This window comes from Perca flavescens, chromosome 16 (assembly GCF_004354835.1).
Source record: "Perca flavescens isolate YP-PL-M2 chromosome 16, PFLA_1.0, whole genome shotgun sequence".
In the NCBI taxonomy this organism is placed as follows: domain Eukaryota; kingdom Metazoa; phylum Chordata; class Actinopteri; order Perciformes; family Percidae; genus Perca; species Perca flavescens.
In genome coordinates, this window is record NC_041346.1 from 28,926,332 (window position 1) to 28,996,892 (window position 70,561).

Here is a 70,561-nt window from a genome sequence, read left to right on the forward strand (position 1 = left end):
TGTGCGGGGTTTTCTCTAAACATGTCATAAGTGAAACAGTCGCAGTTTGGTTAGTTTTAGGCACCAAAACTACTTTGTTAGGTTTAGAAAAAGATTGTTTTTTGGGTTCAAATCTGCACAGTTGTTACGTTACTACCCTTCCATGCAAAAGTTCATGACATAATTTTGTGATGGAGAACGTGATGTAGTTACGTTCGCTACGTAAAGTTAGAATGACTCGTGTTTGCGGGACATGTCTCCTGGGTCTTCCGGTTTTACTCCCGTCATAATTAGTATGGCCACTAAAAATGGGTCATAATTGCTAATTGTACAAACTACCCAGGTGGGTGTTTTTTCACGGTTTATTTTGATATATGGTATTATGTTATATAAAACATTTTTTAACAAAAATGTAGTAACGTTTCTCATGTCAACAATAAACATTTAACTCCAAAAAAATCATTTTAGGAGAATTATCTTGACAGTAGAAGGACACATTTCAAAGGTTTTCTCAGTGGATGAATCCGACTGAAACTTACAAAGTGAGGGGGACTAAGATAGGATTTTATAAAGTGAGACGGACATGCCCCCCCTCACGGCGAGGATCGTAAATTTGACCTGTTAAAAGACGACTGAAACTTTTGTTAATAAAGCGAGTTCAAGTGACCAAAAGTTTGCAGGTTTTTAGGTTCTTAAAAAAGGTGAAAAAAATTCTACTACTGAGATTAGATTATTTCATCTACTTCCAGTATAATTCAGCTCATTTTTAGACCTTGGTGGAGTCGTCGACTTTCTTTTCTAGAAATTTACAGAAACGAGAACAAATGCAGCAGAGAATCCGTGACCTGTGGAGGATTCCTGCAGCGTATTAGCAACCCCGGGTTCTGTCAAGAGTCAAGATTTATATTTTGTACTCTTTTCAGTGGCAGTAAAACATCAGGTTCAAGTGGAATGCTCTGAAGTTTGATTAAAAAGTTCAAAGAGTGGACTTTCCTGTTGTATAATAAAACGAGGGGTTCCCGATCTGATTGCCTGCTCGTCAAAGGTGGAATGTAATCAATAAATCTCAGTTCTTAATTAATGGGCTGAGAGTTTCCTTCTGACATTAAATACATGTCACATTAGAAAAGATTTTGGCTTCACTGGAGAGTTTTACCCTCCAGAGCTCATGTTGTTTTCAGAGGCTCAGGCTACATCGACACGACTAGTGTTTTCATTTTTAAGCGGTGTTTTGAGACAAAAACGATCTCCGTCCACACAAGAGTTTTAGCTCCAGTAGCAGAGCTAATCTCCGTCCATATTAACACGTCTGACAACACATGTCACATGACCGTTTAAGGCACTGACACACCAACCCGTCACTGTCTGACAGTCTGGCGAGGTCGGTGACTCGAGTCTGTTCGGTGTGTTCCGTGCCGTCGTCCGTTGGAGGGGCTGTCGGCGGGAGGGCGGGCGGGCAGTCGGACTCAACGACCCATCTGATTGGAGATGAGAAGGGTATGTATCGACTTGTCTTACTCTGGGGGTTACGGTGAATAAGCTAAATTACCAATAAGTCGGCGAGTTCCTTTAAACTGACCGTTTTCGATCTGAAATGAAGACAGATTCAGCAACCGCACGGCCTATTCCTCGCTTAAAATTTTTCAGAAACATGTTTCGGTGAACTATTTGCGTAAAATACGAGATCGTATTTTGAAACGAGCCGCCTGCTGTTATGGAGACGTATTACGTCTCGCGCACGCGCAGAACGTACGCTGAAGTCGGCGTCGCTTCGGTGTGTTCCAAGGCACTTTTTGGACAGACGGGAGCCGAATTATCAGTCCGACTGCCTCTTCTGCCGAAGGTCGGCCGCCGGGTTGGTGTGTCAGGGCCTTTACACACACCGGGCATGTGCGTGCCGGTGTAGACAGGGAGCAGACTGTCTGAAGTTACTCTGTAGTACAAAATCATGGATGTAGAGGTTGAAAACACAACAAAATACTTTAGAGAAAGATCAACAACGGATAAATTAAGAGCAGGGATTTATCTGCTTGGACCGAACTGATACTAAAAAGTAAGTAAGCCTATCTAACCGATAAGACTGGCTGACAGGCGTCATCGTTTCCAAAGCTCTCCGTTTGTGTCCGTCCAGACTACAAAGAAACCCCAGAGTTGTCAAACCAAATCGGGGGCAGCTGTGTTTTCCAAAATGTGTCCGTTTGAGGTGCTCGGAAAAGCCAGAGTAGTGCGGACGCGAGACGTAAAACGTAGCAAAAGGTATTTGTTTTTAAACCGAAACACAGCAGTGTAGATGTAGCCTCAAACACAAAAACAATACATAGATAAATAACAAATAAAAATTGAGTTTGAAGATATTATAATCAGATATCGGTCAAACCCTGCTCTCACCTTCTGCCACTATGAGCCACAGCATCAGAAACCCACCAGCTGCTCCTGACTTGGTCCCATTACCTCCCCCAGTTTAACCAGTCCTCAGGTGAGTGTGTGTGTGTGTTTGTGTGTGTGTGTGTGTGTGTGTGTGTGTATATGTGTGTGGAGGGGTTTTTCAGCTGTGCGGCGACGTCTTACGGCTCTCTCTCAGGATGCCGTCCAGGCCGTTGAGCTGGCGGAGGAAACCCCGGTTGGGGATGACGCCCCGGTGGTCCTTCACTGTCTTGATGGCCTCAACCAGCGTCAGGTTCTGTCGGATCATCAGGTAGGCCAGCACCAGAGTGGCAGAGCGGCTCACTCCCACAGTGCAGTGGACCAGCACCTTACCACACACACACACACACACACACACACACACACACACACACACACACACACACTATGAGTATCACCATATAAATTTATATACATGTCTTTTATGCATATCATGTTTTGACCTTTAGACTTAATATCTTTAAAGCTGCTATTAGGGCTGTGCAATTAATCAAAATGTAATCGTGATTCTGATTTCAGCTCCCAATGATCACAAAAACAGAATAATCGAGAAAAACAAATTATTCAAAATAAAGTTTAAATAGGCAAATTTCACAGTTGTATGTTTTTTTTTTTTTTTTTTTACTTTTTCCACCGTTTTTTAAGTTCAATAATTGCAACATCTTTCCAGAAGTCAACGAGTAATCGAGTTAAATTATCGTGATTTCAATATTGACCAAAAATGATCGTGATTATATTGTTTTCCATAATCGAGCAGCCCTAGCTGCTATAGTCAAAAATTGTTTTAAACAATGTATTAAATGAGTGAAACCAATCTCTGGTAGTGATAAACTTCCGGAGAATTATCAGCTGAATATGCAGCTCCTCGTTGGCACAGTGAGTTTAGCTCTTTGTTTATCTGTCCGACTTCAACTTTGCTGTTCTGATTCTCTCTCAGCGCTCTCATAGCGTCACTTTCAGAGACAACAAAATGTAAAAAACCAATGAACACTACCTGCTCAGTAGCAAACAGCAGACAGACTATCTGGTGAACGTAGTGGAGCATTTAGCAGATAACGAGACAGATATTATTGGACTGACATTCATCAGGTGGAACACAAACAAAAAGACTCCTGATGAATGTGTAAAAAGACAGCTTGATAACAAGTTCAACATATCAACTTAAAAGACGCTGATATGTCAATGTTGAGTTCACAACTTGTTTTTGAAGTTTTTTGTTTTTTTGCACAATAACCGTGACGGCCGATGCCATGATGCCAGATCTTGGCCCGGTCCTGCTCGTCTGCCTCGCCTCCTGGCCCGACCTTCAGAGCGCTCCCGCCTAAGTCGTCCCGACTTCAGAACGGTCCGTCCAGGTCGTTGTTTGGGAATGGTGCTTCGCCCATCTTCCCGGCCAGCTGTTCGTCCTCCAGACCTGCTCCGTCTCTGTCACCTGTATCCAGGCTCTCAGGCTGACTTGCTTCCCCCATCTGCTCTGCCTCCCGTACATCTGCTTAAAGCCCCCGCGACACCCCTGACGAACTTCCGGCAAATTTGAGATTTGCTCTGCGAGTCATTTTGGCCAAGAGCCCCATTCCAGCCCATTTCCAATTTTTTCCAAATCGAGGCACCAATCACAACCGTTGAGGCGGGCTTTACACGCCGCAACATGCTCGCTGGTTGAGATGTTTTGCCGTCGCTCTGCATTACGTCATCTCCTTCATCGCTCTGATTGGTTGAAGGACTATCCAATTGCGCCCAGAGGCATTTGAGCGGCGTCCGTTGGTGACGCCCCTTTGGAAATGGGCTGTGAATGAACCTTCCCCAGACCCACAAGGGTCTGGTTGTCAACCAGGCTACTGTCTGCCTGACCTACGGCTTAATCTGGACTGATGCCCAGGGTCCAAAATTAGCACCATCCACTAGCCAAATGCTGGTAAAGTATGCAAGGGGCTGGTAGACTTGCTTCACTCACCAGCCTAAAAACACTGGTTATCTATTGAGTGACGGTAAACTCGGAACATTCACTAGCCATTCGGCTGGTGGACAAAAAAGTACATTTTGGACCCTACTGATGCCCTTTTGTTTAAGAGACTCTAATGATGTTTAAGATAATGCAATGCTAACCTGTTGTGTCAAATGTAGAGATGCACCGATAGACCAGCCGGTGACCGGAATTGGCCGGTTTTCACGTGCTCGACCATGATTGGCGACTGGCTGGTCAGTCTGACATATGCCGATTTCTTGCCGGTCAACGCTACAATTAACTGACAGCATAATTTACACGAGTTACAGTTCTCAAGGACGCACGCACGCACGGACGCGACAGCACGGCCTCTATTTCCTTTCTCTCTACCTTTCCGCCGCGTGTGGCGCGTACCCGCTCGCGGTGTGAAGCACCTGTCGGCGCTATTCTCCCACATGTAGGGAACCTTGTGAATTAACCTGAAACATGTCAGCTGTTTGGATATTCTTCAGCGTGTGTGCAGAAGATAACAAGTTTGCAATATGCAACACCTGCAAGGAAAAAGTAGGGGCGTGGAGGGACGACACCAAAAAACAAAATCACATTTTTTTAGTTGGATTTTGGATGTGAAAAGAAGGAAATGGTTCTAACATTGCTCTTTTAGATGTGTGTCCATTTCCCACACCAGGAGTAATTTATATAGTTCTATTTCATAGTGATCCATTAGCTGTTCAAAAAATGTTTTATTAAAGAAAAGATAGAAAATAAATATTTGTGTGTGCTGTAAAGTGGTTCGAAAATCGTGATTGGCCTAGAAAGTTGTAATCGGTGCATCTCTAGTCAAATGTTTACCTGTGCTTGTTCCCAGCCTGGCCTTCCTTTGGTTACCTCCCTGCCTATATAATCTATATTTCATCAATAACCCACAGAAATCGTCCTGCTGCCTCGACTGTCTTTCCCCTTGTTTCCCGCTCTCCCTCCCCCGCGTCCTGACACAGAGACTAACCTCCACCCGTGAGGGCTTTGTGGATGAACTCGGAAGCAGGATAGAAGTTGACGCTCATGTCGAAGGTGGGGGAGTCGTGCGCCTCGATGCCGTGATAGGTGATGTTCATGCCGAAGTAATACTCGGCTCCACTGCGCCACTTGCTCTGGGCACAGTTGAGGATGTGTGTAATGCCGAGTTTGGCCAGCTCGCGCCGGTCTGATGCGATATCTCTGCAGAGAAAAGGAGATTTTTTTTTACAACCTAGTATCAGTCCGTCAGTCTGATTATTATTTACACGTCAGTATGATTTATATGTTGAAGTTAAACCTACTTGTTAAAGTGACATGAACAAAGGCAGCTGGAGCGTGCAGATGTTTACGTTGGACTGCCACAACTTCACATCTCTTAGATGATTTCTTTAATTGATTAGTCATTGTTTATGGGGTTTTTTTTGCTTAAAAAATGCTTTTCAAACATGAAAAAAAAAATGTATTTAGTATAGTTTATTTATCTATATGCTTTCTATTTTGTGTAATATTATTTTCTGTATGACCCTCTCTGTCTTTTTTTCCACATGTTCAATCAACCAATCGATCAAAATGCTTTTAAATGCTGAATGAGTTGTTTCCAAGAAACTTAAGAACACATTTCAGGTAAACACAATATTTAAACTGTTTCTTTTGCATGATTATTTGTGGAGAAACTCAGTTTTACAGATAGTAAATACACTGCAATTATATTGGCTTTAGGCTCCACTTAAAGTGCACAGATCTGTCGAATAAATCAACTCGTCGAATAAATCAACTCATCGATTAGTCTACAAAATCTTATGTGTGTCAGTCGACTAAGAATGTTTTAACCCTTGTGTTGTCTTCCCATTGAACATGCAACTCTTTTTTTTTACGTTTTTTGTCACTTTTTTCAAAAACTTTCATCACTTTTTTGCACAATTTGTTTTGTCAAAGATTTTTGATGTTATTTGTTGATTTTTCTGCACTTTGTTTTTTATGTTTTTTTTCAAACGTTATTTGATCTTTTTTTTTTTTTTTCCAAACGCTATAAAACTGAATAACACACCCAAATTCAATGAAAGTAGTGAACTGATCATTTATTTGACTTGTCATGAGTAATGGTTGTAGGGAACCATCCACGTTATTTTTTTGGACAATTTGGTTGAAAGAAACCCCAATTTCTGATAGAAAACTTTTTTTGAAAATTTGAATATGGGTCAAATTTGACCCAAGGACAACAGGAGTTTAAGTATAGGTTAAAGGTGCTCTAAGTGATGTGACACGTTTTTTAGGCTACAACATTTTTCGTCACATACAGCAAACATCTCCTCACTATCCGCTAGCTGCCTGTCCCCTGAACACACTGTAAAAAACGCGGTCTCTGTAGACAGCCCAGCCTCCACAAACGGCGACAAAAACAAACTGCGCCAACCTGCACCACGAACCATAACAAACAGTGTTCCAGCCAATAACCGACAAGAAGGAGCTAGTTGAGCCATCGCTGCAGCAGCGTTAGCACGAAATCTACTTCCACAATGTGTATTCAGGACTCAACCAGCTCCTTCTTGTCGGTTATTGGCTGGAACTCTGTTTGTTATGGTTCGTGGTGCAGGTTGGCGCAGTTTGTTTTTGTTGACGTTTGTGGAGCCTGGGCTGTCTACAGAGACCGCGTTTTTTTACAGTGTGTTCAGGGGACAGGCAGCTATATGTATGTGACAAAAAAATGTGTAGCCTAAAAAACACGTCACATCACTTAGAGCACCTTTAAGTAAAGCCCTTCATATTCTGAAATATATAACACAAACTGTAACTAATATTCAACAAAAATCAACTAATACATTATTATATATGATTAGAAATAAAGCCACCCTGCATGATGTAAAGTAGCTCTAATTAGCTCCACCTTTACCAGCTTCAACTATGCATCAATAATAATAACATAACATACTTTATTGATTTGAGTTATTTTGTGAACGTGTGTGTGTGTGTGTGTGTGTGTGTGTGTGTGTGTGTGTGTGTGTGTGCGCGCGCTGCTTTGTGCTTATTTTTGTAAACTTACTGATCTCCAATGTAGAGTCGTGGCCACACTTCGTCGGCATGGTTACAGGCCGTTTTGCCAGTGCAAAGGAGTCTCTCCAGCTCGGACACGGTCAGGGTCGGGGACACGCGCTCCGAGTCTTTTCGGTTCGGCGACCTGGAGCTGCTCCGGGACCGGGAGAACCGGGACATGAACGCCATTTAATCTGGAAAAAAACAGAGATGAAATGAGCGCTTTATTATCTCATGAAATATTTAAAGCAATGAACAAAGGCTAAAATACTATGCCTACAGAAAACTAGAATGAAATAAACTCGAATAAAAGGGAAATACAGTCTTCTTCATCATTTGAATATAATCATTTTAAGATTATATAACAAATATTAACCTGTAGCTTTATTGTGGTGACGGCTGGAAGCCTCTCTGGCATTGAAACTACAAAAAAAGGTGAAATAAAACATGCAGGCCGGGTCTTTACCCACCCCGCCGTGGTTATTTTATTCACCTGTGTGTTGTTTTATTCGGCGTCTCAGCGGGGATACAGGGCGAGCTGCTCCGCGGCCATGTTGACTCATTTATTTACGATGGGGTGATGACGGGGATGCTGCTGAGCATCCTACACACATCTTCAGCACCGACCGCGGCTCCTCTCAGCTCCGACCTCCGCTTCCCTCAGCTCCGACCGCGGCTCCCCTCAGCTCCGACCGCCGCTCCTCAGCACCATCTTCTCAACAAGTCCTCATTAAGTCTCATATAGTAACTCCACAAAACATGGCAGCTCCCGCTTTAAAACCACATCCTATGCTGCTGTGTTCACCCTTCGCCGCTTCATGTGCGTTCTGTGTGTTCAGTCTGCTGAAATTATCGCGGTTATTTCATTTTATATTTAATTGTTAATGAGGGTCTGCGTGACGTTGGTGTTCAGGCATTTGTTCGTCGCCATCTTCCGGTCAAATGAGGAAAATCAGGGAGAAGTAAACTAATTTCACTACATGGTCCATTCAGCAGTAAAAAAAAAAGTATGTAGCCTAAGCTACAAATTATTATTATTATCATCATCTTTATTATTATTATTATTATTATTATTATTATTATTATTATTATTATTATTATTATAATATATATATATTATAATATGTATTATTAATATTATATTATTATTATTATTATTATTATTATTATTATTATTATTATTATTTATATTTATTATGTTTTTTTATTTTTTTTATTTTACCTTTATTTAACCATGAAAGTCCCATTGAGATTAAAAACCTCTTTTTCAAGGGAGTCCTGAAAGTCCTGTTGTTTTGTTTTGTACAAGTAAGAGTCACAACAAAATTTCTTAGGGATTTTTAGAATTAGGATAGACTAAAAATATATATATATATATATATATATATATATATATATATATATATATATATATATATTTAGCTCAGATTTAGCTCAGATGGACCAATCAGGAATCTTCTCCTTATGAGGTCATAAGGAGCAAGGTTACCTCCCCTTTCTCCGCTTTGCCCACCCAGAGAAGTTGGCCCACCCATGAGAGAGAGATCATGGCTTTCCAATGAGCAAAGTGGCAGTTGGTCAAGGCCACATTTTCCAGGACTTGTTTAAGAAGTGGGCCGTGCAGAAGAGATAATGGTCTCCATGCATCTGGAGCAGGGGTGTCAAACTCAACTTCCCAGAGGGCCACACTGGAAAATAAGAATCACATCAAGGGCCAGACATGTTTAGTTTATTGATAGGCTTTTATTTAATCGAAAAAGTAAAATATATTTGACTGTATTATTGCATGTGTCATATAGTCTTCTCACTTACAGTTTGGTCAACATAAAGTCCCAAAGAAGTCAAGAAAAAGTTCCTCAGCCTTCATAGAAAAGAAGCGCCCAAAAACAGAAAAGTGACAAAAACATCAGAAAAAGTGACCAAAAACTAGGTTTAGTATGTAATGTTTTGTTTCTTTTTATTATCTGAGGAGAACAAATCTGATTTAAAGAATATGATAGATTTGTATTCTTGGTTATTTTGATTTAAATTATGTTTTTTATTATTTTTTTATTTAGTGTTATATGTTCTTTAAATTTATGCATTTATCACTTTATCTTTCTTTTACTTGTTAGTGTTAAGGGCTTAAATTAAAGTTTGTTTGCCAAAAAATTAAAGGGATCTTGGGAACACCATTGACATATATATGAGGGGAACACGGAGCTTTAGAGGAGGGACTTGAAGGCACCATGACGTAAAAGTCTTGCGACGCACGTGTGAGTGAAGTGAGGGGCAGAGATGGCTGCTGAAAGACTTCAGTTCCATGAAATGGGCTTGGACGACCGTCTTTTAAAGGTAACAAACCGTCTGACATTATCCGTACGTGTGAAATAAACTGTAAAGGAAAGGTCAACCCTTCAGCGGGAGATTAGGAGCCGAAGAGAGGTGACGGAAACTCGACGTAAACACCGGAGGAGAGCCTCAACAAACTCGTCTCGTGTGACGTTAACGTAACACGGATGTAACCTAACGTTACTTGACATTAAATTGCCTTTTGTTTACATCCATGTAGAGTTATATTCTCTCAGCGTGAGATAAAACGGTACATGGTGTGAGTTTTTTTTTTATATATACAGCTATGGACCTTTTTGAAGACGTGTAAGCAAGAATGCTTCCTTCATTGTATGTAGGGGAGCGTGTCTCCAAGGGAACATTCTGTTCACTAATCTGATATCATTTTAAAAGGCTAACTGAGAAAACATTAGAGAACCGTTTTGCAATTATGTAATCTGAAAACTGCTGCCCTGGTTAAAAAAACAATGCGACTGATCTCAGCTGATATTCTGTCTATAATGGAGAGGAATGGACATTTTGTGAGTGACCCCCAAACTTTTGACCGGTAGTGTATAAATATTCCCTGTTGCCCCAAATGTTTTGTGTCTTCATTTCTTTATTGTATATTTAAAAAAGAAAAGAATCAGGCAATATTAGGGCTGGGCGTTATATCGATATCGTGATATGAGACTAGATTTCGTCTTAAATTCTTGATATCGTAATTAGGGCTGCTCCCTCTTAGTCGATTAGTCGACTAATCGGTCGTTTTGTTCTTAGTCAACTTAGATTTCTTTAGTCCATTAGTCATGTTTTATGCTTTTTTCATGCTGAATGACTTATTTCCAAGAAAAGTACGAGCACATCTCTGGTAAACACAAGAATTAAGGGTTGACATTTTACCTAACAGATATCACCGTGAAACCTACTTTGATTACTTTCATTAAGGCAATTATTTATTGTATTACACGTTTTCTGAAATGTTGTGTTTAAATATGAAAAGGAGGCATTATCTTATTCAATATATGCATCCTTTTGCATGACTCTTTGTGGAGAAATTCAGATTTACAGATCTGTCTATTAAATCAACTAATCGATTAGTCGATACAATTGAATGAGTGTTAGTCGACTAAGAATTTCTTCAATCGAACACAGCCCTAATGGTAATACTGTAACATGGCATAAGTGTGCCAGTCTTTTCCTGGTTTTACAGACTTTTATAGACTGATCTAGCTGTTCTGTGATTTGCCTTTAACCACTTAGTCATTATGTCCACATTATTGATGATAATTTATCTAAAATCTAAGTGAAAAGTTTTTTTAGAGCACCAGTTGTCAACCCTGGAATATCGAGGTATTTCGTTGAGAATACCGTGATATCTGATTTTCTCCATATCGCCGAGCCCTAGTTACATTAACTACATACGTATATTCATATCTCAAATCTGTCGAAATAAGACATACGTCTTGAAATTGCTGTATAATAAAGAAAGTATTTAGCCATCTAAAATGAATCCTTGTTGTCGTCATGTAGGCGGTGGCAGATCTTGGCTGGTCCCAGCCCACTCTGATCCAGGAGAAGGCCATCCCTTTGGCCCTGGAGGGGAAAGACCTTCTTGCCCGAGCCCGCACCGGATCTGGAAAGACTGCTGCTTACGCCATTCCTGTCATCCAGCGCATCCTGGCCTCCAAACAGGTGAGTGGTACATGAATGATTATTTCCTGGATTAATTGATAGCTTGTTTGTTCTATAAAATGTGGTTCAGTGTTTCCCCAAAAGCCCAAGATTATGTCCTCAAATGTCTTGTTTTGTCCACAACTCAAAAGATATTCAGTTTACTGTCCCAGATGAGAGAAGAAACTAGAACATATTCACATTTAACAAGCTGGAATCGGAGAATTTGACTCAAACTGATTTAATCGATTATCAAAACACTGGGCAATAGAGCTGGGCGATATGGAAAAAAATCAAATATCCTGATATTTTTGACCAAATACATCAATGGCGATATTGGTGATTTCACAATATATTTACACAATGAGAGTTTTGATCATTAATCACCAATAATGTGAATACAATGACTAAGTGTATAAAGGCAAATAATAGAACAGCCAAGTTCAGCAAATGACATCACTTTACTGTAATGTAGAATTTAAAACCAGGAAAAGACAGGACTTATGTCATATCATGATATTATGATTTCCAAAATTTAAGACTGTATCTAGTCTCATATATCGACATTGATATCGATATATTGCCCACTTAATTTAATAGTTGACAACTAATCGATTTAATCTTTGCAGCTATAATACATAAATACATATCACCCGGCTGTTTTTTTTTTTATTCATCCTGACAGCAAACTCTGTGTTTGTTAGTGTTATTATCACGACACGTATTTCCCTATAACATCTCTCCATGATGTGAATATTCTTAGGTGCAATAATTTATTAATTACTGACATTATTGTAGTCTAATATGTTTCAGCCACTTGTTTACTGCGGTCCAACAGCATCTGTACAATCCATGATTTAAGCAACATAATCTTTTTAACCCAGTCTTAAACAGTTATTAGTCTATATCCACGACGTTTCGTTTATTGGGATTGCTCCGGTGCCGCCGGAAATTCCACCGGACGTCCCTCATTTCGGCTGGATGTGCGTTACCTTCCTCTTCCTTTTGTGTTGGTGTTCTAACCTCCGTGGATTTGTGAGGACTATGGTTAACTGCTCCTCAGATCTCTGCAGGGTAAATCCAGACAGCTAGCTAGACTATCTGTCCAATCTGAGTTTTCTGTTGCTCGACTAAAACCACTTCGGAGCGTACACGTGTTCCACCAAAACTAGTTCCTTCCAGAGGCTATTTAGCAGAGGCACCATGATTAGCCCCGCCCCAAGACGATTGTGATTGATTTAAAGAATTGCCAATAAACCAGAGCACGTTTTTTTTCACCCATCACAAAGTGCTGTGTGGACTAGCCAGACCCTCCTCCGCAGCGCTGTGGAGGAGGGTCTGGCAGTGCGATTTGACTGTGAGCAACTGCAACTCAACGATTTCCCCCGAGGGGGTCACTAAAGCATTTTGGTTGTGATCTTCAGAGCGTCCGAGAGCAGGAAGTCAGAGCTCTGATCCTGGTTCCAACCAAGGAGCTGGGTCAGCAGGTCCAGACCATGATCAGGCAGTTAACGGCGTACTGCTCCAGGGACGTCCGAGTCGCCGACATCACGGGGAAAGCTGACCTGTCGGCACAGAGGTCAGTCCACACGTACATTACACGCAAAAAAACAAAAATATGCACAATACGCATTTGTGTGTGTGTGTGAGTGTTTGTGTGTGTGTGTGTGTGTGTGTACAATGTTTTCACAGCACCACAGCAGTTGATAAAAACCGTAGGAGACAATACCTCCTCTCAAATATAAAATGACTGAGTTAGACAACAAAGATAAAACCACACCGTGCCGTGGCTCCGTTTGGCGCTTAGCACCGCACAAGAAGATTGGGATTGGTTTACAGTACTAGGTTTCTCCCTAAAAAGGGAGTTTTTCTTCGCCGCTGTCGGACTCCATGCTTGCTCTTGGGGGAATTACTGAAATTGTTGGGTCTTTGTAAATGATAGTGTGGTCTAGCCTCCTGAGACCCAGCCCATTGACTTATGTCCACTGTAGTGGACATTTGAGTTTCATTCCTCTCCTTTGAATCTTTTGTGCAAGTCTCTTAATTCCTGCTGGACTGTACAGAATACATCCTGGGCTTTTCAGTGATGTGTTATTTGATTGGCTGGGAGGCCGGGAACCGCCTCTATCTTTCAATCCAAAATGGACGGCATAGGAACAAGCACATTTTATGGAAAGATAAGAGATGAGTCAAATATTGTTTGTCTATGGTTTTGTTACTATGATAATCATATATTTTCTTGTTCATTAAGGTGTTAGGAATCATATATTGAGTTCTGATAGAAACTACATTATGTATCTTTTGAAAAATTTGCCATTTTATGAATGTCAATTATAGTGGCCATCAGGACTATCTTCATGTAAATAATGACTCCACATCTACCAAATTTGTCTGTTTTCGTACTCAAATGATCCTGTTATCCACTACAGTGGACATTCTTTAAATAAATAAAAAAATTTAAATTGTAGGATGTTTTTTTTAACCTTAAACAGGTATGGAATCACAAAAAAATATGATTAGGAAAAAAAAATGTTTCCTTGGTTCTCAGGAGGCTAGACCTACTCCATCTGTAAACTGTCTTGAGATAACCCTTGTTGTGATTTTTATACTATAAATACAATTTAATTGAAATTTAAAGAAATGCCAATAAACCAGAGCCTGATTTTCTCCAATCCCAGAATGCTGTGTGGACTAGCCAGACCCTCCTCCGCGGCGCTGTGGAGGAGGGCCTGGCGAAGCGAGACTTAAAAACTATATATGTATTGATTGGTCACCGGTTGATGCTGTCTGCTGTGTTGGAACAGGCCTATCTTAATGGAGAAGCCCGACGTGGTGGTGGGCACGCCATCCCGCGTGCTGGCCCACCTCAACGCCCAGAACCTGGCGCTGCACTCGTCGCTGGAGACGCTGGTGGTCGACGAGGCCGACCTGCTCTTCTCCTTTGGCTTCGAGGCAGACCTGAAGAACTTGTTGTGGTGAGAAGACACAGACGGGTTTTTAAATTCACTTACCGGAGGTAGCTGCGCACCGTTCAGTGGCGAGTTTGAGGAGTTCTTTCTGATTTTTCTTTGGCTTGTGACTTCTTAAAATGACAAAGTTATGGCCTAAGTCAGGGGTGGCGAACCTGTGGCTCTTGAGCCGTACGGGGCTCTTTGCCTGCTCCTTTGAGGCTCCTACACTGTGGCTTGGGGCTGTGTTAATGGTGGATTTTTATTTACTTTTTGAAACATTTCAGATTGAGTTTTTTTCATGGACAGATTCTGCAACCTGAGGAAAAAAAGCGGCCACAGATCACCTTCGTCATTAACCCTTTCACTGCTGAATCAGATTGTTTGAAAGCCCCTCTAGTGACAAATGAGTGAAAGAGGCTTCGAGTGGCCACAACAGAGTACAACCAGACCTTAAAAGGATTGTGGATAACAAAGACTGTCAGGTTTCCCACTGAGTCAATCTAAGTAAGAAAGAAAAACCTGTTGCTGTTGTAATGTGGACCTGCATGTGTTGTGTGGCTTTTTGCTATGGTGTGTTTTTTTTTTTTTGTGGCTCTTTATGCTGAACTGGTTGGCCACCCCTGGCCTGAGTGTTGATATGAGAATAATATACCTTCTCAGACTGATGTTTGTGATAAACTGGATTAAGGATGACGTGTTAGGAAATCAATGACAGGGTAAATGCAGATGCATTACTAAGTGAACCTGTTCTCTGGATTTTGTTGTTTTCAGTCATTTGCCGAAGATCTACCAGTCGTTCCTGATGTCGGCTACGCTCACGGAGGATGTTCAGGCCTTGAAGGAGCTGCTGCTACATAACCCTGTAATGTCATTTTCACATTCACAGTCTTAGCAGGGCTGCACGATACGAGGAATATGTGTGATAATGTTGTTGAATATCGCGATAACGATATTACTTAGCGATAAATAAACAGATATTAAAGTGTGCTCAGTTCTGCTGCTTTCAGTATTCTACTTAAATACAACAAACTGCATACAAACAAATAAAAGCAAACCATTTCCAACTTTATTTTATTGAACCAATTGAACATTGATTTGAATATTAAAGCTAACACTAAAAAAAAAAAAAAACAGTGAAAGTTAGATTTTAAAGAGATTTTCTTTCAGCTAAAAATTCTGATTGTGTCGCAGCCTTTTGCGATGCCTTTATTGCGCAAGTTGTTATCGCTATGACGATAAATCCATATATTGTGCAGCACAGTAACTCTCAAAAGGAAATTGCCATTACGCTCACTGACAGTCATTAAATCGTTTCCTGTATATCTGTAGTTTTAATTTAAAAGAAATATTGACACCGGATGCATTTCTGCGTAAAAGGGCAGCACACACCTTGCTTAAAAAATATAAAAAGCAGACGTCCTATTTTTACACTTGGAGAGCGGATCTCTGCGGCACATACGCACTACTGAGGCGCTGCTCTAGTGCCCGGTGTCGCCTGTTTCATTAAGAATAGTGGAAGCGTAGAGTTGGAGCATCCACCCCGCGTACGTTCGGCCGGCTACACACTGGCTGCGTGGTGTGAGCGTGTCAGCTGCGTGGCGTGTCTGTTCATATTTGGGCTCCCATGGTAACCGGTCAGAGCTTACTGCACTTACTACACACTGCCTGCGTGACACTCAGGCGCGGCTTGAAAACGCGTGCCTCCTAGAAATGGGACAGAAAAGTTCTCTAGCTTGTCTTTAAGTTCCTAGTAGAAGCAGCATTAACACATCAGACATGTTGCACAGAGAGTGTAGTCGGCTCTGGTTCTGTCTTCATACCTGGGTCTGCGTCGTCCTCAGGTGATCCTGAAGCTGCAGGGCTCTCAGCTCCCAGACAGCAGCCAGCTGCAGCAGTACAGCATCAAATGCGAGGAGGAGGACAAGTTCCTGCTGATCTACACGCTGCTGAAGCTGCGGCTGGTTCAGGGGAAGACGCTGGTGTTTGTGGGAGCGGTGGAGCGATGCTACAGACTCAAACTGTTCCTGGAGCAGTTTGGCATCCCCGCCTGCGTGCTCAACTCGGAGCTGCCCATCCAGTCCAGGTGAGAGCGGAGAGACTACCGTTCAACTAAAACAAACTGCTGGCCCAATTATCTATGATATCCAAAATTTAAGATGATACATAGCCTCCTATATCGATACAGATATATATTGATATATTGCCCAGCCCTACTCTTGTTTTGTGGCTATCCTACATTACATTACATGTCATTTAGCTGACGTTTTTATCTGAAGCAAGATACAATTGCTATATATGATGAATCGCAGCCATCACCACTGTCTGCTTTATTCCCGTATAATGCCCATATTTAATGCTGTCTTTTTAAAAACTTTGTCCTTGCACTGCTATAGTTTTTTTTTATTACTATATCTACATCATTCTCTGATATTGTCCATATTTAATGCTGGTCTCTAGACTTTATCCTTGCACTATTGGACTTATTTGCACTAAACCACCATGACACATACACTCTCACAGAGCACCTCACCATGCAGACTGAATCACAGGGTCAGTCCCTGCCCTGTCACTGCAAGCCTCTCATGCTTATACAGCCCTTAGTACATTCATGTGGATTTGTTATTTTATCATCCTGTTTGTGATGTATATTGTGTGTGATGTCTTTAAGCTACTGGGGTCTTGAATTTCCCCTTGGGGATCAATGAAGTGTCTGTCTGTCTGTCTGTCTGTCTCAAGTCACATTCAGCACAGTTCAATACGTACAACTCGGCAACGAGAATGTCGGCTGAAATTTGCTGTTCAACTAAATTAAACTGCCGATCTAGTTATCTATACAGTACGACATGTTAATCCCCTTTTCTCCAGTTTTATATTGATGTCTTCCCGCCACACTACTGCAGGTGTCACATCATCACCCAGTTCAACCAGGGCTTTTACGACTACATCATCGCCACGGATGAACAGAGTCTGGCCGACCCCACTGCTGCTCCGCAGGTGACTGCGGGCAAAGGGAAGAAGAAGAAGAAGGGCACAGAGAGAGGAGGAAGGTGAGTCGAATGAGATTCTGTTCAATATAAAAAATCACCCCTGCAAGTTTAGTTTCCTTCTCAGAAGCGTTGAAATGTCTGTGTGTTTAGGACTACGGCTGGGTATCGGTAAAAATATTTGATGCCAATACCAATACTGTGACTTCGATGCCGGTTCCAAAGCGAATAGAGATCATTCAAATAATAGGTTGTTGTACTGAGGTTTATTTTATTTTTTTAGATTTCTTTTGGGGCATTTTAGGCCTTCATTTGTGACAGGACAACTTAGACATTAAAGGGGAGAGCGAGAAGGGGGAATGACATGCAGCAAAGGGCCGTGGGTTGGAATCAAACCCGTGGCCTCTGCATTGCGGACTGAGCCTCTGTATATGGCCGCACGCTCTACCAGGCGCCCATTTACTGAGGTTTTAAAGGTCCCATGACATGGTGCTCTTTGGGTGCTTTTATATAGACCTTAGTGGTCCCCTAATACTGTATCTGAAGTCTCTTTTATGTAGACCTTAGTGGTCCCCTAATACTGTATCTGAAGTCTCTTTTATATAGACCTTAGTGGTCCCCTAATACTGTATCTGAAGTCTCTTTTATATAGACCTTAGTGGTCCCTAATACTGTATCTGAAGTCTCTTTTATATAGACCTTAGTGGTCCCCTAATACTGTATCTGAAGTCTCTTTTATATAGACCTTAGTGGTCCCCTAATACTGTATCTGAAGTCTCTTTTATATAGACCTTAGTGGTCCCCTAATACTGTATCTGAAGTCTCTTTTATATAGACCTTAGTGGTCCCCTAATACTGTATCTGAAGTCTCTTTTATATAGACCTTAGTGGTCCCCTAATACTGTATCTGAAGTCTCTTTTCCGAAATGCAGCCTTGGTGCAGAATTACAGCCACTAGAGCCAGTCCCACAATGAGCTTATGACCTTAGGATGTGCCATTTCTGTGTCTGTAGCTATTGAGGAGAGAGGGGGAGAGGGGGGGCAATCTGAGCTTTCATTTTCTCAAAGGCAGAGCAGGATACCCAGGGCTCGGTTTACACCTATCACAATTTCTAGCCACTGGGGGACCATAGGGAGGCTGGGGGAACTCATATTAATGTTTCAAAAACCTCATAAAGTGACCATTTCATGCCATGGGACATTTTAACAAGATTGCAGAGTATGCAATGGTCAGTTTTGAGAAGAAAGAATAAAATGTTTAACTGCTGTATTTAAAGGACGAAGGACAAGGAGTATGGAGTCTCCAGAGGCGTGGACTTCCAAAATGTCGCCAACGTCATCAACTTTGATTTCCCCACAGCCGTAGAATCGTACATTCACCGAGTGGGAAGGTGAGTCGTGTTTCAGTTCAGTCCCACTTCAGGATCCTTTGTTCATCAGCGCTCGGTTTGCTCGTTTTGGGACGCAGTAAGAAAAGGACCTATGTCTGAGAATCAAATCCTAACGATCTCTCGAGTTTAAATAAAGGTTGGCTGAATGAACGAACGAATGTGTTCCTTTTTGTTTTTCTGTAGAACGGCGAGAGCCGACAACCCCGGCACTGCTCTGTCTTTCATCTCTCACACTGAGCTGGAACTGCTGTCCGAGGTGGAGGAGGCGCTCACCGGAGGTAATGAGGACTGATTTTAAACTATTTGAACTCTGTTGAAGTCCGACTAAAATCTGTATTTTCTCTGAAGAACTAAATCCTCCACAAACCTCATTTAGTTTATAGACAAACTGGCATTACACTTCATCATAGTTTATATACACAAATTAGCAGAGAGAGAGAGAGACAAGGGTTTGCAGAGTTATCAAAAAAGCAAAGGGTGGCTACTTTGAAGAATCTAAAATATAAGACATGTTTTCAGTTATTTCACACTTTTTTGTTAAATAGTCATGAAAATAAAGAAACACATTGAATGAGAAGGTGTGTCCAAACTTTTGGCAAAAATACATATTTTTAAATATTCATTTATCCTAAAAGATAAAATAAAAACGGACGAAACCCCCTTCAGCCATGTTCTGAGTGTTGGCATTGTGTAGTTTGTCCACCAGAGGGCGCTCTACAACGTACCTCGTGTTTAACCCTTTAAGTTTGATATCTTAAGTTTGCATTTTTATACATTTTATTGATCAGAACTTTAATATATTTTGATGTTCTGTTGTGACAATAAAACAAACAAGTTTATATTTAAACTGCATCTTCATATTATTCTAGCGAGGACTCGTAACCGTAGGTTATTAAGAAATATATTTTTAGTTGCCTTTTAAAGTTGGAGATAAAGGGCCTGTTTATGTATTCATATGAAACGTGTGTATTTTGCTTCTAGAGAATGCTGATTCTGTCCTGAAACCTTACGAGTTTAAGATGGAAGAGATTGAAGGCTTCCGGTACCGGTGCAGGGTGAGTATCGGAACCAGAGTAGTTCATTGATCCCCTGAGGGAAATAGTTCAGATGCAGTTTCTCAAATTTAAGTCAAAATAAGAGTAAGAAGAAACTAGACAATACGTGTTTGAAGCAACATAGCTTATATGACACTTCCGACACAATATGAACCTAGGGGTTAATAACGTGTACTGAGTCTCTGGGATCTGTTTTCGCTTGTTAACGCTTTGTTTGAGCTACGTTACTGGTAGATGTAGTTTTCCAAGATGGCGCCCGCATGTCTGTCTCTGTACACTTACAAAGTTCTCAATGCTTGGGTTTACATGTAGGGACCCCATGTCAGTGGTGTAGAAATAGAGATTTACCCTGTGCCCTGAAAGCTAGCGTTAGCAGCTTCTCACCGGTTTGTGCTAGCTTGTTTCAAGCTAGAGACGCATTCGATTAGCATGAAAACAGATCCCAGAGAATGGCCGACTCGGTATACGTGTTATTAACCCCCTAGGTTCATTTTGTGCTGGAATTGTCCTTATAAGGACAAGAAATAAGAATTTAGGTTAAAAAGACGGTTATACATTATGGATTTTACGAGTGCTATTTAACATAAAAAAGTATCCTCGTCATATCAGCCAAGCAGGGCGAAGGCTGTCTTTGTTTACCTTTGCTAGTGTTTCTAATGAGAAGAGCTAATTTAGTGATTCTACGCTTCCAGTTCACCCCCCGTTGCTAAACCCTTTGTCTTGTACGCAGGACGCCATGCGCTCGGTGACGAAGCAGGCGGTGAGGGAGGCCCGGCTGAAGGAGATCAAACAGGAGCTGCTCAACTCGGAGAAACTCAAGGTGCGTGTCGGTCACTCTCCTCCACAGAGGGAGAAACGGAGAGGTGTGTGGGTGTGTGGACGTTTTGTGATTTGTTGGCTGCTTTCTGCTGTCACTCAGACGTATTTCGAGGACAACCCCAGAGACCTGCAGCTGCTCCGACACGACAAAGACCTGCATCCCGCTGTCATCAAACCCCACCTGAGGAACGTTCCCGAGTACCTCGGTAAGACACATTAGCATCAAAATGTACTTTCTAAAGATTAGTTTTTTTGGAGAGAGAGAGAGAGAGAGAGAAATGGTGACGCGCAGCATAGGACTGCGTGTCGGACTTGAACCTGCGTCTGCTGCGGTAAAGACTGAGCCTTAGTACATGGGGCGCACGTCAACCAGGTGAGCTACCAGGGCCCCCCTAGCATCAAAATATAATTAAATGATACCAATAGCAATTTTTTTTAATAAATATTATGAGAAGTGCCCTTTTTCCACTTGAGCACCTGCCCCCCCCAAATGTCTGTGCACGTCCCTGCTCATCATGCAGAATGCCTCATTTAGAATAATATATAATTACTGTATGTTACTGGATTATACTAAGTGATTGCTGTGTTTGAGTAACTGTACTCGATCCGTCCATCGTTTGTTGCTCATTATTTTCCGCTGACTTCCCGCAGTCCCTGAGACACTGAGGGGTGCGCTGAACCCGCTCTCCCACCGCAGGAGGAAGAAGAGGAAGGAGAAACCCAAACCGGACGGAGTCGTCAAGAGCAAGTTCAAGGTGAGACTGTGGAGAACGTTTTGAACCGTCTGTTAAAACTGACCGAATCGTAAAATCCCAACTCGTAAAGGTAACTGCGGTTACTTTGTGGCGACCGTAGCTCCGATGAGCAGCTACAGAGCAGCTTAACGAGTCTGCAGGTCTTGGGAGGTATTAAAGGAACGTAAACTTTCCTTTTTACAAGGAGTTCAAACAAGCTACTACAGACCAAAGTGCCACCTGCTGGCAGAAGATTAAAGTGTGGGTTCACTGATTCTGAAAAACTTGGATATTAATATGGTTCTGTGTTGTGGGCAGTTTAAAGGAACACGCCGACTTATTGGGAATTTAGCTTATTCACAGTAACCCCCAGAGTTAGACAAGTCCATACAAATGCTTCTCATCTCCGTGCGTGCTGTAAGGCTGTCTGACGGCTCCAGCGGCATCAGGCCAGCACAGGACATGCAGGTGAATGGTTCCAGTAATCCTACTGCTCCGAATAAGTGACAAAATAACGCCACGTTCCTATTTACATGTTGTGATTTGTAGAGTCACGGCTGTCACAACATGTAAATAGGAACATGTTGGTGTTATTTTGTCACTTTTGTCACAATTCGGAGCAGTAGGATTACTGGAACCAGTTACCTGCGGGATCTGTGCTAGGCTAAGCTAATGCTGGAGCCGTCAGGCAGCCTTACAGCACGCACGGAGATGAGAAGTGTATGTATCGACTTGTCTAACTCTGGGGGTTACGGTGAATAAGCTAAATTCCCAATAAGTCGGCGTGTTCCTTTTAAGGTCAGTGGTTAATAGATTATTTTTAAAATGGTGTTGGCGCAGAGACGGTTTGCTCGCAATGCCAAGCGCTCCTCTGGGTGGAAAAACAAACGCATGCTTAAAGCCTTTGGCAATGAACGTGGATGGCAGAACAGAAACGCCACGCTCACGCCACGCAGGCAGCGTGCAGGAGGCCTTAGTCGTCTTTCTGAGAGGATTACCAAATATGAAAACGGCAAGACAACGCGGTAAAATTAAGCTAAAGATGGCAACCCAAACTGACCGTACCGCATACAAACCTGGAGCAGTATGGCAGCACGTTGAGGAGAACAGGTATGTAACCAGTCAGATTATCACTGGTGTTACACGGTGTGGGGAAATGTGAAACAGCACATTATGTCAAATTGTGTCATTTTCTGGGTTTGAATCCGTTCAAATAAATCTTTGCTGCACCATTTTCTCCACCTAAATCGTAGATATAATAAAGTGAATGTTTCTGGCTTTTATACCCTCAGACATTGTCAGACGTCACCGCCTGTGTGTGTGTGTGTGTGTGTGTGTGTGTGTGTGTGTGTGTGTGTGTGTGTGTGTGTGTGTGTGTGTGTGTGTGTGTGTGTGTGTGTGTGTGTGTGTGTGTGTGTGTGTGTGTGTGTGTGTCTTCACTTTAACGTGAATTTCAAAACTCCGCACCAAAAGTATTTATTAGGGTATTTTTATGTAGAAACTCAACTGTCTGTCTTTGTAAACCCGAAAATACAAATAAAAAAATCATGAACTCAAGTGATGACGGGAGATGCATGCTGCAGGACGACTCAATTAAAAACCACCATGAACACTTTTGAATGTTCAATCAGACTATAGCTACTCGAGAGTCTGCTCTTGAGACTTTGCTCTAATTTTCGGGACAATTAGGGCGGGATTCGGGATTTGTGACAACTGCTTGGATTTCGTGTGTGTTAAATTGAAGAAAAAAAAATTACAAAGATTTGAATAAAAATTATATGGATGAGAGTTGCTTCAGTAATTGATTTTTCACTCCTGCAGAACATCCAGGGGAAGAACCCACTGAAGAGTTTCCGATACAGTGGAGTGAGGAACAGGAAGGGCAAAGCAGGCCACTCATAGCTGCAGCACACCTGGAAGTTTATCAGTCCTGGATCTCAGAACTGTGCACAGAGACTTTTCACCAAAAGGACAATTCTGTCTCCAGCGTTGGCCCCGATGGACGAGACACACGCATATATAAACTGAATGGAAACGGGCCCATTGAAGCTCTATGGGCTGCGGATGAAACGTATGTAGAAGAATACAGTATCTGCTTTCTCTTATTTCTAATGCATCTGTTCTAAAAACCTAAAACGTGTTTATTAAAATAAAATGATTTCTTCTCAAACGTTAAGTATTTGTATTGTAGTTTTCTAGTGGCTCAAATTTACAATGCTAACATGCTGATGTTTAGCGGATATAATCTGTAGCATTCTTACATGAACTAATTAGCAGTAAAGTCTAAAATCTAAAGTTTTAAAATCGCCAATGGGTGAACTAAAGTGACCGACCGACCGGCAAATAAAAAGTACAGAATAGCCCCTTTTCAACTTTGGCAGGAAAGGAAAGGTAGTGGTGGAATGTAACTAAGTACTACACATTAAGGTTTTTACACACAAAACACATGTAGTTTATAAACATATAATACAATGTTTTATTGAAAAGGTGACATAAATGAGACAAGCTGTGAGCTGGGCAAAGTTCAGTTTTTTTTGGATCTGATTCCACTTCCTGCAGCTGAGCGATGAGGAACATGTCTGCTCTGTTTGCTGATAGATGATATGATACCTGATATGTTCTCTGATGGTCGGAGCAGGAAAGAAAACACAAAAGATTGTATTTGCCCACAGTTTCTATTGATTCAGTATGCAAGACATTTCATACACAAGGAAGTGTTGGCTGTAATTAAACTTTAGAGCAAGGGCGTAACTTTGGGTTCAACATTGGGGGCGTTGAGATCGTGTATTTAAAATAGCGTCAAAAACATCTGAAAAACCCTCGGCAAAAAGCCTAAAAAAACGGAAAAGCACCAAAAAGTTAGAAAAAAACCTCCTCAAAAATGGGCGACAAAAATGTCACAAATTGTCCAAAAATAACTTTGAAAAGACTATTCAAACTCTGCAACAATTTCAGAAAAAGCTACAAAAATGTTAAACGTGACAAAAAACTTAAAAGAACAAAATCTTTAAAAAAAACTTGATTGTTGGGTAATGATACACAGACTAAAGTAATTTAGAAAATAACTTCATTTTATTCAAATGCATTCCGCAGTACATGAAATCCGATTAACTGAGTCCGGCAATCACACTGTAAAGCCATTAAAAAAAATTAAAAAAATAATAAAAAAACCATAAAGATATACATACATTTCTAACGCAGAAGTACCTTATGGTGTCCTGTTTTGTGATGTGATACACTTTGTTTTATTGACCCAATTCAGTTCTGTATAGTCTCTGCTCAGCAGAAACTTTCTATTTCAGATCACCTCTCTGTGACGAATTTTCCAAAAACCCATTTGGGATGTTCCGATCAGATATTTTGGCCCCCGATCCCAATCCAATTGGATTGAATCCCAATATCTGCTGATACAGAGTCCCAGATAATAGAGCTGCACACGTTTTTTTTATAACTAAGTAAACAAAGTAACTAAAAGATGTCTTCAGCTTAATACATTTAACTGTGCACCTAGAATTTTTGTAAAACTTGCGTATAAAATCAACTTTTACTTAGAATGGTGTAAAATTGACTGACGTAAATATTGGAGTAAGGGGATCGGGGTGACTGCAAATGCCCGATCAATTTAAAAAGTGCCTATATCGGCTCCGATCGGGGCTTTAAATTGACACCCGGCAACCTGCCAAATGCGGGTAAAAATTTACTTTGGCAGGTAACGTTTTAAAGTTACTAGCCAGTTTGGCTGTTGATGAATGAAGCAAAGCGTCGGTTACCTTGTTTCCACCAAGGCAAACCCTCGTACTGCTAGTTTTCCTGTCCAAGAGACGGTTCTTCGGTTGTCCAAACACGAAAGCACCGTCTCCAAAACCGCCCCTCAAAATGCCTTAGTGGAAACAGGGTTTGTTTGAATCGGCAGACTGCAGAAATGTTTCCAGATTGGTCTGTTTTGTGCGTCTTTGGCTTGGAAACCTAATCTTTCTTTGGCAACGCTGTTTTAAATACTAATCCTACATTTCCCATGAACACTTTGTCGTGACGTGTTGTACAACCTTTGGCTACGTCAAATTAAGTATTTAGGAAAAAACAAACGTGGCTAGTGGAAAATCTGATTGGCTGGTAAGTTTCAAAATCTACTAGCCATGTTGGCTGGTGATCAAAAAAAGTTAATTTAAAGCCCTGGCTCCGATACTTCCCGATCTGATTGGGACATCCCTACACATTTATCTTATGGACAGTCCCTTAAAGTCACATTCATCTCCACACTCAATGTTTACCCGACGAGTGAAAACTTTATGAGAGCTAAATAATTAACGACCTATGTGTTTTATGTATATTTTTTTTAAAACTGTGATGTTTCAGCAAACTGAAGTGGTTAGTAAGGTATACATAGATGTGGGGTCGCTGAATGTTGTAATCAGTCGATAGTGTATTCAAAAGGATAGTCCTGTGTGGGCGCCGAGTTAAAGATGACGCTATCGAACGGGTTCTCGGTGTTCCAACTGTCCACCGGAAACCAGGAGTCGTACCAGGAAGTTGTCCTCTCTGTTTCAGGTATTGTTGTCGGAGCTGCTGTCGTTGTCGTTGTGGTTGTGGTTGTGGTAGCGGGAGTTGTGCTAAGACCGGCTCGTAATCTCTGCTGACGCAGCCGGCGTAAACGCATGATCCGGAGCCGCCTGAGTCGCTCTGCGTTCTGAGCGCTGGCGTGACTGTCGACGGTGGCGGTCGCAGGGCTGCTGGCCGCGGTCGGTTTCGGCGCGTTGACTTTGGTGACCAGTCGAATGGGCCTCTTGCCGTTGATCGCCATGATCTGTTTGATGCGGTCCCAGTTGGATTTGGCTAAGGTGAAGCTGCAGGAAGTGGCCCCGGAGTCGTAGCCCACCATGCACAGTCTGGTCTGAGGGGTGTAGCCGTCAACTTTGGCCGTCACCCTGTACTCGCCGGGATTCAGCAGCCGCCAGTAGTCGCCACTTGGAGCTAGAATGAGTGTAGGTTAATGGTTAGGAGCTGAAATTCTTTCAACGTGCAAAAATCCAGCGTTCAAATGTTATCCACATGAACCATTCGTAAAAGCAATGCACTGTAATCATATGAATTCCACATTTTTAATACCGTATGCAACAGAATGGCATCCACTTTATGAGAGCGCCAATATCTGTGTAAGGGAGAGCGAAGTTTGTGTTCCAGAAGAAGTTAAGAGGGTAAAACGCATGACTTTGTGTGCTTAATCCAAACCACAATCTTTTGGCTAATCTTAACTAGTCATTAAAACACAGGGCTTTCAATCCGGGGAGCGAAGTTTGTGTCCCGAAAGAAGTTAAGGGGAAAAAAACAAGGTTTTCACCCAGGAAACAGGTGTTCATGTCCTGAAGAAGTTAAGGAGAAAACACAAGACTTTCACCCAGGAAACAGGTGTTCATGTCCTGAAGAAGTTAAGGAGAAAACACAAGACTTTCAAACAGGTGTTTGTGTCATGGGAAAGCTACTCAAGGGGACCTGTGTTTTAACCCATTGTCAAACTTAAAAAAAAATCCTAACTAGTCTTTTTGGTGTCTAAACTGTAGTCGTCATAGGACAGTCGCCTTTTGTAGGCTAAACTTAACTGCAACGACCTTAAACAAATGTCCGTAACCTCACGGTCCTGTGTACTCGGCTCACAGTTACCTTTTCTCGGCTTAATGTAACTGTAAAGACCACTGAACTCAACTGCCATGTGACCGATCGTCATGTGACATAGGATATTACGATACTGTTGTGCAGAAGTGTTCGTACGATATACAAACCCGTTGATGAGAATGCGTTGTAAATGTACATGTCATGCAAAGTGTTTTTTGTACCAAACATACCTGTTTTGACATCATGCCGTATCCCCTCCACAGATATGGTGGCATTAGGCAGCGGATTTCCCTCCACGTCTCTCACTACACCCTTTATCCCTCGATTAACCTGCACAGGACACCGCATGTCATGCCTCAAACGGAGCAAGTTTGTAGAAAAATGAAACGATCCAGTGAAATACATTGCGTTAGTCCATTGTTTAATGTCCCAGTGAGACACTGAAGTACAATCCAGGAAAAGAGGTTGGAGTAACAGATCGGTAAGTTTGAAGTGGTCATCAGATGCCAAAAAACTGCCAGAGGTTTATTATACTATGAGGAAGGATTTTACTACTCTGGAACGTTGTCACGCTGACAGTCTATTTATCTTTCTTCACATCAATCGTTCACGTAACGTACAAGTAATCCATCGGGAATGTGCTCTTGCGCGTATCTCATTGTCCAACGCAGCTGCTGATGTCTGTCTGAACACAGGCCTAAGAGTATCACTCAGCCCTCTGAAAGGCTTTTCTAAGAACAATATTATGAATAATGTTACAGTCCACATTTCATTCTGTAAAAACTCTGAAGAAAGTCGCTCTCATCCGTTTCATTCCAACAGGTTCTCACTCCCAATCTCGTAAAATACGGACGCATGGTCAGGTGCCTTTTGTCGTTGTTATTGACGCTAAAAGTCTCCTTTGGCAAGGCAATTTTATTTGATTGGCACAATTCAGCAGCAATGCGATTCAAAGTGCTTTACACAAGACATAAAGACACAGTTAAAAATATCATACAAATTGGTAACCGATGAAGAAAGTTATAAAAAATGAATGAATAAAAAATAAAATACAAATACAAAAATCAATTAAGAAAAGGCAGTGTTAAAAAAGGTCTTCAGCCTTGATTTAAAAGAGCTGAGATTAGGTGCCGACCTACAGTTTAGCGGTAGTTTGTTCCAGATGTAGGGACCATAGAAGCTGAACACACCTTCCCCCTTTTTTTGTTCCGACTCTGGGGATTGTGAGCAGACCTATCCCTGATGATCTCCAATCTCTGCAGCTCATAGTATAGTAGCAGATTCGAAAGGTAAATTAGTCCTGAACCGTTTAGTGACTTATAAAAACTAACATGAGTATTTTGAAATCTATTCTTTGATGCACAGGAAGCCAGTGTAAGGACTTCAGAACTGGAGTGATTTGATCTATTTAGCGTCGTATAACGCGCTTGGTCGGGACTATTGGCGTCCCTTTTGACGCAGTTATGTTTAGGAAAAGCTCGTGGGTGGGCTTACGTTTCCATGACACGCGGGAATAACGATAAGGTTAAAGAAGAAAGCGACTTTAGGAAACGTGACAAGCGGAACACGAACCCCCTGTCTCCTGGGTGAAAGTCCTGTGTTTGACCCATCCACCACCCCAAGCAACCTCCCTACGCGGAATTTCGGCCTTTAATACTACTCGCTAAACTCCGTATAGCTGCCTGCTCGCTACATTCCACAAACACGCTGAAGGATGCCTTTTTCGTCGCTTCAGACGCTGACAGCCACTCTATAAACGTCCGTATTTTACGAGTTCGGAGTGAGAACGGTTTGTATATTCATATCCTAAATTGCAACAATGTTTTTCTATCTGTGTGAACAAACCTTGCGACAGTCCTTCTGCCCATCCCGACCCTTTCCTATCTCACTACATGTCATCTAAATGAATGTGTAGCCATTGTTAGAAAATATGTACATCCTCGTGTGTCTCATTAAACCTTTTTAGAGCATTGTGAACTGAATCCTGCTTCGTGTCGCTTTGTTCTACGAGATCTGCTTATGCTTAGGAGAGTTTCTGTGCGATAAGAGTCTCATACTCATCAGTTCGGTTCTCACTTGTTCGATGAAGGACAACAGAGCCTCGCGGTTGTTCTCCCACTCCAGAGGCAGTTCACTCTCGTGGGGAAACTTGTCACAGCCCAAGAAGATGGACAGCTCAAAGCAGTTGGTGTGCAGGTAGCTGAAGTCATTCATACCTGTGGGAGAGGAAATGATCAGCTCATTTACTCATGGTGGTGTCCACTCATGCACATGGTTTTCAGTTCACCTCTTCAGGTATCCACCACTGTTATGATGGAGGTACATTGGATTTCCGATATGGTATTTCAATGCATCAATTCATGACATTCGACAAACTCGACCGCAACAAGTGTTTTGAAAACAATGCCGCGGTTTGAGGATAATTTCACTGTCAACAGGTTTCATTTGGAACAATTATTTTTTTTTTTTCTTTATTGAAGGTAGAACCTATGAGGTCTGTGGATTATCCAAAATAACCAGGACACTGTTTCAGGGAAGACATGTTGCTGTTGACTTTTGGAGCACCACAAATGTAATGCCATCCAATTCTATTGAATTGGACCCCAAACGGATGAATTGATTCATAAGTGATTTGCTTTTTCACATCCTTTTACTATCTCTTTGAAGCTCTCTGTGTCAACACTTACTGCCCACCACTGGATCCCAGCTAGCTCTGTTGGTGATGCCCTGTCCCCCGGTGATATCGTCACCATGGCAGGAGCCTCTGTAGGTCTCTGTCATGGTCAGGTGGCTGTGGGCGTACGACATCGCCAACCAGCGAAACATGGCGTCGTCGGGCGTCTCCCTCAGAGATCCATCCCTCTGCCGCTGGATGCGAGCCCACGTCTCCTCGTTCATGTCGGCGTTACTTCTCCAACGCCGGCTGTCGGTTAACTTTAACAACATCGAAGGGTTATTGGGTTATTATATGGGTGCTGAGTTGATTTATATCTTTAGTTCTTCTTTGTGAAATAGCCTTACTGAAATTACTGGACGCTGCATGTCAAAAGGGTACGCAACCAGTTTTTCTCCTCCTTGCAAATTAGCTCCGAGCACAAACGGGTTGCGCTCCATCCAGGAAATGATGGCTTTTGTCTCAGTAGCAAGCTGTTAAAAAAATAAAAAATAAAAGCAGAGAAATGTTTGAGTGTCAGCACATTGTGTAGGATCAAAAGGGGGGTAATGGGCCCTTGGTGGCATTAGGAACAAACTCACAGAGCCATTGAGGAAGTTTTCTGGGAGGGGGATGTGATGGTTGGGCACGACGCGAGGGACCCAGCCTCTGTCCTCGGCTCCCCACAGGATGCTGTTCAGGTCGGGGAAGTTCTGGAAGATGTCGTAACCTTCTTCGGTCCAGTGGCCAAGTGCCCAGTTCCCCATCTCAGAGCCCTGGAGGAAAAATGGGGAGCACCACGTTAGCTCTCAAAGAACATTTTGAAAGTGTTGCATACGTATGGAGCATTTTAGCATCAGTAAATAAATATTTGAGAAAAAGTTCAGACGCTGCAAAAGTACTCTCTTAGACGCCCTTCCAGCAGAGAAAATGTGATGCAGTGTTATATAGGCTGCTGTGATAGACCAAGCTTCCGTGTCTGAAAAGTGAAGCCAATGAGGAAGTACCTTAAACCTGTATTCCATCTGATTTCCACTGGCTCCAAAAAGAACTCTCTTTCTATGGAAGTCTATAGGAAAATGAGCCTACTTCCCTTCTCATTTGATTTATTACCTCAGTAAACTTTTTCATAATGAATTTATGGTCTCAATCACTAGTTTCAAGTCTTCTTCAATACAGCATGTTCATTAGGAAATTATGGTCCCATTTATTTTAAAATAGACAATAAAGCGGGGGATGCTTTAGGACCGGTCAATCAGGACCGAGGCTTAGCAATGCTAACCATGCTAATACTGTGGACATTAAAATAGACCTGAACTTGTTTTTGGCTGTCTGCGTTTTCATCTTAAACTTTGACCCTCTTACTGTGTTTTTCCACTTTACAAAAGTTACCTGGAACATTTTGGTAGTCTAAAATGTCATGTTCAGCGTTCTGCCATCCAAGCTAGCTAGCAACCGCTAGCTTTAGCTGGTAACTTAAGAGAAAGTTTGGCGATTTTCTGTCCCGCCGTACTGAACAACAGCAGCAGTACCCCGAGGTCCGCATTTACCCACCGATAAATCTCCGCTGGGTCATTCTCTTCAGAGGGGTTGAATATTGGCAACTTTTCCTTTTTAGCATTTAGCTAAGCGCAGCCCCAAAACCATAAATAACACTGACTTAGCCACAGAATGTCTCCCAAACTCCAAGCTCACATAAAAAAAAAAGAGCTTGAGGCTTCAAAACGGCAGTCCATTAACCATTTGGTGACGTCATGGCTGCTACGTCCACTTTTTACAGTCTATGGGTGCCATTAAAAGTTCTACATGCAGATGATACCATTATTTCTTCCGACCCTGCCCCTCACACAGCCTGAGTCCCGCCCTGACTGAGGACACCCATATTTTACTGATATTCTGACCGATCTCAGTGCTTCCTGGTGCTGAAGTTACACTAACGTTTAAATTCCGTTTAATTTATGCTCCAACGTACCATCTCAAAGGCCAACTCGTAAGCATCGGGGTTGAGCGAGGGCACCAGGTGTATTCTCACTCCGTCCACCAGGCGTTGCACTCTGGGGTTCCCATCGTTGTACTCTTTGCACAGAAACTGCATCAGCAGGAGGAGAAGCTCTCGACCCAGCGCCTCATTCCCATGCAGTCCGGCTGTGTACCGAAATTCAGGCTCACCTTGAGACGTTGGGAACCAAAAGGAAAAGTTAGTTTGACTAAGCGGTGTCACGTCTCGGGATGTTCTTGAGCCGTCTCGTACCTGTCTCGTGCTCTCCAGGGTTGTCGGAGATCTCCATGGCGTACATCTTCAGGCCCTGAGAGCTTTTACCGATGTTGTAGATCCTGGTGATGTTGGGACACTCTTCGTTTATCACCTTCATCATCTACAAAAAGAAACTCATTTGTTATATTTGTTGCTGCAGAATTTTAAAAGGCACAAGTGTTTATTATTTATTAGTCCGATCTAAAAAAACGACCTGTCTCATGTCCTTGTAGTTGTGGTGTTTGAAGTCCAGGTCGTCTGATGGGTTGACTTCATTCTCACTGCGGTAGCTGCCTGAAAGAAGCAACACGCTGATTGTAGACAAGATTGGATTATCTGCTGCAGAGAAGATTTTACTCTTAAAGCTGTGTATCTTTCTGATGATACTGAAGCTACTAGTTAGCATTTTACAGTTACATCTTAGCTCATCTTTGCAAAGAGAAAACATCCAAATACATGTCTTTAACAATTTTATGTTACACTGTCTGACGGAAAACTAATAAAGTCTGCTGAGCATACGTTAGGACTTTAAAAGCATCGGTGTCAGTTCTAAAATTTCCATTCTAGTAAACACAATGTGTTTCTGATAGGTAGAAGTAGTCAGTGGAGAAAAAAAGTACTTAGATCTTTTCAGTTAAAGTAACAACATTACAGTGTAGAAGTACTCCGTAACAAGTAAAAGTCCTGCATTTATAATTGTACATAAGTCAAATATAAGTATTAAGTACCAAAAGTACAACAATTTGCAGAATGGCCCATTTCAGAATAATATATATTATATTATTGGGTAACACTTTACAATAAGGTACACAAAAAATAGGTAGCTAATGATTAGTTAGTGTTTTTGAAAGGGTAACGAATGATTAGTAACTGTTTTTCAGAAGGGTAGTAACTGCTAAAAACAGTAACTAATCATGCGTTACTCTTTCTAAAACAGTAACTAATCATTAACTACCTATATTTTTGAGTACCTTATTGTAAAGTGTAACCTATTATTGTATTCTAATTATTGATGCATTAATGTGTTCATCACTTTAAAAGTTGGAGGTCATTTTAATTACTTGATTATTCTGGAGGATGTGTTCAGTAGATTATAATTTATTAGTTGATTATGTTTCGTATTATTAATTAGAATTTGTCAAAGTAGCACAATTTATAAAATAAATGTAGAGGAGTAGAAGTATAAAGTAGGAGAAAGTTGAAATACTCAAGTGAAGTACTTTAAAATAGTACTAGTACGAAAAGTCCAGTATTTCCAGCAAGACTGAGTAAACGTAGTCTTGGGAAACAGTTACTCTGTGATTCAGTTATGTGTGGTAATGGTACCCTTTCTAACACTGAGGTTATGGAGTTTGGGTTGTGAAACCGTTTTAAACTCAGTCTGGCAAACAGTTATGTTTTTTCTTCTAGCGGAGGATGACGTATTCCTGTAAGGAATGAGAAAACTCTGACTCAGGAGGTCAAGAAACTCTCCAAAAACCTGCTTCATTCCCTGGCTTCCTAGCTGCTGAAAGAGATGAGACATTTACTTGTGACAGCAGATCAGTGGTGTCCAAGGGTATAACTTTGGGTTAAAAATGTGGGGTGGGTTGAGATCTCCACTTTTGAGCAAAATTGAAATATTGAATGCCAAACACTTCATTTTCTGCATTCTGGTGTATTTTTCCTCATCAATTTGTGGTGCAAAGGTCTTTATAATAAGGAAATTATAATAGATTTTTTTGGGAGGTTGCACTGGCCAGTTTTGGTTATTCAGGGGGTTGTAACCCCCCATTCGCTGTAGCTGTAAATTACAGCTATGGTGGTGTCTGTGATACTGACTGGGTAGTTGACAGGCCAGGATCTCCGCTCGAAGACACAAGCTGCCGTTCCAGCTCTGAGGCAGGATGCGGATGTAGCGCGCCACCACGGGCGGGCTGAACTGACCCAACACCGGCGTGTCCTTATCCACATTCCCATAGAATAACTGCAGCAGAAGATCACAATCAATGGGAACATATAATTATGATCTATCTATTGTGAGATATGAGTTATGTATTGTTAATTTCCACGCACCCATTCAGCGTAGCCGTCTTGCAATGTTGTCCAGTCACGGCTGTCGTTGCTGAAGGCCACAAAGTAGGACGACACAAAATCCTCCCTGGTAAGACAATGAGATGAACCACTCCATATTTGATCTGTATGGAAGCTACGGTATGTCAAAAAATATTTTTTTTTTTTTTTTTTTTTTAAGATGATTTTTTGCAGCATTTTGGCCTTTAACTCTTAAACCCTCTGAGGTCTTAGGGTATTCTTTAAGATATCTTCTTGAATTCTCCTTTTAAGGGTATTTGCATAGAACTGATCCCCATGTGAATTCATATCAAAATGTTCAGAACAAACTCCGCTTTCTGCCCAAAATCGTTCCAGAGCAATGTGTAAAGAGATAATTTGGCCCTAAAGCGGAAATATTTCTCAATCTCTTGTGAAAATATACCTCTACTCAATTGTTTTGGTGCTTGAAATGAGTTTACAAAAGTCTTGGGTTCACAAAAGTAGCAGTAGTATCTGTCCAATCTGAGTTTTCTGTTGCACGACTAAAACAACTTTTGAACGTACACGTTCCACCAAAACAAGTTCCTTCCCGAGGCCATTTTGCAGAGGCACCGTTGCTCCGTCCGGTGCTTAGCTTCGCCCAAGACGATTGTGATTGGTTTGAAGAAATGCCGATAAACCAGAGCACGATTTTCTCCCATCCCGGAATGCTGTGTGGACCAGCCAGACCCTCTTCCGCAGCGCTGTGGAGGAAGGTCTGGCAATGCGAGACTAACCGTGAGGTTACGGTCGTTTCAGTGGCCTTTGCAGTTAGGTTTAGCCGACAAAAGGTGAGCATCATGTGGCAACGACAGTTAAGTTTAGACATCAAAATGACTAGTTAAGATTACGGTACGTTCTCTAGTTTAGACATAAGGTCGTCTTTCCTGACACCACTAGGGGTATAATTTATGAAACGCTCCTGAGGGTTGTATATGAGGGTAGGAATAAACGACATATACTGTTGTTTGGAGGACTTGTTGAGCATTTAGAAGCTACAGAGAGTTCAAAATCATGACAAAGTATAGATGGTATCGCATAATTTTGACTTTTTTTAATGTCAGTCCCAGCATTGTCTTTCTTTTCTGGCAGAAATTAGCTTCCGTAGGTCCACAAACAAGCAATCGAACACATCACTGCATGCATCTTATGAAGTGAAGTCCAGACTCACAGTTGCTCTGAGTTTCTTCCCTGAGTGATGACCCCCGTGAACTCCACCTCTCGGCGGGCATCGACCTCAAACCAGTGGTTTTTCTCTTCTGGCTCGGCGCACCACGCTCCGCCGTACAGATCTTCCTCGTCCTTAGAGCCCTGCACGCGACCCACAGCTTATTTTCATCCAGACTTGTACACATGATGATTGCTTTAAGAGCAGCACAACTCATTTCACATACGTGAAAAAGATTCGGGAGACTCTCGGGAGGAGCGTTTAATGAACACTCGAATGAGGAGAGAATTAAGCAGGCAGTACAGATTAACCACCATGTTTTATTTAAAATAACTTATTTTGCAGTGCTGTCTAGGGGTCTGAATCAGCAGAGGCCTCACAATACGATATCATCACGATACTTACGTCACAGTACGATATTATTGCGATTTTAAACATATTGCAATATTCTGCGATATATTGCAATTATTACCTTTTTTCCAACTTCAAATTTTTCCCAATCTCAAATTATGTCCCTAAAAGGAAATTTTGTCAACATCTGTTTTATCTAAAAAGATACATTTCTCTGTTTGTTCACTTCAATTGTATTGCTGCAAAATGGGGTTGTCAAGCAGACAAACTGACCAACACATATATATAATAAAAGATCGGTACTTGCTGTCTATGTATTGATACAGTATTGCCACGGAAAATAGCGCAATACTATGCTGTATCGATTTTATCTGCCCCCACCTTTTAGTGCCGTCCCAACTCTCTAAACAGTCCTTCCAGAAAAATGCGGAGTTTTTCTGTGATTGTTGGGGGCAAAAATCCTTGATTATGCGGCTTTGTTAAAAAAATGCGATGGAATATGCGGGATATTTATGCAATTATATGCGATTAAATTGCGGGAACTTGCAAAAATTACGGGAACAAAAAAAAGTGATTCCCCCCCAACACCCTTCTTTTCGATAATTACGCCACTTCATAACGTTCCCATGGCAACAGGGGGAAATGGCTGCTCTTGTGTGAAGTAAACGCAACATTTTTCAACTTCCTGCTAAGATATATTATGGAACTTTTTTGCAAACGACAATGCAGGGATTATGAAATCATGCAAGCCCCGCGCGAAAATTGGCAATTTATGCTGCAAAAGTGTGCGTATTTGAAAAAATGCACCCCCCCTGGATAAATATGCGGACTTTGGCTGATTATGTGTTGAATTATGCGATCGCATAATCACGTTTTTCTGGAGGGACACTCTGGCAAGTATCAGATGCTAAAGCCTAGTCCAGTCTCTCTCTCTCTCTCTCTCTCTCTCTCTCTCTCTCTCTCTCTCTCTCTCTCGGAAGTATGCTAAAGTGTGGCAGGCCCTCCGACCTCCAAAAGGAGACAGTCCTGAAACCAAACATTCCCTTTATCATGCAGCTGTCTACACTCCCAGAAGGGACACAAACATATTTCTACATGAGCAGGTTTGGTTGTTCGAGACTTGGCCGAATATTCTCGTCACCTGACCTGTGAGGGACCTGATGTTGTTTAAGCTTTCCCCTTTGTCTCATTGTACCGCAACATGGTGTTTCTGGAAATTCCACCACACACACCCTAATTTCCATCTTCAGTTGTAGTACTTTTTTGAGTTTTTTGAGCCTATACCTGCATGTTGAGCCGCCCCCTCTGAGCGGTGAAGCCGTGGTGAGACTGCGAGGAAGCCAGCAGCTGGTCGTCCTCCACCCGGTGAGACTCCAAGCCCAGAGGAGGACACTCTGAGAGGGAACGCATAACACACAAACAGGATCTGTTCAACGTGCCAGAAACACTCAGATTCAAAACACTCTTTGGCTTCATTCCTGGGAGCAGCAGAGCAGCTGTTATCGAGTCTGTCAGAAGCTTCTTTTCTTTTTAATGAGACGCAGGAAAACTTGACCTCCTTTATATACTGTTGGGTAGTTTGAATCTACAGCAATGCATCATGGTCTATAAGATCATCGTATGTTTGTAGCGTCGCTGTCCTGTGAGAACCACGGATCTCTGAAAAGTTTTTAAACTTTTCACGGTGTCAGATTTGTGACGATTAGGGCTGCAACTAACGATTATTTGTTAAATTACAGTGTGGTTGTCATTACTTAGAATTCCTCATGGGGGCGACAGAAACTATGCACTATAGCTTTAAGTTTAAATTATAAACGCAACACTTTTGTTTTTGCCCCCCATTTTTCATGACCTGAACTCAAGGATCTGAGACTTTTTCTATGTACACCAAAGGTAGCCCGACAAGCCAGACCCACATCCAGATGTTGGGTCTGGGAACTCCCCATTGGCAGGGCTCAATCTGAGGGGGCGGGATAAACGGTTGTCTTTCAAGTTCCCTCTGCATGTAATAGGATAGCGCTACAACCAATCAGAGCAACGCTGGCTGATAGATTAAACTTTAAACTCCAAAAACCTCTTCCTTTTTTAACTGCAGTGCCGTTCTTTTCTCAAAGAAAAGCGGAACCGTCGCAGCTCTGCCGTCATTGCGTTAAGCCCCGCCCACCGACTCTATACACGATGCGATTGGCCCGACCAGAATTTGGTTTTTCCAGCTCGCGAGCCAACGGAGAGTTGCTAGACTGACCCTGGCTGCAAATCACATTTGCTGCTGCTAGGGTGGTCTAGATTTCTAGGCTACACAAAAGGCCTAGTTCTCTCAAATATTTGTTCACCAATCTGTCTAAATCTGTGTCCGTGAGCACTTCTCCTTTGCCGAGAAAATCCATCCACCTCACAGGTGTGGCATATCAAGATGCTGATTAGACAGCATGATTATTGCACAGGTGTGACTTAGGCTGGCCACAATAAAAGGCCACTCTAAAATGTGCAGTTTTACTGTATTGGGGGAGCGGTTCGAAAACCAGTCAGTATTTGCTGTTGGGTTGGGTTAGGTTTCATCCCTCTCTCTCTCTCTCTCTCTCTCTCTTTCTCGACCTGACTGCAGTTCGTCGTTGTATCCGACTTGAGCGGGCAAATGCTCACATTCAATGGCGTCTGGCACTTTGGAGAGGTGTTCTCTTCACGGATGAACCCTAACCCTGGCAGTGTCCGATTTAAAAAAAATTAAATAAAAACACCCTCATGATACATTGGAGGACAAAAATGTCCCCATTCCTAAAATTTGCTATAAAATATTATACATTAATATTATTTTCCACTTTCACCGAGTTAAATGTTTTACCCACATCAGTTCTGTTTCATAACTAACAAAAAAAATCCTTTAGTTTGATGCATCGTCTATAAAACGAGTCCCTGTATCTCATGGAAATATTACCTGTTAGGTGACTGTGTCTGAAGTTAAGAGTTATAAGATATTTTGGCTACAATTTAGACAAATGTACGTGGTAAGATTTAGCTTTTTCTCTTACTTTTTGGCTCCACCGGCACGGAGATCTGCTTCAGTCTCTCCTCTTCCTCCTCCTCCCACTTCTTCCTCTCCCGCTCGGCTTCACGGCGTGATGAGAAAACAATGTGTGTTAAAACATGCTTTAACATGGACCTTGCTCTCCAGCCAACAACCACCACCACAACCACCACCACCACACAAAATACTACCATGTGTGCTTCAGTGCACTTTTGTCTCCACTCGTACATTCCCCATCTGTCTCCCGTCTGAAACATGGGGCAGTTTAGTCGTTTTGAGCTCATATCTTCAAGGTTGTTTGATGCATAAAACGGTAACTACTTCTTGTGATTTGACAGGAAATACTTAAATGGTGTGTCAGACTTTTGACAGGCGGTTATCCAAACTGATCTTTTCAGTCCCTCCCTTCCTCTTGATATCATCGTAACGTCACCCAGCTGTTCTCTGGGCTTTATATAACAATCCACATTCTTTCTCCCACCTCTATCTTCTCTAGTCATTTTTTTTCCCTTATCAATCATTAAAGGATAACTTCGGGGTTTTCCAACCTGGAGCCTGTTTTCATATGTTTTTGTGTCTAAGTGACTGATGGGAACAACAATCTTTGAAATTGGTCCAGTATTAAAGGACAAATCCTGCGCAAAATGAACTTTGGGGTTAATAACACACATGTACCGAGTCAACCGTTCTCTGAGATATGTTTTCATGCTAATCGAATGTGACCAGTTTTAGCACAAACTGCTTATTAGCTTATAACGCTAGTCGTCAGGGCACAGCTAAAGTAAAGAGAAATTGCTATTTTATACCACTAACAATGCTCAAAATATCACCACACTTCCACAGTAGCATAATGAGGGTCCCTACATCTAAACACAAGCATTGAGAACTTTGTAAGTGTACAGACAGTTTATTAAAAAGATAGCTTATATGAAAGCCGTGTAACCAGTAACATAGCTCAAGCACGGCATTCTTTGTTCGACTGGTCGTGACAGTTTTCCCAAGATGGCGCCCGCCTGTATACGTGAATGGTACAGTCTTTCTAAACTATCTTTTTAATAAACTGTACACTTACAAAGTTCTCAATGCTTTGGGTTACATGTAGGGACCCTCATTATGCTACCGTGGAAGTGTGAGCCTTGTTAGTGGTATAGAGGAGAACAATTTAAAAATTAAAAACCTTTTTCCGCCTTTGCTATACGAGCTCTCTCCTCCTCTTCTTCTTGTTTCTTAGCGGCCACTGTGAAAACAGAAACAGAGTAAGTCGTCTCACTGCCATGATCAAGAAGTGCAGCACGTTGAGTTATTGGTGCAAAGTTATATTAATGATGGATGATGGACGTACAGTCGGGGTAATCGTAGTCTCCGTACAAGGTGGTGACTTCCTCTGAAACAATTAGAGATAAGGCTGAAGATTTATGATATAATAAAGTACATAAATTGCAGTAAGGGGGCTTTTAAATGTAGGGACCTGGGCACGGATCAGAGTACCTCTGACCCCAAAGTCCAGTTCATTTCATTAGTTTAAACACTGCATACTGTACAAGGGCAGAGTTGGTCGATCCGTGCCCAAATCCACATTAGAAAGAAACGTACAAAAACAAAAGTTAACCACTATTTAACCCTCAAAAAGTCTCTATTTCAGAAATTTGGGTTTCTTTCAACCAAATTGTCAAAAATAATAACGTAGATGGTTCCGTAAAACCGTTACTCTTCACAAGCAAATTAAATGATCAGTTCACCAGGTTCGTTTTATTCAATTTGTATAGCATCGATAACAATTTAACAAAATTGATTAAAAAATGGTGAAAAAAGTGACAAAAATTTCGGAAAAAGCTTCAAAAACGTGGCATAAAAATCCAAAAAAGGGAAGAAAAAGTGGCCAATAACTTGGAAACAAAGTGACAAAAAACGTTGGGAAAAGCTTCTCAAACTTCGGACAAGTGACAAAAAAACGTCGGGAAATGTGTCAAAAAAGTTGTCATTTCAAATTATGACCCAGAAAAACAAGTTGTGTAGCAACCCAAGGGTTAACGCGACTATAAGAAATCATAAATCTGTCTTAAATCAATACTAATGCCACTCTATCAGCAGCGGCTTCTCCTCCCAATGTTTTTGCGCTGGTCAATTTTCTTTTGGCTCAGACTGAAACCTCTTTGGGGTAGCCCCAAAAATTCCTCTATGCAGTACAAAACCCTGAGTATAAAACTCTTTGCCATATACCAAGAAAAACCTGGACGCAGATTGTATGACAGAGGGGTACCTGGTATATACATGATGACCTCAGTAGTGGTGGTTATAGGGCGTCCACCTGGCACCTCACCTGTGAAGAACCCAGCACATACTGAAATATTATAACATTTTACGGCAAAATATCCGCCACTACACATTAACTGGCACATTTTTCTGGAAGACCCACCCCTCCCCTCTCTGTCCTCAGCCCCTCTTTTCAAACAAAAATGTCTTCTGTACTGAGGCCGCTGTGGAGTTTTCACGAAGTCAGCAACTAAATCCCTTTAAGTCCAATTTCATAAATAAGCCCTATAAGTTTAACTAAAGGTGCAGTAGGTAAGACTTATAAAACTACCTTTCTGTCATATCTGCTGAAACTGACCCTATGTTCCAGTAGAACTACATGAAGCAGGTCATTAAAAATAAATCCAGTTCCTCTGGCTCCACCTACAGCCTGGAGTGAGATTTGCCAAAATCCACAGCTCCCTGTTCAGATGCACCAATCAGGGCCATGCCCCCCCCCCGCTTTCCTTTGTAAAGCCCTTTGAGATGACACACTGTGATCCGAGGCTCCAGCTCGCTACAGAAGCATGGACTTGAATTAGCTGCCGTCGTGAGCACTCGGCTAGTTGGCAGAAAGCTAAAGCCTGAAGTCTTGTTTTCTCCCAGAACACTTAAATTGCAATATAGTGAAAGATTGCCCAATGATGCCATAAACAAAACTGCCTACCCCAGCTTTAAAGTCTTTTATTATTTACCCAGATTAAAGACAGTAGTCTCTTTCTATTCGCTTGTTGAAAACATCTAAATCATAAATCCGTTTCAATGAGAGCAGCAGTATTCTCCATGTCCCTTTTCACCGCCCTCCTAACCCGCTGGAACCCTTTAGCTTTGTCGTAAAAGGCTTCATAAAACTTTTGGCTCTGAGTGAGTGAATGGTGACGAAAATAAACCACGTACATCCGGCATCCCAGTAGTCAGCATCAAGCTCACTGCGAGTTTTTGTCGGAGAGCCCTAACCCTAACCCCCAAAGATGGCCCCTTTCTTTCGGGCAATGACGCAAGCACCCACAAGGCCTCCAAACCTGTGAGTTTTAAGTTCTTTTAACCTCACTGTAACCTTTTACTCCACAGCTTTAAGGAGCCTACCTTTCTTTTACTTTTCTCTTAATTTTCCCCTCTTTCTCTCTTTTTATTCCTCTGTATTTTCCTTTACTGAAGGTTTATTCAGTTTTAACCCAAACCTAACCCGGGGCTTCTTGGAGATGTTAACACCGGTTCAGTGTCCCTGTGAATGAAAGTCTCACCGAGGCCTGGCTCGACGGGCTCTTCCCCTCCAGGCCCCTTCGGGGTCACAGGTGGAATCACTGTGAAGATCAAGTCAAAGAGTTCAAATGTCTGGAATCCAACCAGACCAGAATAATTAACATTTTCTTCAAGAATATACGCTAACACTTTACTTGAAGGTATCTAACCCTAACCCTAACCATAACTTGTCATGACAAAACCGAATGACACTAAAAGAAGCGTTATGTCATTAACGTTCATGACTTGTTTATAATGTGTATGACACGTTCACAACAGTGTCATGTAGAGCCCGACCGATAAAGGATTTTTAAGACCGATACAAATATTCGATGATTTTAAAATCCGATATTCCGAATATCGGCCAATATGAGTGTCCAGAAATTGGTAACAAAACATAAACAGATTTCCCTAACATGAGTTATTTGTAGGTATTTGAGTCCTCACTAAAATATGATAATGCAGTTAAAAAAATAAGTTTGTTTTACTGTCTCAACAGAACATCAAAATATATTAAAGTTCTGATAAATAAAATATATAAAAATGCAAACTTAAGATATGAAACTTAAATTCCTTTGAACAAAAAGACAATAACAACAAACTCATAACATGGTTGAACGGCGTTTCGTCCATTTTTATTTTATTTTTTTAATATTCAATTATCAGAATCATTTGTCATTGTAAATGGATCTGATGAATGAATATTTAAATATATCGGCCATTATAAATGCCGATATCGAGTTTGAAAAATGCCTAATATCGGCTCGCCGATATATCGGTCGGGCTCTAGTGTCATGTCACTCTTATGTAGTTACCTTCAAGTAAATTGTAACCGAATATACTGATTCCCTCTTAAAAACCAGAGTATGATGTGTACGTACGTGTGTCCCAGCCCAGTTCAATCAGCAGCCGCTCCTCTTCCTCGTCCAGAGCCGGACGATTTGTTGTTGTGGGCTGCACTGTGGTAGTCGCCTTTGGTTTCTTGGTGGCTTTGGGTGCTTTGGGTGCTTTGGGCTTCTTTGTGGGTTTTGGCGCTTTGGGCTTCTTGGTGGGTTTGGGGCCTTTTGGCTTCTTGGTGGGTTTAGGAGCTTTCTGCTTCTTTGCTTTGGCTTCCTTCTCTGCTGCTTTCTTTGCCCTGGCTTCAGAGAGATGAGTTTAAAGAAGAGGAATTAGTATACAAAGGGTGTGTTTACATACGTATGGCACATAAAGCAGCTGTGTACTGTAGCTACTTTAAGCATTTTATTGGAGGCTTATATGAGCTTTTATCGCTAAAATGTTTCTCTTCTGTTCTTGCCTTGTTGGTTAGCACAGACGTATTTGAAGCAAACGTCACACTGTACCTATAAAACAAGTTAGAACTCCGACAGACAGACAGACGGCCATAACACATAAACCCAGCAGGGCCTGGTTCTGAAAGAGAATTCAGCCGGTTCATTGGTTCGGTTTGGTCTGAGACCAAACAGAAATGGCACTCCCTAATAATCGCCCCAGTTGTTCCTTTGACAGACAACCCTGCAGGCTGTTCTCATGAACCATTCGTACATATAACTACGAAAAGTAAAGCATTGTAACTGATATTTATTCTTGGTATTTATTGCTGTCAGCACCACATTGACTGCTGCTGTATAAGAGCGTGAAAAGTCTCATAGGGAGGAGGTCGGGAGGGATGTTTGGCTCCTAAAATACAGCCTGGGAGCCGGGAGTTCATGTCCCTGAAGAAGTTAACGGGAAAACTAGAGATGCACAGATTACAACTTTCTAGGCCAATTCCGATTTTCGATTTCCGATTTTCTTTGAGTTAGGCCAGCCGATACAGATTTTAGCCAATTCCGATTAAATTTTTTCTAACCACTTTACAGCACACACAAATATTATTTATTATTTTTTTATCTTTTCTTTAAGAGAACATTTTGCACAGAACATAGAACATTTTTTGAACAGATTTTTTGATCACTATAAAATAGAACTATATAAATTACTCCTGGTGTGGGAAATTCACACACATCTAAAGTGCAATGTTATGGAAGAACCATTTCCTTCTTTTCACAACCAATACTCAACTTAAAAAATGTGATTTTGTTTTTTGGTGTCGTCCTTCTCTGTGTGCGTGCGTCCTTGAGAACTGTAACTCGTATAACTTCTGTTGTAATTGTAGCTTTGACCGGCATGAAATCAGCATATGTCAGACTGACCTGCCGGTCATGGCCGAGCACCTGAAAACCGGCCAATTCCGGTCACTGGCCGGTCTATCGGTGCATCTCTAGAGAAAACGCAAGACTTTCACCCAGGAAACGGGTGTTTGTGTGCCGGGAGTACTACTTAGGGTACCAGTGTTTTAACCTGAACCACAATCTTGTTTCTAATCTTAACTAGTCGTTTTGGTGTCTAAACTTAACTGTTGTCACTGCGGGCCGGTCACCTTTTGTCGGCTAAACTCAAATGCAACAGCCGCTGAAACAACCGACAGCCCACGGTGCTCTGTACCCGGCTCACTGTCCCCTTTTCTCGGCTAAATTTAACCGTAAAGACGACTGAACTTAACCGGCCGTCACTCACCCTAATTTTGTAGGATATCATACGAACCTGTTCATGAGAATGGGTTGAATACTGTACAGAGAATATGACGGAATAGTTATAGAAGAGTAGAAAAAAAGTTTGATCAGATGGCAGAGCGAGAGGACAGGGCTCAATGGTGTTTTAAGCCCCCAACGTCGAATTCAAGGCACCTAACCTTGACCCTAACCCTAACCATTGCCTAATCCTAGCGCCTTCCAGGCAGCGCTGCCTGGAAGACGACGTTGGGGGCTTAAAACACCAAACACAGAGGAAAGGTCATTGTCATGTTTTAACTTCTGCCAAGAAGGTTATGTTTTTGGCTCGGCATGTCTGTCTGTCAGCTGGATTACGGAAAAAACTACTGACCAGATTTCAACCAAACTTGGTAGAAGGATGAAGCATGAGTCAAGGAAAAACCTATTAAATGTTGGAGCGGATCAGAGTCACGGGGCAGATACACAAATCATGTTTTCTAGTTGCACTGTAAAATCAAATGAAGTGATTTAAACCAACTCAGCGTTTCTTATTAAAATAATCACATTAAACAAACCACATACAACATGCGAATTACTGAGTTTAAGAATTGTTGGTAGTAGTATTTTTTAACAGAGCCATGCTGTTTCCCCCTTCCTCCTGTTACAGCTATGTACTTTAAGAGATTCATGAAGATGTCTTGAAGTGTGGTTGTATGAGCTACTTCTCCATAGTCAGTGTGTTAGCTACAGTAGACGGCAGTCGGCGTGCCCCCAGTTTGCAGGAGTTAGGGCTGGGCAATATATCGATATTATATCGATATTGTGATATGAGACTGGATGTCGTCTTAGATTTTGGATATCGTAATATCATGATATGAAGTGTTATCTGTCCCTGGTCTTAATGGCTGGATTACAGTAAAGTATGATAGATGTAATTTTTTTAACTTACCAGACTGTTCTAATGGGCTCTATTGATTTTCCAGAACTAAGAACTCTTGTCAACTAACTAAACAGTTTGACAAATTCAAATGTGGTAAGTTATATTTTATGTTGTGAAGGCGTAATGTTTTCACAGTGTGTGCACAGTAAATATTCTGCAAATCCAGCCTCTAGTTTCCAAGACATTCAGATTTATACTAGCGGAGGCGATGCAGGCGATCCCCACAACCTTCAATCAGCTCAGTGTCCCGTTACACCCCCTCCACTGTCTGATGAGAGACGGCTTAAAGACTTAAAAGGTCCCATGTTGAACTAGACGCAATATCACAGAGAGGAGATCTTCAAAGAGCTTCAGGGGTTCAGTGTTTTGAATCCGCCGTGGTTATGTAACCATCATCCGACTCCAACGCAGACACAGAGGGCGGCTTGTTTTCTCCTGCTAGACATAGTTCCTGATGTTCCACCGGTCCCTAAACACAACGCTGCTAACGCATTACTCACCCCAGGTGTACTGGGCAGCCACTTTTCATTACTGTCAGTCACATTTTCTTCCTGTGTGACAGTACGCAGACATAACCTCATCCAACATGTGTTCTATGCTCCAGTGTTCAGGCCTCAAAGCTTTTATCTGTTTTAGGTTCTCAGGCACAATTATGCTTTTATTTCAAATGGTTTCTTTGCAAAATGATGTGTGTCATGGTAACATACACTGGAGAAAAGGCCACTTCAAAGCTACAAAGTTAATTAAGACTCCACACAACTCTCTCTGGATCTCTCAGTGTGACTATGTTCAGAAGATTGTGGCGTCCGGCGACTTTCGCACGCAGAAACTCGAGTGAAGGTAACGACCTCTTCTGAAGAGTCCGTCATGTTTTTTTAATCCTCCGTGTCCTCCTTGGCTACTAGCAACTGCGTGGAGGAGGGGTGTGGGCGCGTGTGCGATCACGGAAGGCTTGTATCATGTGGACGCACCGACAGTGTAGTGTAGAATTACTCATGGGGGAGACAGAAACTACGCACTATAGTTTTAAGCAGTTTATTTATGTCATTTTTACGTTATGACGTAAAACTAGTCAAACTAGATAAGACTCAGACTTAACCTTGATGACTCAAACTTGGCCCTCGGACTTCGACTTTGAACTTCTTTAGTGACTCTGACTTGGACTCTGACTCGACAGTTGATGACTCGACTACAACACTGCTTAATGGGAGCTTTAGTTTGGGGGGTTTTGGGGCCGGACAACAACTTTTCTGCCTATGGATACAATAAATTGTATCAATTCAAACAGAAGATAACTGCATTCATGCCTTGATAGACTGCAAAAATCCTTTAAAACCGGGCAGATAAAGATGTTGCACACTCAGCAAAGCCTTTCCCGGATCAACAAAGCTTGAAAGAAGTGAAAAAAACTTGTTTTGGTTCTCAGATTTAGTTAATTATGGCCTTTAATGTAACTTAAATCAGCCACACATGAAAAGTTTTGGCTGCTAGTGGTTTTGCTTCATGCAGCGGAAAGTTAACATTCAGAACATCAGCGCCGTTGATCAATGCTACTGAAAGCTGGCGCTCTCGTAAATCCTGTCTGCTCACTCCTGGAAAATCGTAGTGGAAATATTTCTGCTGTTGCTCAGACTCTGTGTTTTTCACAGATGTGTCTTTCTTGGGAGACATAATTGAGGCACTCAGGCGTCTCTCTCGCTGTAAAAGCTCATTCTCTCATCACTGTGCCGGACAAAACATGCCACTAAAACTTTAACACACGACCTGTATTCCTGGCAGAGATCATGTCCGCGGCCAGGCTGCCAAGAAAATGTCAGACCACCAACCGGACGCACTGCGAGTTTCTGCCCTGTCATCTCTGAATTACTGAGAAAATGTAATCTGGTTTCTGAAATGCAATTCATGTGGCAAACACACACGGCTTCTGTGACCATATGGAGACAAGCAAACTGTCTGAGACAAAGAAAACTGTGGACTAGTTCAGAGAGAAAGCTGGAGCACTTGATAAGAGAGTTCTAACCAAATGTTTTCCTGCCTCAAAGATTGATTGCGGCCTTTCCTGTCTGTGTATCACCAGATTCTTGGCTGCAAGCTGTGGCTGCAAGCTCAGAGCAGAGCAGATGCCAGGAGAGGTCACGAAAACTCTGAAAACGTATGCCCTTAGACCAGGGGGTCTGCAACCTCTGGCTCATTAGCCCCTCTACAGTTTCTCCCTGTGGCTTTGCATAAAATTCTACATACCTTTTCTTTTTTACGTAAATGAATAACGGTTACTTTTCAAACCTTTAAGTTTTCATTTAGCATTGTGAGAGATAGAATGTAAATGATCTCTTCTAGCAAAGATGAGGGACTCGAGTTTTAGACTCAAGTTGCACACAGAATGACTTCAGACTTCACTTGAGACTTCAGACTCGATGTAGAAAATATGTGGACTCTAGCTCAAAGACTCGACTTGGACTCTAGCATAAAGAGTCAAGACTTGACTTGGACTCTAGACAAAAGACTCAAGACTTGGACTCTGCTCAGAGACTTGACTTGGACTCTAGCTCAGAGACTTGAGATGTGACTTGGACTCTAGCTCAGAGACTTGACTTGGACCCTAGCTCAGAGACTTGACTTGAACTCTAGCTCAGAGACTTGAGATGTGACTTGGACTCTAGCTCAGAGACTTGACTTGGACTCTTGCTCAGAGACTTGACTTGGACTCTAGCTCAAAGACTCAAGACATGACTTGGACTCTAGCTCAGAGACTTGAGATGTGACTTTGACTCTAGCTCAAAGACTCAAGACTTGACTTGGACTCTAGCCAAGAGACTTGACTTGGACTAAGCCTCTAGCTCAAAGACTTAAGACTTGACTTGGACTCTAGCTCATAGACTTGAGATGTGACTTGGACTCTAGCTCAGAGACTCGAGACTTGACTTGGACTCTAGCCAAGAGACTTGACTTGGACTAAGTCTCTAGCTCAAAGACTCAAGACTTGACTTGGACTCTAGCTCAGAGACATGAGTTGGACTCTACCTCAGAGACTTGACTTGGACTAGCTCAGAGACATGACTTAGACTCTTGCTCAGAGACTTTACTTGGACTCTCGGTCAGAGACTTGAAACTTGACATGGACTCTAGCTCAGAGACATGACATGGACTCTAGCTCAAAGACTTGAGACTTGACTTGGACTCCAGCTGAAAGACTCGAGACTTGGACTCTATCTCAAAGACTTGAGACTTGGACTCTAGCTCAAAGACTTGAGACTTGACTTGGACTCCAGCTCAAAGACTCGAGACTTGGACTCTAGCTCAAAGACTTGTGAACCTCTCTGATAGACGTCAAAAACAAAACTAGGATAGTTCCAAAAAACAATATGCCTGTCTTTGCAAATACCTTCAAAGACAAACATTTAAATAGCAAAAAACATAACCTCTATTACACCTATAAGTTTTGTTGATAAGCTAACTTAGACCTAATAGGCTGTTACCTTCATTATAAGTCTCAAATATGTTTTGCAGCTGCAGACACATCTTTAACTTAATTATGGCTAAAAATGTTAACTCTTTTGGCAGTAAAGGTGGCCGACCCCTGCCTTAGGCGCCAGGGCTGCACAATATATCTTTTCTTTATCGTCATCACGATATCAACTGGTGCGATAAACACACAGCGAAAGGCTGCGACATGTCGCGAAAGACACCCACAGATCTTTTGTTAGTTGAGAGATAATATCAGCAGAAAACTGCACTTTAAAAATGTAATTCTCATTCTTTTTTTTTAGTGCTGTCTTTTATATTCATCTCAATGTTCAATTTGCTCGATAAAAGAAAGTTGGAAATGATTCCATTTTATTTGTATTAAATCCAACAAGCAGTTTGTTGTATTTTAGCAGAATACTGAAAGCAACAGGAGCACTTTAATATCTGTTTATTAATCACAACTAATATCTAGGGCTGCTCCCTCTTAGTCGATTAGTCGACTAATCGGTCATTTTGGTCTTGGTCAACTTGGATTTCTTTAGTCGATTAGTCATGTTTTATGCTTTTTCATGCTGAATGACTTATTTCCAAGAAACGTACGAGCACATCGCTGTTAAATACAATAATTCAAGTGGTGCTTTTTCACGATTCTTTGAGGAGAAACTCAGATTTACAGATCTGTCGATTAAATCAACTAATCGATTAGTCGATACAATTGAATGAGTGTTGTGAGTCGACTAAGAATTTCGTCAATCGAGCACAGCCCTACTAACATCATTAACGTGATATTCAACAACATCAGGTATTTTCCTCAGATCGTGCAGCCCTAAATTCAATCGCGGATCAGCGCCGTCTGAACGGTGGCCTTGTGTCTGTGTTACAGCTGCTTCTTACCTGCCTCAATTTCCTCAGGTGTTTTCTTTTTCTTTGGTTTTTTGCTCTCGTCTGGCACCACTTCAGCCGGCTCGTCTGACATTCCAACACCCCCTTCCTCCGTCCGTCTCCTGGGCTCGACCAGTCCTCGGGTTTCTCTCACCTGGACCCGGTCTCCGGAGAGTTTGTCCTCCTCCTCCACATCTTCTCGAGCAGCGACCGGAGCGCAGCACAGGGTCAAAGCCACCCAGATGACCAGCACCTCAGCCCTCATTTTCCTCCAGTGAAAAACAGCAACACTGGCACGAAAAAGAGCAGACGCACTCCAAAATAAAAAAAAAAACAACAACCTGAAACTCAAACTAACTTTTGGACGCACAGTGACGAAGATCTGACCTGCAGATGCACAGATTCTCTTAGACAGCCTTTAGGAAGCGTCAGAAGACATTGAAAAGGGATGCAGAGAACAAAAGGATGAGCCTGTGGACGTCTGGAGAGCTTCCTCCTCTCTGATGGCGAGTCGGCGTGGAGAGAGGGAGAAAATGTTGTGGGCTGCAAGTTTTATAAAGCTGGCCGTGCTGGAGAGGAGGAAGTGTGTCTTTCTGGAGTGGATTTTCTCCAGAAACAGCAGCAGCAGCGGCAGCAGAGCAACACACCTCCCTCTTCCTATTCTTCCTCCTCCTCCTCTTCTCCCACATATTCCTCGGTCACATCTCTCCCTCATGGCCCTTCACCCCCTTTTTTTCCCCTCACCCATGTCTAAGCAGAGGGGAGGAGCATCTGCCACATGTGACATTCCTACCAGGGAGGGAAGAAAAGGAAAGAAAGAAAGAGAAGAAACATTAAAGAAAGACAGCTGACTCTGGTTTGCAGTTGTTTGTAGAATGACTCAACCAGCGTGCAGCAGCAGATGTGGATTTAATCAAATACATTGAAAGACAACAAAACAAGGTGACTTCCCACTTCTTCTGAATGCAGACATCCTCCTATTCTAAACTCCCAAGAGATATACTGAAGTTTAAAGCAAGACTAGTTCAAGAAGAGATTGAAGGCACTCTTAATCTCAGTTAGTTTAATCTCACATTGTCAGACCCTCCTCCACAGTGCTGCCCAGGGGGGTCTGGCTAGTCCACACAGCATTCTGGGATGGGAGAAGAACGTGCTCTGGTTTATTGGCATTTCTTTAAACCAATCACAATTGTCTTGGGCGGTGCTAAGCACCGGACGGAGCTGCAAAACAGCCTCGGGGAAGGAACTTTTTTGGTGGGACATGTGTAAGTGTACTGCCATCTATGCGTTGTTTCTGCCTACCCCTTCTGACCAAGAACAGATCCAAATTCTCTTTCGTACCACAAGCCATAAAAGTCTTAAATCACTCAAAATAAGCTAGTCGTACAGCTGGCCTAACCATACCCAAGGGTGTATAGTGTATTGTAGTGTGTGATGTATATTCTTTGTGTTATGTCTGTCAGTGTCTGATGTAAGGACTATTTGTTTGCATCATATGTCTGATTTCTTGTCATAAAGTGTCTTGCGATTGTGCCACAAACCCAACTGCCCTGCGGGGACAATAAAGTTATCTATTACTGCTACGTTCAAAGTAGTTTTAGTCGTGCAACAGAAAACTCAGATTGGACAGGTAGTCTAGCTAGCTGTCTGGATTTAAAAATCTTTTAAACTGACCTTTTGTTGACCTGAATTGAAGACAGATTCAGCAACTGCACGGCCTATTTCTCGCTTAAAATGTTTTTAGAAACACGTTTCAGTGAACTATTTTAGTCCAATGTGAGATCGTATTCTGAACGAGCCGCCGTGACAGTCTGGCTTTGAATTTCCGGAGAAAACAAACCCATGTGACGCTGTTCGTCCAATCAGCTGCCGGTTTTCATTTCCTGGGCAACAATACAGAGTTGTGCCACCTGCTGCTATAGAGATGTATTACGTCTCGTCTTTTTGGTGTGTTCTGTGGCACTTTTTGGACCTTGGTGACGCGACTGATCATTTCCACTGGCCTTTCTGCCAAGGGTCAGCCGTCTGGTTGGTGTGTAACCACCATTAGTTTGGAATCCTTTTTTGCCTTTAAGTCCAAGCAAAACTTATCAAGGATCAAACAAAGGTAAAACTTAAAACTAACACACCAAACATGACTCATGATGACTCATGGCCACGAAGCACAACAAAAGCAGCTGTGTCATCTGGAGGCCTATGAAATCCGCTCAAATACCTTCGAGACATTGTGCAATTATTTTGGTTTGTTTGTTTTATGGTGCGGTGGACAAATTATTCAAAACCATGTATCTCTAAAAAGTTTAAAACTGTTCATGGTGTCAGAAAAACAGCCCCTGTTTTCAGCTTTGTGACGATGCATTTTTCCCAGCTGATTTGTGAGGCTTTTTATAGACTTTATTTAGCTTGAGAAGGAGGACAAACATTTCCTCAACACATAAAGACTTCATCCTTCAGATTATCACAAACATTCAACATCAACACATCTGGAGATACGTGGTTTTCCATGGAGAGGAAGGATGAAAAGTAACTAAAGCTGTCAGAGAAATGTAGTTGAGTACAGAGTACAATATTTACCTCTGAGATGTTGTAAAGTGCAAATAGACAGTAGCAGAACATGGAAACATTCTGTACCTTGAATTTCCCTGCTAACGCTCCTAATTTTGTGTGTGTGTGTGTGTGTGTGTGTGTGTGTGTGTGTGTGTGTGTGTGTGTGTGTGTGTGTGTGTGTGTGTGTGTGTGTGTGTGTGTGTGTGTGTGTGTGTGTGTGTGTGTGTGTGTGTGTGTGTGTGTGTGTGTGTGTGTGTGTGTGTGAGAGACCAGGAGTCCAGTATACTTGTGGGGTCCCGACAGCTTTGTGGGGCCAAAATGCTGGACCCCACAAGTTTAAAGAGAGAGAGTTAAGACTTGGTTTTAGGGTTAGAATTAGGTTAGGGTGAGGGTTAGGCATTTAGTTGTGATGGTTAAGGTAAGTGTTAAGGTTAGGCATTTAGTGGTGATGGTTAAGGTAAGTGTTAAGGTTAGGCATTTAGTGGTGATGGTTAAGGTAAGTGTTAAGGTTAGGCATTTAGTGGTGATGGTCACGGTTAGGGTAAGGGTTAAGGTTAGACATTTAGTGGTGATGGTTAAGGTGTGTGTGTGTGTGTGTGTGTGTGTGTGTGTGTGTGTGTGTGTGTGCGCGTTTGTGTGTGCGCGTTTGTGTAAGGGTGTGTGCGTGTGTTCGTGTGTGTGCCTGCGTGTGTGTGTGTGGTGTGTGTTAGTGTGTGTGTTTTTGTGTGTGTGTGTGTCTCTTTAAAAAGAAAAAAACACTAAAACAGAAAGTAATTTTGTGTGTGTCTTTGAAATACTTTTAGTAATTGAGTTTAACACACACAGAGTTAAACCGGTCCAAGGCCAGTCATAAAGGGTTGAAGTTTTATTTTTCCCAACTCTTTTAAATCTGATCCTGATACTTGTTTAGATTAAATGGAAACCAACATGTGTATTAGAAAAGTTGTTTCAGAAGATACACACATTGATCCCTGTGTCTTTATGTAATAATTCAATATTTTGTAGCCATGACGATGTAGCTTCATGACGGTCTATTAGTCAAGACAGAAATATCGAAACAACTGTTGGATTGATTTTCAAAAGAAATGTGTTATTAAATTAAGGTCCTAACCTTTAATTATTACTACACAACATACCTTGAGACAATATTAAGAAAATCACAGTTTAGGAATATGTAAAAAAAAAAAAAAAAAAATAAAATGTATTTAATCAATTATACTTTCTTTGGAGATTTAAGCACGTGATTGCATTTGTTCCAACAAGTTATTTTGATTTAAAAACTTTACCTTTGATTCTTTTTCTGGCACAAAATATATGTCAACAAACAAGAACAACTTCAATAAAAAATGTTTATGAAAATAAGTTATAGCATAAATACATTAGAACATATTTAACATTTCTAAACTCAGTCGTGTTTGGCACTTTTAACAGCTCTCCGGAATAAGCATAATAGTGCCATATTTTGCCGAAACTTTTCCCTAGAAATTAGGGCTAGGTACCGAACTTCGATACTTTTACGACAACGACCAAATTGCCATCTTAGTAACGAGTACAGAAAAATGCCTCGTCATTCAATCAGTGAGCCAATAAGCACGCAGCGTGCTTCTACCAAGATCGAATAACGTTTGTGATTGGCTGTCTAACGTTATACGTCGTACAGACACGCAGGAAAACTTTACGTTACACAGAGACGAGGCTCAGGGGCGTCGGACTGGGGAGAAAAAGGGGACTGTGTAGCCAGGGCCCTCGGGTGAGGAGGGCCCAAAAAGATGCTAGAATGAATAGCTGTGGATGCGGGGAGGGGCCCGTAGAAAATGCCTTTCTACAGGGCCCAGAATTTTGTGCTACGCCCCTGACGAGGCTCGTGTGTGTGTTGTTGTATTTTGAGAGGCTTGACTTCAGTTTATGTGATATCATTGTAAAGGGAAACATTTGGGGCTCAGCCCAAACCTGGAGGGGGCCCGTTTACCACAGCTACATGCATTTTATTCACGCCATTTGACAATAAAATGCCTAAAACTCTGAACATCATTAGGGGAAAACATGATAGTTACGATAGTTATTACAGTCTATATTGCTTTTTCAACATTTTTGTCGCTTAATTTTACACTTTTTGACGCTTTCAATGGACGTTTGTCGCGTTTTTTTCAAAGTTTTTTTCAAACCCTCAATAATCAAAACTGGCCAGTGCAACCCCCCCAAAAAACTATTATAATTTCCTTTACATAAATAAAGGCATTTGCACCATAACTTGATGAAGAAAAGGCACACATTGTTCAATTTTGCTCAAAAGTGGAGATCACCCACCCCAATGTATGTGGTTTTCTGCTTATTTTGTTTATGTACTGTAATGTATAAATGTTGTGTATCCATCCATTTGTTGTTAAGCACTTTGTGATTTTTATCTGTGAAATGTGCTATACAAATAAATTGTACTTACTTACTTACAAAGTTACACCCTTGCCCTGATGTGTAACGTGATGTCTTTTTGTTAAATGGCTTTTTATAAAATTGGTATAGAAAACAATATCGATCAGGAACCGGTAGGCTATCAAAGTCACTGTAACGGCACCGGTATCAAAGTTTTTTTTTTTAGTGATACCGATGTACTGGAGATGCTGCATGTTGGTCCATAATATGCTGAGTCACCCATCATGTGTAATAATAATGATGATAGGGCAGCATCGGCAGCGGTGCAAACCGCTGCAGCGGCGCGCGCTGCTGGTAGTAAAGCGGCCCGTAGGTCAGAGGATGTGAGGATGTGAAAGTGGCTTCCTCCTCCTCCTCCGCCTCCTTCCCCTCCTGCACTCGCTCCTTCTTCCACTTGGTGCGTCTGTTCTGGAACCAGATCTTGACCTGAGTCTCGGAGAGGCGCAGGGCGGAGGCGATGGTGTGCCGCTCCAGCGCCGACAGGTAGTGGCACCGGCGGAAGCTGCGCTCCAGGATGTGCAGCTGCTCCAGGCTGAAAGCCGTGCGGATCCGTCGGCTTTTTGCCTCGGAGCTGCGCGGCTGCTCCTCCTCCTCCGGGCTGCCGCCGCCATCGGCCGCAGGATGCTGCTGCTCTCTGGGTTCATCTCTGCCCGTAGAAGCACCTGAAAGCACGGACGGAAGTAGTATTCAGAATCCTTTACTTCAGTAAAAGTAGCCTACTAATACAACACTGTAAGAATACTCTGTTACAAGTAAAAGTTCTGCATTGAAAATGTTACTTAACCCTCCTGTTGTCCTCGGGTCAGATTTGACCCATTTTCAAAAATTCTCTACAAAAATGTGGGTTACTTTCAACAAATTGTCAAAAAAATAAAAATAAAACGTGGATGGTTCCATACAACGTTCTTTAGTGTAAAATAAATCAATACTTTCAGTTTAGGAGAAATCTAAAGACACAAATGGACACGTTTTGGAAAAATAAACATCTAAATGTGTATTTTGGGTGATTGCCCCCCCTCACATAGTCTGAAAGAAGACATGTTATGGAAGCAAAATAGTGAATTGAAAAATGTTTTTGCCATTTTAAGTAACTTCCCAAATTATTAACTTATACTTTTGTATTACAAGTTTTCTAAAATGTGTTTTTTAAATATGCAAATGAGGCATTACCTAAAGCTAACTTGTGGTTCATTTAGGAGAAATCTACAGACACAAATAGACAAAGTAAAAAATAAATACACCTATGGATCTTCCACTGGGGACAACGGGGACATACCCCACCCTCCACACACACACACACACACACACACACACTTATCAAAATCCTGTTTGTGTACCCCCACACACACTTTCAAATTTGTTTGATATTATTTTATTATAATATATATATATATATATATATATATATATATATATATATATATATATATAAGCAATAAAGAAAGTAGACTAAGACATATTTTTCTTTAGGACTATTCTTTCTGCCATAATTTCATTATGGTCAACTTCATTATTTCCTTGATTCTGTATCACCTATAAATGTACATAGAAATGCAGGAAATGGGATTTAAATCGAAAAAAAATTCTGGCAGAGGACCCACAGACCCCCTGTTTTGTGTCCCCCCTCCCCTACTTCTCAAACCAAAGTCACAACCTTGCTATGGATGTTTTCCCCCCAAAAGTCTAAAAGAATTCAAATTGAAAACACGTTTTCTGCCTGCAGTGTCCCCTCTTAATGCTCACCTGTCGTTGCATCTCGGGCACAGATTCCTCTCCTTGTGAACTTTGTTGGATCCAAAATATCCTCCACAGAGAAAGGCGTCCTGTGGCTGAGCGGGCCTTTGGCTGCGGTTGGATGCATCTCTCTCTCTCTCTGTCTGTCTCTCTCTCTCTCTCTCTCTCTCTCTCTCTGTCTCTGTGGATGTGGATCAGGACGCAGGTGGAGGCAGAGCGCATGACTGCCTGATCTTCTCCGGGGCTCTATATATATATATATAGGCCCATTCGGCCTTTTGCGCACGCAGCCGGGTCTCTTTCACATTTACATTTCATTCAAAAGAAGTTACCCAAATGAAGTTTGAATTGGAGCCGCCGACACGCTTCGGCCCCGTGCAGCTCCCCCCGCGCGGGCACTTGGAAATGTAAATGACGCGCTCTCAGCTGGAGGTGCCCTCACCCTGTTATTTATTGCCAGGCATCTGTTTAAAACGTGCCTCCTTTCTCTCCCTCCGTGTTCCTCATTGTGGTTGATCTTGTCATTATTTGCAAATGTGAGATTTTACGGTGCTCGGACACGTGAACGCGGCTTGTGATGTTAATTGATGGACTCATCAAAGGGGCAGTTTGAACCTTTTCTCTCTCTCGCTCGTTGTGGCCCAGTTTACATTGAGACGCTTGTCCCGTTGAGTGCAACATCCCCAAAAAGCACAAAGCACTTCGGTTTAATTAGAAGCCCACGAACAACTATATGAGAGCCGCTGGCCATCTGATCACTTTTTTTTCTCTTTTTTTTTTGTTCATAACTTTATTGGGTCCAACCAAAACGGGCTTGTACATTCTGATATACATAATATGTTTATTGCCAGGTAAGTGGCACTTACTAGGAATGTGCTTTTGGTTGATGGTGCGTACATAAACACAATAATATAAAATAAACAAACAATAGATACAGAAACAAATAACACACACATAGGCCTACATATTAAGAAGGAGAAAGGCTGTGTGGTTTGTGTGGGATGTACAAACATGTAGAGCACACGTGTCAAACTCAAGACCTGCGGGCCAAATCCGGCCCCTTGCAGATTAAGATCCGGTCCGTATATCAACTTGGGTTCACGATACATTTTGGCCCTTCTAGTTGTGCCAAATTTATTTTAAACTGTAATTACGTGACATCCAAAGCAGAATATGAAAAGACTTACAGCTAAAGACTTACAGCTAAAGAGAAACAGATATTTAAAGTTATTTCACCTACAGTCAAAAAAGATGAAATTGAAACCCACAGGTTTTGGGCATTATGTAGTTTCGCTTTGCCAGACCCTCCTCCACAGCGCTGCGGAGGAGGGTCTGGCTAGTTCACACAGCATTGTGGCATGGGAGAAAAACGGGCTCTGGTTTATTGGCATTTCGTTAAACCAATCACAATTGTCTTGGGAGGGAAATGAATGTCTGTGTGCGTCTGTGTGTCGGAGTGTGTGTGTATGTGTGCATCTGTTTGTCTGTTTGTGTATGTGCGTCTGTGTGTATATATTTGTATGTACTGTATGTGTGTGTGTGTGTGTGTGTGTGTGTGTGTGTTTGTAAATGTGTGTATGTGTGCAGCTGTTTGTGTATGTGCGTCTGTGTGTATATATTTGTATGTATGTACTGTATGTGTGTGTGTGTATAGTTGTATGTATGTGTGTGTGTGTGTGTGTGTGTGTGTGTGTGTGTGTTTGTATATGTGTGTGTATGTGTGCAGCTGTTTGTGTATGTGCGTCTGTGTGTATATATTTGTATGTATGTACTGTATGTGTGTGTGTGTGTGTGTGTGTATAGTTTAGTATCCCGGAAATGGAATGTAGTAGAATATGTATTACGTGATGTTTTAATCTGTGACTACAGCTGTTAAATAAAGGTAGTGCAGTATAAAAGCACAATACTTTACTCCGAAACAAGGGGTCCGGGACCCCTAGGGTGTCCTATAAGTCAATGCAGCGGGGCCACAAAATTATTGTTAAGTTTTGAAAATGATAGTCTTAACATGAATCCAACATATTATTAGCAAATATAATAATGAATATTAGTTTGCACTATTCAGCAGCTTCCACCTGACTGTTTAACTATGGTATGTTCTATACATCCCATACATTTGCAATCCCTACTGTCAACATTTTAATATATACTCACTGATACTTTATTTTTGTACATATTTTAAGTTAGAGCTGCAATACTTACTTCTGCGCTTTCTGTAAATAAATATATATTGCTATATACTTGCACTCTGGTTAGATGCTAACTGCATTTCATTTGCTCTGTACTTGTACTCTGCTTAGTGACAATACAAATGAACTATCTGTAATATAAATTCCCTCTGATGATAGGCTTACAGGCATAAGGTAGCCAGCCACAGATACAGTTCATCTTAAGGATTCACTGTTCCTCATGTATGTTTTAATATTATTTATAAAATCATGCCAACAATTATTACTATTTTAATAACTTACTATTTTATGCAAAAAATTAATGTATAAAGGCTTTAGTCGGCCCTACACATTACTGTAGGCCCAGTTTAATATGTAACTTCATTTTATACAATACATGTAGTAGGGGGTCCCTGCTCCGTCTCTCTTTCCAACCCAGTCTCACGGCAGTTTGTTAAATGTTCAAGTAATGTAATGTTCACGTTTATCTCGTTTTTTTCGTGATGTTCAGCACTTTTTTTTTAAACTAATGTTTTTCAATGGGAAGCACATTTCGTGATCACAGCACAATTCTTTCTGCCAGTCAGGCTGCAGCAGAGAAGCTGCATACAGCTTTGGAATTATTGGTATTTTTAGCCCTATAACCACTGTTTTAGCTTACGTTTCCTTGACACGCTGGACAACAACAGGACAGTTGGGTTTAGTAAAAGAAGAACGGGACGCTTGGGTTTAGTGAAAGAAGAAAGCGACGAAGAACCAACCTCCCTACGCGGATTTTCGGGCTTTCAAACTACTCGCTACCGTAGTCGCTCTTAATGCTACGTCATCTTCTCATTGACTTCACATTGGTATTGTTTTCCAAAGAATTGTGCTGTGATCACGAAAGATGCTTCCCATTGAAATACATTAGTTTAAAAAACGTGCTGACCATCATGAAAAAAACCCAGATAAACGTGTCCTTGTACACGAATCAATAGATTAAATTACGTGAACATTTCACGAACTGCCGTGAGACCGGGCTGCTCTTTCAGTTAAGGGGTCCTTTGCTTAAAAAACATTGAAGACCCCTGCTCTAAAATCTTGTAAAGCAGAAATACTGTATAAGGTAGCATAAAATGCAAACACTCTAGTAAAGTACCCCAAATTGTGCTTGTATTTTCCATCACTGCCTCAGTCAAAGCGCTTTGTATTATTATTATTATATTTAATAGGTGCTATACAAATAAAGTTATTATAGGAATACACAGTAACACAGCCAGCAATGTGACTAATCCAACGCCTGACTGGAAAGATTGAGTCTTTACCTGCTTTTTTAAAAATACCATTAAAGGCTGTAGCTCTCTTTGAGTAAATCTAGCCCTTGACTTGTTACTAGTTGCTCTTAACATGTGTTAATGTTGAATTGGCTGCCGCTCCACACGTCTATCTGCCTCCAATTGCTTCATTAACTTTACAATTCTGCTAACAGACGCATCTTTAAAGCCACATTATCGGTTATAGTTTGCTAATACCCAGAGAGGCCTCATGTAGTAAAGGAGGGTCCGGGGTAGGGGGGCTTAGGAGTAAATGATCCTGTGGAGGCAGTAAGTCATAAAGGTGGCAGCTGCCGGCGCGCTCGCAGCTCCAGACACCTACGGAGAGACTGGTATAGAAAGCAGAAGAGAGGCCAGCCCCACAGGACAATTAGCAGATGTCACCAGTAGGCCTGACCCTCTCTGACCCTCAGCTTTGTTTCTGCAGGACAACGGGAAACGGGTTGACTCAGGGGAGGGGGAATGGGGGGGGGTATGAAGAAATGATAAAGACAGAAAATATACGTTGGTGTAGACAGGATAGGAGAGACGGAGAATACTTTAGCTGTGAGTGCAGCAAGGTTTTGAGTTTGGGATTTTTATTTTATTTTAGTTTGAGTTAGTTTTCAGAGTGTGTTTGCTAGTTTTAGTTTAGTTTGAGTTAGTTTTCAGAGTGTGTTTGCTAGTTTTAGTTTAGTTTGAGTTAGTTTTCAGAGTGTGTTTGCTAGTTTTAGTTTAGTTTGAGTTAGTTTTCAGAGTGTGTTTGCTAGTTTTATTTTAGTTTGAGTATGAGTTAGTTTTCAGAGTGTGTTTGCTAGTTTTAGTTTAGTTTGAGTTAGTTTTCAGAGTGTGTTTGCTAGTTTTATTTTAGTTTGAGTTAGTTTTCAGAGTGTGTTTGCTAGTTTTAGTTTAGTTTGAGTTAGTTTTCAGAGTGTGTTTGCTAGTTTTAGTTTAGATTGAGTTAGTTTTCAGAGTGTGTTTGCTAGTTTTATTTTAGTTTGAGTATGAGTTAGTTTTCAGAGTGTGTTTGCTAGTTTTAGTTTAGTTTGAGTTAGTTTTCAGAGTGTGTTTGCTACTTTTATTTTAGATTGAGTTAGTTTTCAGAGTGTGTTTACTAGTTTAGTGTAGTTTGAGTCAGTGTTTAGAGTGTGTTTACTAGTTTAGTGTAGTTTGAGGTAGTTTTCAGATTGTGTTTGCTAGTTTAGTTTAGATTGAGTAAGTTTTCAGAGTGTGTTTGCTAGTTTAGTGTAGTTTGAGTCAGTGTTTAGAGTGTGTTTACTAGTTTAGTGTAGTTTGAGTTAGTTTTCAGAGTGTGTTTGCTAGTTTAGTGTAGTTTGAGTTAGTTTTCAGAGTGTGTTTGCTAGTTTAGTGTAGTTTGAGTTAGTTTTCAGAGTGTGTTTACTAGTTTAGTGTAGTTTGAGTTAGTTTTCAGAGTGTTTGCTAGTTTAGTTTAGATTGAGTAAGTTTTCAGAGTGTGTTTGCTACTTTTAATTTAGTTTGAGTCAGTTTTCAGAGTGTGTTTGCTAGCTTTAGTTTAGTATGAGTTAGTTTTCAGAGTGTGTTTGCTAGTTTTAGTTTAGGTTGAGTTAGTTTTCAGAGTGTTTGCTAGTTTTAATTTAGTTTGAGTTAGTTTTCAGAGTGTGTTTACTAGTTTAGTGTAGTTTGAGTTAGTTTTCAGAGTGTGTTTGCTAGTTTAGTGTAGTTTGAGTTAGTTTTCAGAGTGTGTTTGCTAGTTTAGTGTAGTTTGAGTTAGTTTTCAGAGTGTGTTTGCTAGTTTTATTTTAGTTTGAGTATGAGTTAGTTTTCAGAGTGTGTTTGCTAGTTTTAGTTTAGTTTGAGTTAGTTTTCAGAGTGTGTTTGCTAGTTTTATTTTAGTTTGAGTATGAGTTAGTTTTCAGAGTGTGTTTGCTAGTTTTAGTTTAGTTTGAGTTAGTTTTCAGAGTGTGTTTGCTACTTTTATTTTAGATTGAGTTAGTTTTCAGAGTGTGTTTACTAGTTTAGTGTAGTTTGAGTCAGTGTTTAGAGTGTGTTTACTAGTTTAGTGTAGTTTGAGTTAGTTTTCAGATTGTGTTTGCTAGTTTAGTTTAGATTGAGTAAGTTTTCAGAGTGTGTTTGCTAGTTTAGTGTAGTTTGAGTCAGTGTTTAGAGTGTGTTTACTAGTTTAGTGTAGTTTGAGTTAGTTTTCAGAGTGTGTTTGCTAGTTTAGTGTAGTTTGAGTTAGTTTTCAGAGTGTGTTTGCTAGTTTAGTGTAGTTTGAGTTAGTTTTCAGAGTGTGTTTACTAGTTTAGTGTAGTTTGAGTTAGTTTTCAGAGTGTTTGCTAGTTTAGTTTAGATTGAGTAAGTTTTCAGAGTGTGTTTGCTACTTTTAATTTAGTTTGAGTCAGTTTTCAGAGTGTGTTTGCTAGCTTTAGTTTAGTATGAGTTAGTTTTCAGAGTGTGTTTGCTAGTTTTAGTTTAGGTTGAGTTAGTTTTCAGAGTGTTTGCTAGTTTTAATTTAGTTTGAGTTAGTTTTCAGAGTGTGTTTACTAGTTTAGTGTAGTTTGAGTTAGTTTTCAGAGTGTGTTTGCTAGTTTAGTGTAGTTTGAGTTAGTTTTCAGAGTGTGTTTGCTAGTTTAGTGTAGTTTGAGTTAGTTTTCAGAGTGTGTTTACTAGTTTAGTGTAGTTTGAGTTAGTTTTCAGAGTGTTTGCTAGTTTAGTTTAGATTGAGTAAGTTTTCAGAGTGTGTTTGCTACTTTTAATTTAGTTTGAGTCAGTTTTCAGAGTGTGTTTGCTAGCTTTAGTTTAGTATGAGTTAGTTTTCAGAGTGTGTTTGCTACTTTTATTTTAGATTGAGTTAGTTTTCAGAGTGTGTTTACGAGTCAGTTTTCAGAGTGTGTTTGCTACTTTTATTTTAGATTGAGTTAGTTTTCAGAGTGTGTTTACTAGTTTAGTGTAGTTTGAGTTAGTTTTCAGATTGTGTTTGCTACTTTTATTTTAGATTGAGTTAGTTTTCAGATTGTGTTTGCTAGTTTAGTTTAGATTGAGTTAGTTTTCAGAGTGTGTTTTCTACTTTTAATTTAGTTTGAGTCAGTTTTCAGAGTGTGTTTGCTAGTTTTAGTTTAGTATGAGTTAATTTTCAGAGTGTGTTTGCTACTTTTATTTTAGATTGAGTTAGTTTTCAGAGTGTGTTTACTAGTTTGTGTAGTTTGAGTCAGTTTTCAGAGTGTGTTTACTAGTTTAGTGTAGTTTGATTTAGTTTTCAGAGTGTGTTTGCTACTTTTATTTTAGATTGAGTTAGTTTTCAGAGTGTGTTTGCTAGTTTTAGTTTAGTATGAGTTAGTTTTCGGAGTGTGTTTGCTAGTTTTGGTGTAGTATGAGTTAGTTTTCAGAGTGTGTGTGCTAGTTTAGTTTAGTTTCAGTTTTCCGAAAGGCTTAGTTTCAGTTTTTAATATTTAGTTTGACCCCACGTAGTAGACTACTTGGACAAAAACACGAGAGTTGCTGCTCTGTTGCTGCGTCTGTCGGTTAGTTAGTTTCTGTTATCGTGTCACTTTGGTGAAACCAGACCAATGCTTTAAAACACCAACATCTCCCACTTCTTCTTATTAGGCAGCTCTTAAAGGATTAGATTATAAATAGGTTTGGATATGATTTCATCTTTTTCTTTCTGAAGTGACTCATCTGATTCCTTATTTAGATTTTAGATTTCTTTAGATTTTCTGTGTATTATGTCAGCGTGTACTCCCTTCACTATGTATGTTCATGTGTGTTCACCGCAAGGGGCGTAGCACAAAATTCTGGGCCATGTAGAAAGGCATTTTCTATGGGCCCCTGCCAGCATCCACAGCTATTCATTCTAGCATCTTTTTGGGCCCTCCTCACATGAGGGCCCTGGGTACTCTGTCCCTTTTTTCCCTCTAGTCCGACGCCCCTGGTTCACCGTGTCCTGTTGGAGACCATTAAAGCACAGAACTTTATAAATGCTAACAAAGGTTCAAAAAGTGTGACAATGTGACAAAATCTACAATCATATTCCTCACTTATTATAATATCTTTTCCATTTTCCAAACTTGTTTGCATTATTGGTGAATGTAAAGTCAAGTTGTTAGACAGTCCTCAACACTGAATCTGCTTAAAAAAAAGTAACTACAAGTAGACAAATTGCACATTTGCGGATCAAGTGAGTGGACTTATCTGCAGAATGTATCCTGACACATTGAAACCCACTCAGCTGATCCGATGTTTGAATGTGCAAATGTCTTCTCTACTTTTCCAACCTCAACATTTACATTTACTGTCACAAGGTAAAGAGCGCGTATAAAAAAAGCTTTGAGACGACGTGAGACCACCCCACGCACGTTCTGAAAGTCAAACGTAATTTAGAGGTTTTGTGGCGCCGTTCAGGCACCAGTAAAAGAGACGTCGAGCACAAAGACAAAGTGTGCCAGCAGAGGTCCCACAAAAGGCCAGGGGAATGCTAAGAGCACCCCTGGGTGTTGCCATAAATGCCTTTAAGCCTTTGTTTTGGGATTCTCTCCTCCCCTTTCCTCCTGCAATGGAGACACATCTGTGACGTTAAGATAGTGTCAGGAAGTTGTGATAGGGGACTGAACTCACGGGACTTGAGGTGTTTATCTAACCCTTGTGTTGCATTCCTGTCGACAGTGCAACGTTTAGTTTTTCTGGGTCAAAATCTAAAATTCAAACTTATTTTTTAACATTTTGGTGGACTTTTTCGACACTTTTGTGGCTTTTCCCGATGTTTTTGTCACCTTTTCCAATGTTTTTGTCGATTTTTTTCTGCATTTAAAACACCCAAATTTAATGAAAGTAGTGAACTGATAATTTATTTTACCTGTGAAGAGTAATGGTTGTATGGAACCATCCACCTTATTTTTTTTATTTATTATTTTTTACAATTTGGTTGAAAGAAACCCAAATTTCTGATATAGACACTTTTTGAAAATGGGTCGTGAGGTTGTGAAGATTTTTCCAGTTTGGATGTGAGACTTGAACTGGTTCTTGTTCAATCTGCCTCCTCTCTTCACCATCTCAACCCTCGTGTTGTCTTCCTGCCGATCATGAAAAAAACACACTTTTGTTGTCCCTAGCTCAACGTTTTTGTGGTTTTTTAAACCTTTTGGTTACTTCTTTTCAACATTGTTATCGCTTTTTCTGATGTTTTTGTCACTTTTTTAAACTTCTTTTGACACTTCTTCAGATGTTTTTTAAGTTTTTATCGCTGTTTTGACAAAACAATTTTTTCTTTACATTTTTGGCACTAATTTCAACGTCACATATTCTTCTTCTTATTACTATTTGTCTATGTTTACCACTACATGTCTATTTGTTGAATGTATAGAGAGTTAACACCTACCAAAGTCAAATTCCTTATGTGTGTAAGTATACTTGGCCAATAAATCGGATTCTGATAGTAAGTATCAGACTTTTACTCAAGTAATATTCTAAAAGGTGACTTTAACTACTACCAAAGTCTATTTTCTGGTAAGATAGCCTACTTGTTCTTTTACTCAAGTATTGCTTTCAAGTAAATACAAGACTGCATACAACCATCCTTCAAAAGATCCAAACTATCCTATTAAATATGAAAGCTTCTTCTTGACAGCCCAGTATAGAATACAAAAGTATCTGAGGCCAGACCACCTTCTGATTTATTTTTTGTCCTGTCCACAGATCTCAGTGAGAGAACCTGTTTAAATTTTAGATAGATAGATAGGTAGATAGATAGATACATACATACATACATACATACATACATACATATATACAGACAGACAGATAGATAGATAGATAGATAGATAGATACTTTATTGATCCCCAAAGGGAAATTCCCAGTAGCTTAAAGACATCACACACAACATACACATACATCATAAACAGGATGATAATAATAACAAATCCACACGAATAATATGGACAATAAAAGAAAAGATGCTAAATAAAAAATCCACATGAATGTACTATAAGGGATGTATAAGCATGAGAGGCTTGCAGTGACAGGGCAGGGACTGACCCTGTGATTCAGTCTGCATGGTAAGGTGCTCTATGAGAGGGGGTGCCAATACGTCCAATAGTGCAAGGATCAAGTCTAGATGATGGTGGACTCTCCTACAATATCAGGTTTCAGCCAGAACCACTGGTTTCTCTTTCTGGCTGCTTTTTCTGAAGCTGCAGAAATCCTGACCACGAATCCATCATCCAGTGAGGGAACTACGAGTGAGTTTTGACTACAAATCCACAGCACCCAACTTCCACAAAACAGCTTCCAACATAAACATTATAATCTTCACTGACTGACCAAAGCACAAACCTCCACTTTATCTTAACTCAACTGGGAGAAAAAGAAACAGCCACAGCGTGCAAAGTTTCCACCAGATGCACCAAAGACAAAAAAACAAATAGTAGACTGTCACGTTGTTGTAAATTAGAATAAATGTTCTTAAAAACATCATCTCCTATACAAAAAAATACATCGTTACAGATAACAGGAAACAACAAAACACATTAAAGTTCTCATGGCATGAAAATGTCACTTTATGAGGTTTTTTTAACATTAATATGCGTTCCCCCCAGCCTGTCTATGGTCCTCCAGTGGCTAGAAATGGTGATAGGTGTAAACCGAGTCCTGGGTATCCTGCTCTGTATATGAGAAAATCAAAGCTCAGATGGACCAATCAGCAGTCTTCTCCTTATGCGGTCATAACGAGCAAGGTTACCTCCCCTTTCTCTGCTTTGCCCACCCAGAGAATTTGGCCCACCCATGAGAGAGAGAGAGAGAGACATCATGGCTTTCAAACAAGCAAAGTGGCAGGTGGTCAAGACCACACCCCCACCCTCCATCTTGCACCACTAAGGCCTATATAAAAGAGACATCAGATACAGTATTAGGGGACCACTAAGGTCTATATAGAAGAGACTTCAGATACAGTATTAGGGGACCACTAAGGTCTATATAAAAGAGACTTCAGATACAGTATTAGGGGACCACTAAGGTCTATATAAAAGAGACTTCAGATACAGTATTAGGGGACCACTAAGGTCTATATAAAAGAAACTTCAGATACAGTATTAGGGGACCACTAAGGTCTATATAAAAGAGACTTCGGATACAGTATTAGGGGACCACTAAGGTCTATATAAAAGAGACTTCAGATACAGTATTAGGGGACCACTAAGGTCTATATAAAAGAGACTTCAGATACAGTATTAGGGGACCACTAAGGTCTATATAAGAGAGACTTCACATACAGTATTAGGGGACCACTAAGGCCTATATAAAAGAAACTTCAGATACAGTATTAGGGGACCACTAAGGTCTATATAAAAGAGACTTCAGATACAGTATTAGGGGACCACTAAGGCCTATATAAAAGAGACTTCACATACAGTATTAGGGGACCACTAAGGCCTATATAAAAGAAACTTCAGATACAGTATTAGGGGACCACTAAGGTCTATATAACAGAGACTTCAGATACAGTATTAGGGGACCACAAAGGTCTATATAAAAGACACTTCAGATACAGTATTAGGGGACCACTAAAAGAGACTTCAGATACAGTATTAGGGGACCACTAAGGTCTATATAAAAGAGACTTCAGATACAGTATTAGGGGACCACTAGGGTCTATATAAAAGAGACTTCAGATACAGTATTAGGGGACCACTAAGGTCTATATAAAAGAGACTTCAGATACAGTATTAGGGGACCACTAAGGCCTATATAAAAGAGACTTCAGATACAGTATTAGGGGACCACTAGGGTCTATATAAAAGAGACTTCAGATACAGTATTAGGGGACCACTAAGGTCTATATAAAAGAGACTTCAGATACAGTATTAGGGGACCACTAAGGTCTATATAAAAGAGACTTCAGATACAGTATTAGGGGACCACTAAGGCCTATATAAAAGAGACTTCAGATACAGTATTAGGGGACCACTAAGGTCTATATAAAAGAGACTTCAGATACAGTATTAGGGGACCACTAAGGTCTATATAAAAGAGACTTCAGATACAGTATTAGGGGACCACTAAGGTCTATATAAGAGAGACTTCACATACAGTATTAGGGGACCACTAAGGCCTATATAAAAGAGACTTCAGATACAGTATTAGGGGACCACTAAGGCCTATATAAAAGAGACTTCACATACAGTATTAGGGGACCACTAAGGCCTATATAAAAGAAACTTCAGATACAGTATTAGGGGACCACTAAGGTCTATATAACAGAGACTTCAGATACAGTATTAGGGGACCACAAAGGTCTATATAAAAGACACTTCAGATACAGTATTAGGGGACCACTAAAAGAGACTTCAGATACAGTATTAGGGGACCACTAAGGTCTATATAAAAGAGACTTCAGATACAGTATTAGGGGACCACTAAGGTCTATATAAAAGAGACTTCAGATACAGTATTAGGGGACCACTAAGGTCTATATAAAAGAGACTTCAGATACAGTATTAGGGGACAACTAAGGTCTATAAAGAGACTTCAGATACAGTATTAGGGGACCACTAAGGTCTATATAAAAGAGACTTCAGATACAGTATTAGGGGACCACTAAGGCCTATATAAAAGAGACTTCAGATACAGTATTAGGGGACCACTAGGGTCTATATAAAAGAGACTTCAGATACAGTATTAGGGGACCACTAAGGTCTATATAAAAGAGACTTCAGATACAGTATTAGGGGACCACTAAGGCCTATATAAAAGAGTCTTCAGATACAGTATTAGGGGACCACTAGGGTCTATATAAAAGAGACTTCAGATACAGTATTAGGGGACCACTAAGGTCTATATAAAAGAGACTTCAGATACAGTATTAGGGGACCACTAAGGTCTATATAAAAGAGACTTCAGATACAGTATTAGGGGACCACTAAGGTCTATATAAAAGACACTTCAGATACAGTATTAGGGGACCACTAAGGTCTATATAAAAGAGACTTCAGATACAGTATTAGGGGACCACTAAGGCCTATATAAAAGAGACTTCAGATACAGTATTAGGGGACCACTAAGGTCTATATAAAAGAGACTTCACATGTGAACCTGCGGAGGCGCTGCTGAGCGGAAGCAGCAGCGAACCGGAAGCAGATGCGCCGTCTCCATCTCGCTTCTTCTGTTTTTTTTTGTTTTCATTGATTTGAAACATGGCGTCTGAAGGAGAGGCGGGCAGTGCTGCTACAATCGAACCGGAGACCGGAGACGGGTATGTGTCCTTCATGCAAGAGCTGTATCATTGCTACAAATATGAAGCCCATGATTCAGATATTCTGTGAGAATATAAGCCACATTTACGCTCTTGTTTGAGCCATAAACGCTGTTTAGCTAGCACACCGGCTAGCTATCGTTAGCGCTCCCCAGACTCACCGAGTGAACCAAATAACAGTTACACTTTAGCTGCTCTTTATTAAGACATAACACAACATATCTGACCGTTTAATGTTACCCTGTCTGCCGGCTAACGTATAAAGTCTACTGGGCATAAGTTGAGACTTGGTATGCATTCATATGTCCTTCTAATAATCTTGTATTTATGTAAACCCCATAACGTTACGCCAGACTCCCTTTGAATAATGTCCATTTTAGTGAACACCATGTATTTCTGATAAGGAGAAGTAGTAGGTGGTGGAAGAAGTATTCAGATTATTAACTTATGTAAATGTAGTAATAATGCAGCTGGTAAAGTTGGAGATAATTTGATTACTTTAGCTATATACTGCTAAGTAGCCAAATATCTAATAACACATCCACATTTATTAGTTGATAATGATATTTTCATCTGAATCTTTAAAGTAACTAAAGGTATCTAACACATGTAGTCGAGTAATAAAATAAATATTTCCTCAGAAATGTAACGTTAATGTAGTAAAAGTAGAAAGTGGCTGATAATGTACTTATAAGTACAATACTTGAGTAAATGTAAAAATAAATGACAATGGCAGGTGAGCACAGAAGAGTTGACATTTTTTTATTTAACTTTTATTCATCCAGGGTAAGTCTATTTGAGAACAAATTTTCATTTGCAACTACGACCTGATCACATTCCCCCAGTTCCACATTCATACCTGGAAGCTGCCCAGTACAACCACAGTCTGATCTGCTGGTTAAGGGCCTTGCTCAAGGGCACCTCAGTGGTGGTAATGAGGGAGGGACAAGAGCCTCATTTAATTTAATTATATGTATTATGTATATATTAGTTCACTTTCACCCACCCAGATTCTATCCTGTCAGTCTGGGAATTGAACCGACAACCTCCTGGTCACAAGCTCGCTTCTTTAACTTTTAGGCCACCACTGCCCTGTAAAATTACATATATACCATATATATATGTGTAACAACAACACACACACAAACACACACACACACATATATATATATATATATATATATATAAATTTAAAGTTAATGTTTCAAAAAAAGAAGATTGAATACAGTTGTACAAAGCAAATCAACTGAAAAAGTGTGACTCAAAATAGAGAATGGTTAAGAAAGGATGCTAACAGCTGTGGAAAAATAAGAACTTTGTACAAGTAATGGGTGGGTAATACACACACACAAATATATAT

The 70,561-nt window shown here is 41.0% G+C and overlaps 5 protein-coding genes across 7 annotated transcripts in view; 2 read left to right on the top strand and 3 right to left on the bottom strand.

Moving 5' to 3' along the window:
- Positions 1-2,524: 2,524 nt before the first annotated feature.
- On the bottom strand, positions 2,525-8,275 carry dusp26 (dual specificity phosphatase 26). Its single transcript, XM_028600877.1, has 5 exons — positions 7,890-8,275; positions 7,407-7,590; positions 5,355-5,566; positions 3,818-3,924; positions 2,525-2,731 (listed from the first exon to the last, which is right to left on the bottom strand). The coding sequence occupies exons 2-5, from the start codon at positions 7,583-7,585 to the stop codon at positions 2,525-2,527; spliced, it is 705 nt and encodes a 234-aa protein (XP_028456678.1). The 5' UTR covers positions 7,586-7,590; positions 7,890-8,275.
- A 1,343-nt stretch (positions 8,276-9,618) lies between these two features.
- On the top strand, positions 9,619-23,324 carry ddx56 (DEAD (Asp-Glu-Ala-Asp) box helicase 56). The gene is made up of 14 exons (XM_028601719.1): positions 9,619-9,730; positions 11,240-11,401; positions 12,805-12,959; positions 14,185-14,355; positions 15,103-15,193; positions 16,173-16,414; positions 17,232-17,378; positions 18,593-18,706; positions 18,890-18,984; positions 19,688-19,761; positions 20,492-20,581; positions 20,681-20,786; positions 21,232-21,335; positions 23,136-23,324. The coding sequence occupies exons 1-14, from the start codon at positions 9,674-9,676 to the stop codon at positions 23,214-23,216; spliced, it is 1,689 nt and encodes a 562-aa protein (XP_028457520.1). The 5' UTR covers positions 9,619-9,673; the 3' UTR covers positions 23,217-23,324.
- A 1,040-nt stretch (positions 23,325-24,364) lies between these two features.
- aebp1a (AE binding protein 1a) lies at positions 24,365-50,484 on the bottom strand. 2 transcript variants are annotated; one of them, XM_028601069.1, is made up of 21 exons: positions 50,191-50,484; positions 49,816-50,093; positions 42,864-43,121; positions 41,985-42,044; positions 40,709-40,768; positions 39,791-39,832; positions 39,626-39,685; positions 38,453-38,530; positions 36,708-36,817; positions 35,076-35,215; positions 33,887-33,971; positions 33,653-33,797; positions 32,046-32,125; positions 31,829-31,952; positions 31,550-31,746; positions 30,180-30,353; positions 29,946-30,071; positions 29,612-29,858; positions 29,001-29,140; positions 27,155-27,254; positions 24,365-26,285 (listed from the first exon to the last, which is right to left on the bottom strand). In XM_028601069.1, the coding sequence occupies exons 2-21, from the start codon at positions 50,066-50,068 to the stop codon at positions 25,726-25,728; spliced, it is 3,039 nt and encodes a 1,012-aa protein (XP_028456870.1). In that variant the 5' UTR covers positions 50,069-50,093; positions 50,191-50,484; the 3' UTR covers positions 24,365-25,725. The 2 variants fall into 2 exon arrangements, with proteins under 2 accessions (XP_028456870.1, XP_028456869.1); XM_028601068.1 differs by having other exon boundaries at positions 49,816-50,484.
- A 4,518-nt stretch (positions 50,485-55,002) lies between these two features.
- Positions 55,003-56,641, bottom strand: pnx (posterior neuron-specific homeobox). The gene is made up of 2 exons (XM_028600878.1): positions 56,524-56,641; positions 55,003-55,442 (listed from the first exon to the last, which is right to left on the bottom strand). The coding sequence occupies exons 1-2, from the start codon at positions 56,639-56,641 to the stop codon at positions 55,003-55,005; spliced, it is 558 nt and encodes a 185-aa protein (XP_028456679.1).
- A 12,435-nt stretch (positions 56,642-69,076) lies between these two features.
- ash2l (ash2 like, histone lysine methyltransferase complex subunit) overlaps positions 69,077-70,561 on the top strand; it is a 24,621-nt gene continuing 23,136 nt past the window's right edge. For both annotated transcript variants that reach the window (XM_028601502.1, XM_028601503.1), the window contains exon 1: positions 69,077-69,201. In XM_028601502.1, coding sequence (XP_028457303.1) covers positions 69,143-69,201 — 59 coding nt within the window. In that variant the 5' untranslated portion in view covers positions 69,077-69,142. The remainder of the gene's footprint in view (positions 69,202-70,561) is intronic.

What these genes read in the sequence shown, in the direction of transcription:
- dusp26 (XM_028600877.1), bottom strand. Translation starts at nt 7,585, where the DNA reads ATGGCGTTCATGTCCCGGTTCTCCCGGTCCCGGAGCAGCTCCAGGTCG. An exon ending in CGACTCTACATTGGAGATCA is followed by an intron (nt 5,567 to 7,406) that starts GTAAGTTTACAA and finishes TTTTCTCTGCAG; the next exon opens with AGATATCGCATCAGACCGGC. An exon ending in CAAAGCCCTCACGGGTGGAG is followed by an intron (nt 3,925 to 5,354) that starts GTTAGTCTCTGT and finishes ATTTGCCGGAAG; the next exon opens with TTCGTCAGGGGTGTCGCGGG.
- ddx56 (XM_028601719.1), top strand. Translation starts at nt 9,674, where the DNA reads ATGGCTGCTGAAAGACTTCAGTTCCATGAAATGGGCTTGGACGACCGT. An exon ending in GGCACAGAGAGAGGAGGAAG is followed by an intron (nt 17,379 to 18,592) that starts GTGAGTCGAATG and finishes CTGTATTTAAAG; the next exon opens with GACGAAGGACAAGGAGTATG. An exon ending in TACATTCACCGAGTGGGAAG is followed by an intron (nt 18,707 to 18,889) that starts GTGAGTCGTGTT and finishes GTTTTTCTGTAG; the next exon opens with AACGGCGAGAGCCGACAACC.
- aebp1a (XM_028601069.1), bottom strand. Translation starts at nt 50,068, where the DNA reads ATGAGGGCTGAGGTGCTGGTCATCTGGGTGGCTTTGACCCTGTGCTGC. An exon ending in TATAGCAAAGGCGGAAAAAG is followed by an intron (nt 38,531 to 39,625) that starts GTTTTTAATTTT and finishes CACGCCGTGAAG; the next exon opens with CCGAGCGGGAGAGGAAGAAG. An exon ending in CCTGGCCTGTCAACTACCCA is followed by an intron (nt 32,126 to 33,652) that starts GTCAGTATCACA and finishes TGCTTCTTTCAG; the next exon opens with GCAGCTACCGCAGTGAGAAT.
- pnx (XM_028600878.1), bottom strand. Translation starts at nt 56,641, where the DNA reads ATGCATCCAACCGCAGCCAAAGGCCCGCTCAGCCACAGGACGCCTTTC. An exon ending in TGCCCGAGATGCAACGACAG is followed by an intron (nt 55,443 to 56,523) that starts GTGAGCATTAAG and finishes CCGTGCTTTCAG; the next exon opens with GTGCTTCTACGGGCAGAGAT.